Source organism: Corvus hawaiiensis, chromosome 2 (genome assembly GCF_020740725.1).
Source record: "Corvus hawaiiensis isolate bCorHaw1 chromosome 2, bCorHaw1.pri.cur, whole genome shotgun sequence".
Classification (NCBI taxonomy): Eukaryota; Metazoa; Chordata; class Aves; order Passeriformes; family Corvidae; genus Corvus; species Corvus hawaiiensis.
In genome coordinates, this window is record NC_063214.1 from 18,875,706 (window position 1) to 18,946,668 (window position 70,963).

Genomic DNA, 70,963 nt, shown 5'->3' on the forward strand with positions numbered 1-70,963 from the left:
AACCAGGAGCCCTGGGCCCACAGATCTCCCCACAGAATTTTGGAAATCACTGATGGTTTCTCACCAGGAAACATCCTGTCTCCAGGTAACAGTGCTGAAAGAATTAAAAACCTCCTTTGTTTTCTTGAAGCAGGCAGGGTCCTGACATTTGCAGCAGAAGACAAAGGATAGGGAGAGATTTGAGTGAAATCTAAACCAGTTTTAGCTCAATTAAAGCAACTGATGCCTTTAGGAAAAGACCCCTTTCACCAGAGCCCTGTTGTCATAGTGATTTGGGAAAATGGAGTCTAACAGATCCCTCATAGCCCAGCATCTTGCTAGGCCTGACAAAGGGGAGGGATTATTTTTCAGCTAACATATCTGATTTGCTTCTGCCAAGGTTGGTTTTACTTTTGTTCTGTAATTCTTGGCTGCAGTGACTTTGGGATTTGAAATGCCCCGCACACATGTGAGTAAAGCCTTTGTACGTGGCCAGTCCTTTCACAGTGCTCACTGCTCAGTGCAATCTGTTCATGATATTATTCTGTATCCTGGTTACAATGAGACCTTTGGTTTTCCCAGCCCTCCCATGAGATGATTGCTTATCTGAGTGTCTTTTCAGTTCCTTGAGGTTTTTTCCCCTAAAATTTCAGATTTTTTTTTCTCCATATAGTAAATTTCATCTCTTTGCACATGACAAGGCAGAGGCTCAGACTGTGCACCTGCTTGGACACAGAAATGCAAAACGAGAGTAGTATTTCCTTTCTCTGCACCTATATAAATGTGTGCAAGGATGCACATGGACACTCATCTGCCCCATCCATCCACCATCCATTCATGTCTTGGCAGAGGCATGAGGTTGCTCATGTACCCTGTGCTCAGCAGTGAAACACCCTTGTGTTGTCTCCCCACCTCCTTGGCTGAGACTGAGACCCATCCATATCACATCACTTGTGAACAAAACTGACCTGCCTGTGCTTGCCCCTTCTGCTTGTCCCTTCCTGTTGTGCACAGGGTGATTTGTAGGGGAAGGGCAAAAATAAAACTGGCTTACAGGCATGAATGCCTCATTGTCTCTGCCAACATCCAAATATTGCAAAATTTGAAAGAGACAGGATCTTGAAGGCAGGATCGGGTCCTGAATGGAGTTTACTTCCCAGATTTGGGTGGTAGAAGCATAAAATTGTTACCATCTAACAATGTTGTGAGTCATGATGGTGTAAAGTCCGTGACACCTCCCTCTCCTCCCTGTATGGGATGGTGCTGTGTGCAGCCACCACTGCCACTGTATGTTGCACAATCCCTTCTACTGTAACACTGGGTAGATATTGACAGGTGACTGCACTTTGCATTCACCACTTGCTTCCTTCTCCTTGCAAGATGTGCATGCAGAGCCCAAGATGAAGGTTGAGTTCGCTCCTCTGTCTCTGCCACTGCAGAGAAGGCTTCAGACAGCATCAGTGGTTCAATGGGTCTTCAGCTTCCTGGGTCTAGGTAAGAGACACCTCTTCTTCCTTTTTCTGAGAAGTCAGAGAAGCTTTCCATAGAATTGCAGTATTGGGTTGGAAGGGACCTTAAATATCATCCAGTTCCAATCCCCTGCCATGGGCAAGGACACCTTCCACTAGACTGGGTTGCTCCAAGCCCCATCCAACCTGGCCTTGAACAGGTCCCCAAGGGATGGGGCAGCCACAGCTTCCTTAAGCAATCTGTGCCACTGTTTTTGGCTTCTTCTCACCACCTGATCAGAGCACGGTGGCACTAAGGAAGTGTATGGCTGCCTGCCTGTGCATGGGAATATTTACAGGTCTTATGCAGCATCTAAACCTGGGTGGGGTTTTCAGTTTCTCTTGCCCTTTAGGTTTAGAGTTTTCCTGGTTTAAGCTGTTGCTCTGCTTGGTGTTAGGGATGGGAAACAGAATTACCATGCTTGAGGAATGGTACCATAAGAAGAGCATTGAGGACTCTGCTTTGCAGCCCTGGGAACAGACACTTCACTTTTTACAGATGCCCCTGAACATTCGAAAAGGTTGTTTTTCAAAGAAAACCCAAACAGTTGAGGAAAAGACACACCAGCAAACTGAGATGCAGACAAACTCATTGCTTGGTGGATGGCATCAGGTGCTGATGGAAATGACACACATGCAGTTTTGGATAGGATGCACAGGGAAATAAAGAGATGGGAGACCCAGAAGTGCGTCATCAGAGAGTACAAACTGCCTGGAGACATTTAGAGCCCATCAGGCTGGAAGGTGGCATCCCAGTGTTTCCTAGCGTTAGGGAAATAAAGAGATAGGAGTATCAGAGGCAGGTAATCATTGTAAAATGTCAGGGGCCATCTGCAGCCCATCAGGAGCCAAGCTAAAAGGTAACATCACAGAGTTTCCCATTGTTATGCCAGTTGTGAATCTCAGATGGGATGTGCATAAAGCTCCTCATTTGTTGTGGCAATACAGTTGTTGACTAGCCCCAGAACATAGCAGGTCTTTGTGTGTATCCATTTCCTGGTACACAAACATCTCCAGAACTATACCTGCACAGAAAGCACAGGCTGTGCTTCTGAGTCCCACTTGGTTTCTGAGATGGGCCCTTCCAAATTCTGCCACAGACTTAAGTCTGAATGGCCACCTTTGCACCGGTATCTGATGGACCGGAGGACTGCGCCATACTGGTCCAGATAGTGTAGCTCTTTAAATGTTTCTTGGTGTAGGATTGGTCCATGCTAAGTATCACTCTTCTGAACTACACATTAGCCCAGTTTGGGCAATTCCAGAGGCCAGGGGCCATTGCTGGTCACCGGGATGGGTGAAGCTACCTTTTTTTTGGAAGAGAAGTGCCAAACAGCCACCCTTGCTGCCATTGTGTACTTGTGTTATAAACCCTGGGGGTCTCCCTGAGCAGAAGAGATGCCACCTGTGATCAACATTCCAGTGAAGAAGAGATGCCACCTGTGATCAACCTTCTGCCACCAGAGAACACCTGTCAGGAGGAGACATGAATGTGTCCTGGCAAGAAAGATGGAGATCTGGCAAGAGCTGTGCAGCCTTGGACCCAGCTGGCCAAGATGGGACATTTTGGGGTGCTCCATGATTCCCTCTCTGTCCCTGCCACCTGCATTTCCTTCCACAGTACATGAATCAGTTGGGATGCAGTAGAGATGTGGTCGCAGTGCTAACAAGGGATCCAACAGCACATCCCCATTCCCAGCATGGATGCAGTTGGGGCTTATGGAGTTTTAACAGTATTTTCCAATAAAACAATTTGTACTTGAGGTTTTTTTCCTTCTTGGTATTGGGAGCAAACTGGCACTTGACTTTCCACAGATGAAAATTACTTCTGGAGCCAGCAGAATGACAGCAAATGGCCAGGAGGAAGGAATCCTCTACAGTTGTAGGAGTTACTTGCAACACAGGTTCTATCTCCTGCAGGGAAACGCAGCTTGCTCTGCATGGGGATGAGACCTAAACCCACTCCTCCTCCCATGGCTGACCTTCCAGACCTTATCTTCTTTCCCCGGAAGAATTTGATTTGTTGTTTGGGTGTTTTGGTGTGTTTTTGTGGGTTTGTTTGTTTCTGGTTTTGGTTTTAGTTTGGGGTCTTTTTGGTGATACAATCTGAAACCAAAAGCAGTTAAGAAATGCTCTTAAGAAGGGCATTAGAAAGGTGATAACAAAACCTTATGAAGCAATTCCAGCTGGTTTGGTTCATTTTACAAAGTTTCTTTGAGCCTGGAGCTTTCCACCCAAAATCTCCCAGTTAACAACTGCATAAGGTAGATGCTAAGAGATACCATTATTTTCATCGTGAGCTGCCAAGCACCCCTTGTTGCACTGTTATAACCCTCAGGCACAGAGCTCAGACCTTCCGTGGGCAGGATTTAGCTGCTGGTTGCTCCATTGTTTGGGAGACAGGCTTGTGCTTCTGCTGCCAGAAGAGGGCTTCTGAAAACACCCATTTGACCGCTGCACAGGTCTTCGACCAGAGATCCCAGCAGCACTGATTGCAGGCAGCTGTTGCTATGGTTGTGCAAATGCATCGCCTGAAAAGCCAAGCTCTGGGCAAGGGACTCATTCATTCCTGGCAGGATGGTGGGTGAGGGCAGCAGCTTGGCCTCAGTGCTGGCAAGGAGCTCTGCTCCAGCATCCCTTGCAACAGGCAGGCATTGTCTGCCCTGCCAGTTTTCCTGAGGATGTTCCTGACAAGAGCATGGAGACAAAAGGTTTCATTTTATTTCAGAGGCTGACAGCTGCTGTAGGAAGAGTTCAAGGTGTAAGAATGGGTTGCAGGGCATGGAGTGAGGACCCCATTGCCTCTCCAGTACATGATCCGAGTACCGACCAGTGCCCCCTCGTAATAGAAGGGAACCAGGCTACTGCAGAGAAGTGAAATCAGCAGGCTGGTGCCCAAGCCTGCTGCACTGCTTCCTGCTGCCTCTCTCATTCCTACTCTCCACTGGGCATGGACGTCCATCCAGACACACCATGCAGAACCATGAGTGCAGGGCTGAACCATGGCAAACAAACCTAGTGCAGGGGCAGTAGACCTGGGCACGCTGCCTCTGCAGACCCAGCATAACAAACCCAGCCTTCAAACCCTTTGAGTCATTAGGATTGGCTTAAAGGGCAATGTGGTACCGGTGTGATCAGGCTTCCTTGGCAGCTAAGTGTAGTCCACAGTCTGCCCAGATCAGCTGTGCCCAAGGGTGCCGTATCAGTGTAGGTGGTCACTATCAGGGACTCCAGGCTGGCACTGGGGACCTCAGGAACATGCATCTGGAAGCATTCAAGGCCAGGTTGGATGGGACTCTGAACAACCTGGTTTAGTGGAAGGTATCCCTGCCCATGGTGGGGCAGTTAGAACTGGATGGTCTTTAAGATCCCTCTAACCCAACACATTCTGTGATTCTGTGATGATTTTGCAAACCTTCCTGACAAGCGCAGTATGAATCTGACTCACTTTGGGGCTGTTGCAATAAAAAAAATCTCTTTCTGTGGGCTGCAGTTTTCCCTGTTTCAGGCTGAATGAACAAATTCTGGGTTAGCAGCACTTTGATGGGACATGGTCGCTGCTTAGACTTGGCCAGAAGAGTCCTCCATGTGCTTTGAAACCTGTGGCTTGTTTGGAACCCATGGCTCACTTGGACCCCATGGCATATTTGTGCTTTCTGTGATATGGCCATTTTTTTGTCCAGAGAGGGATTTGCAGCTCACAGCAAAACTACTCAGCATAAGAAACCCACCACTTCATTTTTGCTCTGAGCTTCTTTGAAGGAATCTATCCCAGGAAACCACTTGGCCTGTGAAAGAATACAAGTAAGCCATCAATTGATGTCTCTTTTCTTTGCTGAGTCCCATACAGCCATAGAGATGTGAGATGCTGAGTCCTGGACCATGAAAAGTTGCTGCAACCTTGCTCAACAGGTGCAGCGCAGAGTCCAAGACCATCCTATGAATGCTTCATCCAAAGCCAAATCTCACCATGGACAACCACAAAGAAACCTTCTTGCATCTGGACTGGTCAGAAAGTGCAAGATTTAGGGTCTGCACATGGCATTCCTTCTTGTCAAGGACGCTTTGGTTTTAGTTTTGGTTTGAAGCAGTCTCCACTTTCCATGACAGTGCAGACAGTGCAGCAGCTAATCTCAGCCCAGCCCAGAATTATCTGGCTATTTTCAGATAACAGAACTGATGCATCTGCAAAGACTTGCATGATGCCCTTAGCCCTGCTCTTACAGCCCTTGTCTGCCTTGAAAGGGCTCTGTGTAAGGGCTTAAGCCATTTTATAGCAATTTAGTATGTGCAATTGGACTATAGCACAAGAGTCCAGACCTGCAGAGGGAGGAGATGAGGATCACGCCTGTTTGCAACCTCACACCCAAACCTGCCCATTTCTTCTGAGCAGTGGGACTGGTGGTGGTGGACTCAACCTGGGGACCTGACATGGCTTTTGGGAAGCACTAATAGAGCTCTGTGGCAAATACTCTGCCACTGGTGGCCCAGAAAGTCTCAGTGTCCAGACAGTGCTACAGAGTGTCTCCTTCTCACCAAACTACAGACCATAAATAATCAGGTGCCTGCCTAAGGTTGGAATTGGTTTAGATGAAGATTTAACTGTACATTTTCTGGAACTTTCCTGTCTCTTTGGTCCCATCCACAGTAACTTTCAGACTGACAGTCCATTCTGGGACAGGAATGGGCTCCTTTCCCACAGAGCACCAAAAGGTTTTAAAAGGACACAAACCCCCCAAAACTTAAAATTGAATGAAGGTCACTGAGTGCAAATTCTGCTCTGAAAAAAAAAAAAAAAAGGTGAATTAAAAATGAATTGAGGAAGAACTTAATAAGTATATAATTGAGAGATAAAGCATGGATTTGGACCAGAACTACTCCTTCACTTTGCAGAATGTACTTTGAGCTTTGCACAGTATAATAAAAAGAGAATTAGGCACTGCACAGTTTTGCAGCAGGCCTGACAACCTAACTCCCAGCTGTAGTAAAATTGTGTTTATTTATCATGTGGACCCTGGAGCTGCAGTTCATGTTCTATGCAATTCCTGAGAGTTACAAAGTCTATGTCTGAGGCATTTGAAAAAGAAGCATGAGCTGCAGGTTGAGGGAGGGGATTCTCCTCCTCTGTTCCACTTTTGTGAGACTCCATTTGGAGCGAGTCCAGAGGAGGCCACAGAGATGCCCCAAGTGCTGGAGCCCCTCTTTTCTGAAGACAGGCTGGGAGTGCTGGGGGTGTTCAGCCTGAAGAAGAGAAGGCTCTGGGGAGACCTTAGAGCCTCTTCTAGTGCTAAAGAGGCTCTAAGGGAGCTGGAGAGGGACTTTTGACAAGGCTCTGGAATGACAGGACAAGGGGGAATGGCTTCCCACTGCCAGAGGGCAGGGTTAGAAGGGATATTGGGAAGATATTCTTGGCTCTGATGGTCGTGAGGCCCTGGCAACCACAGGTTGCCCAGAGAAGCTGTGAGTGCTGCATCCGTGGAAGTGTCTAAGGCCAGATTTGAGGGGACTTCTATGATTCCATTAAAAGTGTGGCACCAGGTGGGAGCAGTAGTTCTTTCTGACCTGCAGGATGCATTACAGGCTAGAACTGTTGCTTTGCAGAGAGCTGCAGGGTTTTTTCCACTGGAAAATTTGTAGTGCCTACCCAGGTGCCTGCTGCAGTGTCTCTACTTATAGGAAGACAAACAATCCCATTTCAGCTTTAAGGGGATTTAGGATCCTGTTAGATTATTGCACTTTTCCCCCCCATAGGGATTATTGGTTCTATCGTGACAGTGTTTTAAAAAGGGGCAAGGATTTGCTTTTCCATGCTTTGTAATCAGGGTGACTCATCACCAAAAAAGAAAAGCTACAAACATGATCCACTTATTTATCCATAAGTGAAAGCAAACAGGAGGTACACAAAGGTCTTAGATGAGAGCATTCTATTCCACTTCTCTGACAGGCCTTAGCTGAGATGAGGTGGAGAGAGCAGGTACGAGGTGATTCCCAAAGATGGAAAAGATGTCTCAGAGCATGAGGGTGTGGATGCATCTATATCACAGCTGAAGCTGAAGCTGAAGCTGAGCAGGGCATCTCCATCCTCATATCTTTCAGCCCTGGGTGGTGGATCTGTGATGAAGACCCAAAGTAGAACAAAATGTATAAAACATTATGTAACCCATGAGCTGGGGAGGGCAAAGGACTTGGATGAATCTTTGGGTATTTTTCAGCTCAGTCTTTCCCTTCACAAGCAATACTAAGGCTTCCAGAGGAACAGATGGAGAGGACACAGCTCTTCCCAGGCGCACATCTGCTTTACCAGGTGGCAGCTTGGTGGCTGATCATCACTTTCCAGTCTCTGCAGACAGTATTGGGCTTGAGTGGGATTTCATGTACCAAATGATGTTTGTTTGCACAAAGACTTTTCTTCTCTTGTTCCCATGCCAAAACATAGGGTATAAGGGAGGTGGGAGGTAGAGGTAAAAGCTGAGCACTAACTGGAGAAAGTCCCAAGTTATGGAAGTCTTAGAGAATGAAATAGAACATTCTTATAAAATTCATGATGACATCGAGTTGAAAGAACTGAAAATCCTCTAGACTCCAAGATTAGAGTTGAGACTGAACCTGAGAAGTGGAGGAAAGGGTCCAAAATCAATAATAAAAAACTCAGTAAAGAGTAAAATCTTATCTATGTGTATAAATCATGGACACAACTAAAATAGGGAATCATTAGCTCAAGAAAAAGCTATTGGGGACTGTACAGGCTGGATATAGGACCCTTTTTGCTGCCATTGCAAAGTATCAGGTGTCATCAGGGGGTATTAACAGCAGTTTTGGAGTAAAACAAGGCCATTATCATTGCAGAGATTAGTCTGACTCCAGAGAAAAGCAAGACAGCAAAGGATAGAGAGCTGATCCATGAGAATGTGAATCCACTGTGAATGCAGTGAGATCCATCAGTCTTTTGGGAAGAGGGGGACATGGTGGCCTTTGGAAAAATTGGTGGTTGCTACAAGGCAGGTGCTTGGTGTCTTTTCAGGTTCCTGGGGAGGATAAAAAAGAAACCACCTCTGCATCAGAGGTTCCTTCACACTGACATATTCAGCAGCAAGCTCAGTGGAGGCTTGGGCTACATCCCAGGACCAAAATGCCTCTCCAAGTGAACTATTCCTCTCCCAAAGTCCACCTAATCCAACTGCCAAGTCACTGCTGGCTTTTCTTTCAGCACAGTGCTGTACAGCTGCCTTCATCGCCCTCTTCTTCACTCGTTTTTGGCTGGTCAGTACCCTCTATGCTGCATGGTGGTTAATAGACAGGGAGAAACCCAGCAAGGGTGGGCGGCGGATCCACATCCTCCGGAACTGCATCATCTGGAGGTACATGAGGGACTATTTCCCCATCACGGTAAGTGCCACCGATCCATCGGCTCTTCAGTGTTTCAGGGACCAGCTTTGTCCTTGGAGTCTGGATACAGTCTGGGGTCAGCAGTCATGGCATGGGGTGCTAGAAGTTTAGTGTTGAAGGATAATCTTCCCAGCTCCCAGATTACTGGAAGACACAGTAAAAAATGGGGATCACCATGTTCACAAACCACATCCTTCAATCATCTGTCTTTTCCACACCTATTTAACCTTGCTGCATTACAGCTGTTAGGTAAATCTCACCTTTGTTTTCCGTGTCTATATTGCAACATTCCTGCCCTTCAGGTTGTTCAGAATTTACCTATTTGGCACAGGGCCAAGTTTTAACCAAAATCAAGAGATCCTGGGTGTCCTGCAATGTCAGTATCCCCTTCTGCTGAGGAAGGGGATGGATGGGTAAATCTGTGTGTGCACTGGGCAGTCTCACAGAGCTGCTGTTCTCTTGAGAGGGGCTTCTGTGACATTCCCTGATTTACTTAATGCATGTGGCTGGCCTTTGCACTTACTCTTTTATCTGGTGTCCCCTTGGCATGGTGTGGATGCATGGAGTAGCAGCAAGTCCTGCCTCAGAGCCATCACCATTTGGTACAAATCTGAGGAATGCAGTAGAAGAGCTCATGGGTTGTGCAAGGAAGAGAGCTTCAAGGGTAGATCAGGAAATGGGAATTTCTAAGGTAATTCCTTTAGAAACCCATTGCCTGTTGAGAGAACTCAGATGGGATGCACCCAGCTGGTCAGAAATCACCTGGAGTCAGAAGCTGGGTGCCGCAGTCCAGGATAATGAAGTCGAGAGCCCAAAAATCCAAAGAACCCACCAGCCCAAAAGAAAAAATAAGAACCCAGCCTGAGAGTCCATCCTGAATGGAGTAGGGCCTGGGATAAGGATTAAGGGGAGCCAGAGCAAAGTGAGGACCAGAGATGACATGCCCATCAGCTTTCCTGCTCAACCAGAAATGACCCTCTTCTCTGCTCTCATAAGATCCCACCTGGAATACTGTGCACAGGTCTGGTGCTCCCAACATAAGAAGGTTAAATGGCACTTCTGGGGCAAGTCCAGAGGAGGCCACGAAGTCAAAAAGGGGACTGGAGCACCTGTCCTATGGAGACAGCTGAGAAAATTGGGGCTGTTCATCCTGGAGAAGGTTGTGTGGACACCTCACAGCACCTTCAAGTATCTGAAAAGGCCTTACAGAGAAGATGGAGAGAGACTGTTAATCAGAAACTATAGTGATGGAACAAGGGGGAATGGGTTCAAACTGTAAGGGAGTAGATTTAGATGGGATATTGGAAGAAATTCTTGGCTGTGAGGTTGGTGAGGCCATGGCACAGGTTGCCCAGAGAAGCTGTGACTGTGCCGTGCCTGGAAGTGTCCAAGGCCAGGTTAGACGGGCCTTGGAGCAACCTGGTCTAGTGGAAGGTGTCCATTCCCATGGCAGGGAGTGGAATGTTTTTAAGGCCCCTTTGATAGTGAAATCGGCCAGAAAATAAGCTTTCTAATACAATTTGAAGTGTTAGAAAGCAGGCATTCTTTATCTGTGCAGAACATATTACAGGGGTATCTCCTTTTATCTAATGTGTGTGATAAGGCTTTACAATAAGGTATTTATCCATTATAATCATACATGTTCATTAAAGCGTGTCTCCTAGCTAACACATAAATCATCACTTTTCCTAGAACTTATTTGCATGCCTCCTACTGGAAATCATTTTATGATCTTGGAGGATCCTCTAAAGGGATCTCTGGTGGTCCTATTCAGTGAATACTTCGATTTGAAAGGTGACCTTTCCTTGAAATTTTTCTTTAGGCATATGCTGTTGCTTCTTGTTACCTAACTTGCAAAAAAACCCACTGTAGTCCTCTTTATCTGTTCCTCCACTGGTAAGACGCATTTATCATCCAGCGTGCATACCTTTACATCCTTTTATGGGGTTTTTTGCTAATTAGGCTTTAAACTCTATTCAGCAACTTCAGGAAAACTGAAAATTTCTATTCTCTATGTTATTTATCACATTCCAACCCAAACCATACATTAATGCAATGATTTTTGTGACTGTAATAATTATATGCAAATATATATTCTGTAAATTATCTGCGGCCATAATCCACCACTTACGAAGTGTTGGACCAACATCTCTGCTGAAATTCAGCTGCCAGCTCAGCCCAGCAATGATCCTTCTCCTGTCCCTTTCTAATGGACATGGAACCCCGCTCCTGAATGCTTCACTGCATTCCGTGTCTCTCCTTTCTTTTAAGAGGACCACTAAGACCAGTAGAGGGAGCATGGTATGGGGTTTGGCTGCAGCTACCTGGGGGAGGGCCGGGAGGGTTCTGTGGAGCCTTTCTCCCCATTTCTCTGGGAGAAAATAGAGGAAGTTCCACAAAAGGACAGCAGAAAAATTTAAAAAATATATAATATAGAGAGCATTATAACCAGGCAATCACATAATACTATTTCTCCAAGATATTTTTTCAGTCATAGAAACATGGAATCATAAAATGTTTTGGGTTGGAAGAGACCTCAATGAACATGCAGTTCCAACCCCCCTACCATGGTCAGGGACACCTTCCACTAGACCAGGTTGCTCCAAGCCCTGCCCAACTTGGTCTTGAAAACTTCCAGGGATGGGGCAGCCACAGCTTCTCTGGACAACCTGTGCCATCAGCATCCTCACAGCCAAGGATTTCTGCCAAATATCCCATCTAACCCTGCTCTCTGGCAGTTTGAAGCCATCCCCATTTGTTCTGTCCCTCCAGGCCCTTGTCCAAAATCCCTCTCCAGCTCTCTTTAAACCCCTTTAGGCACTGGCAGGGGCTCTAAGGTCTCACCTTTTCTTCTTCAGGCTGAACAACGCCACTTGCCCAAAGTCCCAGCACAAGGGGCACAAGGAAGTGAGATGTGGGGACACAGACTGGGTTGGCATCCAGGACTCTGGGCTGTATTTGTGTGTAGATTGAGTTTGTTAAGCCCTGGAGAATTAGGCATTCTGGGAAGATTAAGTGTGCCTCCTAATCCTACCAGATCCCAGCAGCAAACATAGCATGGTCAAGTGTTTGGAGGCAGCATGTGCTGCCTGCTGTCTTATTTTAGGAAACAGCTTTAAACACTGCTTTTAAGGGATCCCTGTGCATGTTTGCTATCTTGGAAGCAAAGAGAGGTTGGGATGAGCATCTGTTCTCTGGGCAGTGTGAATTTGCAGTATGCTGCAGTACATGGAGCATGCCAGTGATGAGCTAGGCCACTGCAGTGTGTGCAAGGTGCGCCTTCTGCTGATACCACCCTTGCACAAGTACCACTTTGCTGTTGGATTTATCCCCCTTGGAACTGATTCCATTTCAATTAATGATTTGAGAATCAGAGCCAGGCAGGACCCAAATGAGCTTGAGTGTTTTCAAAAGGGGGATGAGAAAAACTGCAGTGAGAATCCAAGTCAGGGTCCAGTTCATTGCCCAGAGAAGTTATTTCTGCTTAATTTCTCTGCATTTAAAACCTACCTTAAAAAAAAAAAAAAGTATGTGTGTATATATATACTTTTTTTTTTTTTTTTTTTAATATGCCCTCATTGTAGTCCTTCAATTGGCCTGGAATTGTTTCAAAATTGTGTAGATGTGGCACTTGGGGACATGGTTTAATGGTGGTCTTGTCAGTGCTGGGGTAATGGTTGGACTTGATGGTCTCAGAGGGCTTTTATGACCTAAATGAATCTATGATTCTTCAATTCCAATACATGGCTGAGCTCAGCTGCATTATAAAGTTGTGAAAAATACACAAAAAGGTGTAAAATTAATCTGGTTGGGCTAGAGTATGTCTGAACAGATGACCAGTGATGTCTGCTGTGTTGATGTTGCCTACAGAGTGATTTTGGATGCTGTGGACTGCTCTATCTATGCTATGTTGAAAAACTAGTCAGTAATCTGTCTGCTGCTGCCCAAACCCTATCTCCGTGTTCACAATCCCTTCCTCATCATTTATCAGTGCATCTTTACGATGAAGGATACACCCAGCCTAACAGTAAAAACAAATTGCATCCTCTGGGCAAGTGAATGGACATTGTGGCTTTTTCTCCCCAGTCCCATCCTGTCCTGTCACCATCCTCCCTCATACAGCCATGGTGCTTTGGTAACCCCAGATGAGGAAGGTGAAACTGGAAAAGTGTAAGCATAATCTTGACAAGATCTATCTCTACCACAGTCCTCAAACAGAGGTCACCATATTTCTTGCTGACTGAAAATTGGGGCTGGATGCTTGGCTTAGGCAAGACATCTCACCTTTGGATCACAAAACCTGGGTTATGAGTCCATTCTAGCAGTAGGAAGTGAAAATTAACGTCTTGGGGGAAATTTTGTTGTGGTTTTTTAGGTTTCTCAGTTAATTTCTTCCCGTTGTTTTCAGGGAGACGCTAGAAGGGGGAGGGGGTGACTTTTTTGGGTGAATAGCCAGCGATCGAGACACAAAAAGAAGTCCCCTGGCATTCCAGTGGAGTTGTTGTGGGGTTGGGGAGTTTTTGGCTGGGGGAGTGGGCTTTTCTGTTCAGGGTTTTTCGGGAGTTGTGGCGTGATGCCACGGTAAGTTGTGGACTCGGACCCGAGACTTGATGGGGGTGGGTCCTGCCTTCCTTCCATTCGGGGATTGAGGAGAGCGTGGTGCTGCGGGAGTTTGTGTATTCGGCTCCAGGACTTTGCTACGCTACAATTCGGCACCACGATCGAATCTGCCTGCTTTCCCTGCTTCTGCCAGCTGCTCCTTGTTAGTGCTGAGATCGAACCCTGAGTTTGCAAAAGGAGCAAGTTCCTTCCTCCCCTCCCGGCGCCGGCTGAGGGGATCACGGCATCTCTCTGCCTCGCTAGAGCCGGCTGCGCCCCCTGCGGGCCGTGATCATAACTACACCATAGGGAAAAACTGTAGTTGGTGGGCTGGAAGCTTCTGCTATTGTACTGTGGTTTGTTCTGTCCTGATACATATATATATATATATATATATATATATATATTCTAGTAAAGAACTGTTAGTCCTTTTTCTACTTTTTTTTGCCTGAAAGCCCTGTAATTTTGAAATTAAAATCGCTTGGAGGGAGGGGTATTTTCTTCCTGTTCCAGGAAGGTTCCTGCCTTCCTTGGCAGACATTTGCCTTTTAACCCAAGACAGGGACATATTTTGTTTTCAGCTGCTGTCATCATTCAGAGCAACCCCAGTAGGGTTAATCATGCCGGCTTTATTCAGGGCAGCCTGGAAAGAACCTGCGGTACAGGAAAGGCCCCTGTGGTCTTCGCCACACTGTTTTCTCCCTGTGAAGAGCCACCAGGACATTTCTTACAAGCCTTGGGGTTATCTAAGTGCCAGCTGGACCTTGTTGTCTGCAGCAACCTCTGTCATTGTGCTTGTGGCCTTGGTGGTGTTACTGGTTTTATTGTTAGCATAACTAAAATGAATTATTGGAGAATTAGTTGAACCCTTGAAGCTGTAGTTTGGGAAGGCTCCATCCCGTGGCTCATTCATTCTCATCATTGCACAAACCGTGATGGAGGTTATTTGAATGTTTTGTGATTCTGGGGAATTACAAGGCACTGTAGAGGGGACTGTTCCAGTTCATGTGAACCAATCACTGCCAGGAATGTTTCCTTTCTCTCCACAGAAGAGTGGTATTATTTGTAACTGGGGACTTGTGTCATGGCCCATGACATTAAATACAATTTCTGATTTCCAGAGGTCTTGGCTGTTCCCTTTGCTTCCTTCTGTTGGCTGGAAGAGGGATTGTCAGGGAAAAAGAAAGTCATGGCCAAATGGCCCAAAGCCACCTTGCTATCCTTTTCTGAGAAACTTCTCTGTCCCATGTGTTGGCACTCTTCTGTTCTGGCGGGTCCTTAAGTAAGAGGGGGGGCATGGCTGTGATCTATTGGAGGACTGTCCCCCACCATCTGCACTGCTAATCCACTGGATAAAGGAAGTCCTACAAGAACAAGGGAGGACTTTGGACCTTCCATCCTTACCAAGCCTTTGGAGTGAGGGTGGTGAAGTCCCATCCAAACTCAATTTAAATCCACCTAGCTGGTCAGATTCTCCAATATTTGCTGCAAACGCAGCTCTGACATGGCATTGTGACACCAGGAGAAAACCCCAGGGCTCAAAGATCTCACTGTTTCCAACTGCCCCTCTCAGACCTTCACCATTGCTGGGACCTGAAACCCACCCTCAGCAGCTGCTGGCAGTACTCAGATACTTGCCCTTCTTTTGGTCTCCCATTCAGACACCCTTGGATGGGTGACCTGCTTCTTTTCAGCTTGGCACAATTTGTCCTTCTTCAGATCTGGCTGGGTTTCTTGGATATCTTTGTTGGGCTTCTTCCCACAGAGAAACTGACTGCCTGTTTCATCCTGCAAGAGATGCTTTTGGGAGGTGCCCATGGAAAACTAGAGACCTGAGGATTTGTTTAGTACAAAGTTGAAAGGAGGTTTATCCTACTTAAGAGCAGATTACTGACAGTAACATCCACAGAAGCAGAGTTTGGGACCAGAGAAGGATAAAAAACAGTAGCAATTCAATTTGGGAGACTTTAAATGAAGAAGGCAGGAGCTTGCTGATCAGCTCTCCTAACCTCTCCTCCTCCATCACATCCTCTTCTGCTCTCTGAATGACTGTGGGGGTAATGCCATGCTCCTCCCTCTCTCCCACCTCATGTTCATTGATCCTTAAGGATGCAATGACATGGCACATCAGTGTCCTCCCTGACTACATGCCCCCTGACATGGTATGCACCATGCAGTGCTCCTACTCATTTCAACTTGACTTGATTAATTCCTCACTTAACAACTTTTTAACCCCTTCAGCCCTGCAGACAATGCATCTCCAGGGGTTTCTGGAGCACCCACCCTCCAAACCTTTAGACTCTGGGAGAATTTTATTTGAATCATAGAATCACAGAATGATTTTGGTTGGAAGGGACCTTAAAGGTCATCTAGTTTTAACCCCCTGCCATGGGCAGGCATGCCATTCACTAGACCAGGTTGCTCCAAGCTCCATCCAACTTGGCCTTGAATATTTACAGGGATGGAGCATTCACAACTTTTTTGGGCAACCTGTGCCAGAGCCTCACTACCCCTTCCTCAAGCATTAGTGCACCAGCCTTAAACAGGGAATTGCCTGTCCTCTGTCTTCCCAAGGTTTGGGACAGGACAATCCAGTCAGTAGGGAACAACTAGGAGAACCCAGCCACATCTCAAGGGATGAATTAAATCATCCTGGTTAAACCAGTGCTGAACTCCTGGGCTGATAAAGTCACTCAGAAGCCCTAGCTCCAATTATCTTAATTCCACTCCAAAATTAATTAAAACTAAACCAAAACAAAGATGAAATGAAGAGCACTTTAATACCTCATCAATATCATCAAATTAATAATCTATTTGGGATGTTAATGCCATTTAACTAATCCAGTTTAAAATAAATTTGGATTAATTTGCTTGAGATCCTCACTAGTACATGGGCTCTTATCAGAGCTCCTGTAAGTCTGCATATGCATTTCCCTAACACAGCTGACAGTGCATGGAGCAGGTCCCACCATGTCTCTTGGGGAGCTGAGGGAACTGGGGCAGAGTTTCACCCATGTCCTGGACCCACATTTGAGTAGACAGAATAAAGGGAGTTTTCTATTACAGAGTACTCACTGCAAGCCCTGAAAAATTGTAGCTATCAAGCTATACTTCTCCATGATGAAGCATAAAATAGACCTCATCCTTCAAAATTTAAGTTCATTAAGTTCTTCACTGAAAGGGTTGTCCAGTCGTGGCACAGGCTGTCCAACACAATGGTGGACTCCCCATTCCTGGAAACACTTAAAAGCCATGTGGATATGGCAGCTGGGGACATGGATTAGTGGTGGCCTTGGCAGTGCTGGCAGAGCATTTGGACTCCATGATCTTAGAGAGCTTTTCCAACCTAAACAATTATGATTTGTTAGGAAGGCCAAGATCATCCCACATCTGGGATCCAGAAGGCTTCATAGCACTTTTGAGAATGCATCATTACTGCTCATCAGCAGGCATCCTGACCATGCCAAGGGGAATCTCAAGGAAGTCAACAAACCCATGGCTCAGCTTGGAGAGCACAACCCTGAGCTGCTAACAGCTCATTTCTTTCAGACCACAGGTCATACACATTAACTTGGCATCTCAGACACCTCTGAGATGAGATACTGCTCTTAGCTCACCAGAAAAACCTTGGGTTTTTTCATGCTCATGCACACACCAGCTTGGTTGGACCCTTAAGTACTTAGACAACTATTATATGTTCAATTCATTCATAAAGACCAGAATAGCAAGTGCCATCCAGAGGGTGTGGAAAAGACAGCTCATTCAAGGCAGGATGGAGGATAGTCCCACTCCTTGGCACCTCAAACCCAGCTCCATTAGGCAGTTCGGCTGGACAGCAGGAGAGGGAGGCTGTTCACAGTCACATTATTAACTTTCCTGGCAGTTTGGGAATGGAGACTGACCTCTGCCAGGTGGAGAGGGAAGAAGTGAGACAGTGGGAACAATCCAGAAGGGAGGATGGAGTTTCTGTGTGGAAGAGTTTCCAGAGGGAAAAGGGTAGTGTAGAGTCTAGACCTACAGTGTAAGAGACTTTGCCCAAGTCTCTCCTCTGCTACAGATTTCTTTCTTAGTCTTGTATAAGCTCTCTGGTTTCTCTGTGAGTTTTGGCCAAATCATCCAGATGTGAGCAGATATTGTGACAACCTGAGGACATTCTTTCCCCAGGGCTACTGCAGGGGACAGCTCTTGCAGAAACATTAACCAGATGCATCAAGTCTTGAGGGATTCAACTGCTACCCTCCAGCTGCCCATGGCTTAGGCAGTGAGTCAAAAATCACAGACTCAAATACCAGGGTGACATTGGAAGAGAACTCTGGAGGTCAACATGCCCAACCCCCTGCTCAAGCAGGGCCACCCAGAGCCAGTTGCCCAGGACCATGTCTTATCACAGAATCACAAAATGGTTTGGGTTGGAAGGGGCCTTAAAACTCATCTCATTGGAACAAGGACACCTTCCACTAGACCAGGCTGCTCTAAGTCCCATCCAATGAACACTTCCAGGGATGGGGAAGCCACAGCTTCTCTGGGCAACCTGTGCCAGGGCCTCACCACCCTCATCATAAAAATACTTCTTCCTCATAGCTAGTCTTAATCTTCCCTCTCTTAGTTTAAAACCATTCTCCCTTGTCTTGTCACTCCAAGCACTGTCCTGTGTTCTTTGCTTTCCTGTCCTCCCTCCTCTTTCACTGCGAAGAGCACCAAGACAGCAGCTGATTGTTTCCTAGGGAGGGTTTTTACAGATGTGTGGTGTCTTAGCACAGGCGAACTCTCCCATCAAGGAAGTTTGCACAGTTCAGTGGCTGCTGTCTTGTGTCCCCCTCCGCGCTTCTTGTCTCCTTGCACATACACAGCCAGAAATGTAGCAGTTTCCAACATGCCTGAGCATCTTGCTTCCCTGCTTATAAATCAGTTGGAGATGAAAGGTTGTTTGGAAGGTGAAGATGAATGCAGGAAACATTGATGCAAGCTGAGATTATTCAAAATAGCAAATGGTAGCAGGGGCCTTGGGCATTTAGTGATTCAGCCATCTGCTTTTCTTCCTGCCTAGAGACCTCTGCATTTAGGCAGTGATGGGACTTTTGTTTGTCCATTCCCCTCATTAGGAGCAGGTGCTTGAATGGGCACATGTACAGTCAACAGTGCCTTTGGACAGGTGGAAAATGAGCCATGATGTAAGAAAGTAAAATACACTCTCATGATTAGCCTGCAGTTCTAGCTGCTTCTAGGAAAATACATGCACCATTAACTGCACCCTGAGTGCAGATTGAATCAGGGTGCTTGGAGGGGTGACACTGAAATGCATAGGGCTTTGGTTGTTCTTGAGCACAAGTGCCTTTGAGTTGTCTGGAAATGCATGGTGCCTCTGTGATAACAGAATCACAGAATTGTTTAGGTTGGAAAAGCCCTCTAAGACCATCGAGTCCAACTGTTGCCCAGCACTATCACAAACACCCACTTAACCATGTCCCCAAGTGCCACACCTACATATTTTTTGAACAATTTCAGGGATTGTGGTCCCACCACTTCCCTGGTCATCTTGTTTCAATGTCTGACCACCCTTTCAGGGAGGAAATGATGTGATGACTAACCTTGGAAAGGTTCATCCTCTGCTGCTGCTGTGAGCATCCTCAGCACCCACAGAAACAGTGCAGAGATGTTAGCATTCACTTTTGCCTGCTTCTGCCTGGGCTGTGCACATGCTGGCTGATATTGGCATGGCAAGGTCTTCTTGGTTCCAGAGCTGGAGGGTGGGTTTGTCACACCAGCTCCTCTCCCCTGGGCAGTCCATAACAAGTGTAATTAAGTTCAAATCCCAGTTGTTCCTTATCTCCCATTAACCATCCCCTCTTGTTCTGTGGTACCCATTCTCCCATGTAGTCTATCCCAGGCTTCAATGTCACTTTCAGATAGGCTGAGGATTTTAACAAGCTGCTTAGCCAGCCCTCAAGGGCTGGCCATGAGCTGCACTGTGTCTGCAATCCATGCTGCCCATCCCTAAAATGCTGGACATGGGCATTTCCCGTTCCCTCCTCCTGCTAAAGTTGCTGCAGCCTTGGGCAGACATCCACTACTCTTTGATGGAGCTGGGCACCCAACACAGACACAAACAGCTGGCCTCCTGCAGGCTTTCCCCAGTGGGAAGAAAACCATCAGCTTCTCTGTTAGATGTCTGGGAATTAGATTTCAACTTACCATGTGTGAAAAACATCCTGGAATCACCTGGCACATGCTTCAGGACAGGATAAACCTTGGATCCACACCAAGCTGTTGGGTGGGACATGTGCTTGTGCTGTGTAGTAGGTCTACCAGTGATTATGCACTTCCTCTGCTGTTCTGGTTGTGGGATCAAGAGGGATTGTGTGGAAAAAAATCATCCTTTTTTCACTTTTCCCCCCAAATTAGAAAATGTATTGGAGGACATCTTAAACAAAGTTGGTTCCCAACATCACCTAGACCAGTTCAAGGCAACATAAGGAACTGTGCCATTAGAAAAGTCATTTTAGGCCAATTGGTAGGAGGAGATGGAAATATGGGCAATGAAATACATCTCAGTGAAAAATGAGGGAGTTGTTCCAGTTGACCTTTTCCAACAGAAAGGCACGGTGGGTGTGAGGCACACCCCTCCAGGAATGCCTTATCTGCTCTCCATAGCCAGTGTTCCACCCTGCTGAGTTGACAGCACTAACTCTGGCCCCTTTTCGGCTTCATCCCTGGGTCTAGTTGATGAAGACAGCAGAGCTGGACCCTCGGCAGAACTACCTGGTGGGATTTCATCCCCATGGAGTCCTGGCAGCTGGAGCCTTTCTCAATTTCTGCACAGAGGCATCTGGCTTTTCCATGCTCTTCCCAGGCATCACCCCACATCTGATGATGCTTTCCCTGTGGTTTCGCATCCCGTTCTTCAGGGACTATGTAATGAGTGGAGGTAAGGAACATGGGCCTCTGGCATGCAGTGGTATATGTGGGTGCTTTTTAGAGGAACACATAGTGAAGATACATGGGAAAGAGGAGTCAAGGGTCTGTTTTTCCCCATCTGGGGCCAATTGGATCCCATTCATGGACACAGCTATTAGAGATGGTAACCCAAAACCTTTGAAGTTAAAAATTGCCCTCCTCACTGTTATCTCTGTTGTTCAACTTCATAAATGGTCTCTGTGCTCAGGGCATCACTCTGCCAGCTGCTGTGCAACAGCAAAATGCAGAGCAAATTGTGAACAGAAACACTGAGAGCGGCAGGGCAGGGTGTTCCTGTATCTCTTTCCATAAAAATTATATTCAGGTTTGAAATTATGAGGAAAAAAACCCCCTCTTTTTCTGAAGCATCTGCTGCTTCCAGGGAAGTAGCATCCAGGGACAGAGGATGAAAATAGCAGCTCATGCTACTGCAATGGAGTGTGGCAGGGGAGGAAGATGTAGTGAAAAGGAATAGGAAAAGGGACAGGTAAAAATTAAATGGAGAGAGGCGAAAGGGAGTTTTGAGAGATTTTTGGACACTGGCAGAATGACCTCCATCTCTCAGTAGTGGGCTTGGCAATGGTCACTTCTCCAGATGAATGTGGGCAGAATTCAATAGGCTAAACATAGGCATCCTGTTCCATCTGATGTACCTTAGGGCATCCGTTACCCTGTTTTCCACATAAACTCTGGCTCCTGCTGCTGAAAAAATATTTACATAGAGAGTGAGAAATCCAAACAGTGAGATATATGAGATACTTATGACCCAGGTGAAGGCAGGTTTAATCACTGTAATGTGGGAGCTGGGTGCATAACTCAATTTCAGGTCAATTTAATCCATTTCACAATGAGGTTTTAATGTGCAATTTATTTCAGCCCCTGAAACAAGGATTGATATTTTTTTAAATAGTCAAAACAATGTTGCTTTGTCATTTCTGAATTAAAGATTTCTAACTTATTCAAGTAAACAACACCAAGGGACCAAATCCTTCATTAAATTCCACTTTAAATTAGCACCATCCACTGAAACGTGTGTTTTGACCTAAAGCAAATGTTTCTCTGACTTCAGAATTATTCAGAATTGGACACGGTCTCACTTGACAACAAACTGAAACAGATTTTTCCTAGGGCTCAAGTGCAGCTAGTTCTCAGTTTATTTTTTTTCCTTATTTTTTCCCTCATTTCTCACTTCTGAGCCAGACAGCAAATGGATAATTTTGTACTCACCCAGCAGAGCTGTGGACAAATCCAGCACCTTTTAAGGGAGTTGGGCTGGGGTTATCAACTCTGAAAATAAACTATTCAGCACCTCTCCAGAGATGGATTATGGGGGAAAAAGGTTCAGAACAAACCACAGTCAGGTGTGTTTTACAGATGGGTTTTACTTTTAATTCCTCTCTGCTCTCCAGGCCTCATCCCCTCTGACAAGGAGAGTGCATCCTACGTGCTGCAGAAGCCAGGGGGTGGGAACTTGCTGGCCATCATTGTCGGTGGGGCACAGGAGGCACTGGATGCCCGGCCAGGATCCTTCACCTTGCTGCTGAAGAACAGGAAGGGATTTGTGCGCCTGGCCATCCAGCACGGGTGATGCAGGGGGTGGGGTCCAGGGGTGCTGAGGGAGGGGTGCTTGGCTCTGTGACTGATTAATGGGTGTTTCTGCTTTGGAGAGGAATGAAGGGGTTTTGGGATGGACTTTGCTGATCATGTCACCCTACTGGTTTTGACTCCCTGCAGCACCCCCCTGGTCCCTGCCTTTTCCTTTGGGGAGAATGATGTCTTTGACCAGGTGAAAAATCCCAAGGGCTCCTGGCTGCGGAGGATTCAGCACCGGCTCCAGAAGATCATGGGCATCTCCCTTCCCCTCTTCCACGCACGAGGCATCTTCCAGTACAGCTTTGGGCTGATACCGTACCGACGGCCCATCTGCACCGTGGGTGAGTCAATCCACAGAATTCTGACATGATGCCAGACACACTCAGGCTGGCCAAACTGGGGAAACAGGGTCAGTCCCAGAGTTGTGACATCCTCCTGCCAGGCTGAAGCATCATGCCAGAGAGCACGAGCAGTAGTGGGCTAGAAATGTGGTGCAAAGCAGCATCCCCAACTGTTCTCGTGTCACACTGGTTTGGCAATCTGGTTTGATCTCCTGACAGATCTCCAGTCATCTGGGTTGTGCTGGGAAGAGCCCCAGAGCAAATGTGGCCACCTCATCACTTCTGTGAGATACAGACAACCCCAACACCACAACATGGTGACAAAAACCACTCCAATAGGGTTGCGTTAAACATCTTCCAAGGCAGTTTTACAAACACAAGTAGGACTAGCAGGTCAAGGGAGAGGATTCTGCCCCTCTGCCCTACTCAGGTGAGACCCCCTCCTGCAGTGCTGCCTCCTGCTCTGGGGTAAGAGCATCAGAAGGATGGGGAGCTGCTGGAGTGAGTTCAGAGGAAGCCACCAAGATGCTCTAAGGGCTGGAGTGCCCCTGCTCTGGAGACAGGCTGGGAGAGCTGGGAATGTTCATCCTGGAAAAGAGAAGGCTCTGGGGAGACCTCAGAGCCCCTGCCAGCGCCTAAAGGGGCTCCAAGAAAGCTGAACAGGGGTTTTGGACAAGGGCCTGGAGTAACAGGATGGCAGGGTTAGATGAATGGGAAGAAATTTTTGGCTGTGAGGGCCTGGCACAGGTTGCCCAGAGAAGCTGTGGCTGCTCCGCTTCTCTGGAAGTGTTCAAGGGCAGGTGGGACAGGGCTTAGAGCAACCTGGTCTAGTGGAAGGTGTCCCTGCTCATGGCAGGGGGGTAGAATGAGGTGATCTTTAAGGTCACTACCAAGCCAAACTATCCTGTGGTTCTGTGAACACTGAAGCAGTTTGCAGGTTTGCTCAGTGTCCTGTGCAAACACATCTGCAAATCCAAACCTATTTGCATGTGAAATGAACTATTTTGACCAGAGACCATGTCTGTGGGAGACCAAATTTCAAGAAAATCCTTGGTTTTGAGTAAGTTTTTCGATGTCTCCATGCTTGGCCCACTAGCGTGGCTGATGCTCTGTGAATTAATGTAATTAAAAATGCTGTTTGGAATGGTTAGAGCTTACACCACTGATTAAGTTTGACAATCAGCAATTACTTCTAATTGTATTACAACCTGTTTGGATTGTCTCAATGGTGTTATGAGCTGTGTAGCATCACATGGACTCTTCATTAATTGGATGAAGAATAGCATTATAAGATGTTGAAACCCTCTGTCAGTTGACAAAAACAATTTGAGTAAGAGACCGGAGCAAGAGAGGTACCTCATGGACTTCTCTGACCCCTGCCAGGTACCTGGTCCTGCCCCTGGTAGCTCTGGGAGATGGAAAGGCTCTTCTAGTGATAGGAATCAAAATAATTAGATTTTCTGTCGAATAAAACATGATTTTAAGAAGATAAATAAGTGCTTGGTTCCTAATAAAAATCAGATGTTTAATAGAATCTTTAATCTGAGCAAAGTGGAAGCACCTCCACTGCAAGTGTATTTAAATAGTGTGGGACTCCCTTGTTCCTCACCTTCCCCATTTGCAATGCAGATTCCCAGGGCCATGTGGAAACAGCTTGGAAAGCCCAACCTAAATATTATCCTGTCTTTATATTGTGTTTATCTGCAGCACATCTGAGATGTGAGAAGCAGATCTTGGGACTGCATTGGGATATACCACTTATTTCAAAAGACTACACAGAGGGTCTTTGACATTAACCAACTTTGTAGATGAGTAAACTGAGGCAAGGACCAGTGTGATCCTGGAGACCAAGAGCTTGGTCAGGATCTGAGCCACCATCCCTCCTTGGCTCTGCTATCTCCCAAGCTCCAGGAAATAACTGGCCATATTAACCTGTCCATCCTGGAGAGGCTGACCTCAGCTCTGTGCTAGGGTGAGCAGTGTTCAGACTGAATCCTCCTAACACCTGTGCTTCTTTTCCAGTTGGGAAGCCAATTCCAGTGCAGAAGAAGCACAGACCCTCTGAGGAAGAAGTTGATCAAGTCCATCAAAAATACCTAAATGAGTTGTCCAATCTCTTTGAGAAGCACAAAGCTAAATATAATGTCCCAGAGGATGGTCACCTGGAATTTATATAGAGTGCCTCAAGCAAGGTGAAACCATGGAGATCAAGCTCCAAGTTTCCCCTTTCGCTGGAATTACTTCACAAGCTCAACATACTCATAGTTAGCATATAGTCTGTATAGCACAGGGAAAAGAGCTTGATTTTCCAAGTATTTGCATGGGTGTAGAGCCAGGTTTTTAATTTTTTCTCCACGTAGGACACATAAAAGATATAAAAGAGAAGAAAAAAAAATCCCATTTGTGGTCAGCACAATTGAAACTCCCCAGCACAAAACTCGCACTTCCAGTCTGGCATGGATGCCAGTTTATACAGATATTTCCAGGCAGATCTGAAGTATTGAAATTATTTCCTTTGCATTATTTTCATTTTGAAATGGAAGAATGAGCCATAATTAGTGCTGAAGGCATATGGTTTTTAAAATATAATTCATCTAGATAAACAAATGAACATTGTTTGTTTGGTGCTTTTTACGTTTTTAATTGCTCTGTGCTCTTTTTTCTGAAGCACAGTTTATCAGAAAGGTCATATTCCTAGTATGATGCCAAGCACCCTCAGCAGAATGATGCCATAGCCCACTGGGGAAATAGAGATTAAATAAATTCCATTAGAAATATGTATTGGAACTATAAAATAGTTCTAATTATTGTAAAGAAACCAGAAGCCACTCTGGCAGTTATACTCACACCACCTGAGCTGGGACTGAGGGCCCTTGGCAGCTTCACACTCCACACTCACACAGTCAGACTGGGCTTCCTTACTGGCTCAACCCCTGGTTTCCATAGCACAGTCTCAGACATCCGTATCCTTCAAATAATTTAATTGCACAAGAACAAAATAACACCTTGGGGTGGGAGCCTCCAGAAGTGAGGAGGAATCTCCAAAACCAGAAACCCTCGGCTTATGTGCCCTTACTATCTGAGTGTGTGGGAAAGTCTGGGCTCTTCTTGCTGAGTCCCGGCATCCTGCAGTGTCTCAGAGCATCCATTTGCTTGGCTGTGCCACAGGTCCCTGTGCCCTTTTGTTGGGCAAAGGGTTGCCAGTAGCTTCTTGTCTCCACCTCTTGCCTCCAGAGCTCCATCTGCAGCTGTCACTGCAGCTGCCCCTGCGCTGCCTGCTCTGAATATGTTCTTAAACAATTAGTTTAAAAATATAAATAGAATTAAATTTATAAAGTCTAGGGACTCATCCAAAGGGTTCACCATACCTGGGCTCGAGGAGTCCTGCTTCCAATTTGATTAGTTTAATCCCAGACATCCCTGCACAGGAACACGACCAGTCACCAGCTATGGTAGCAGGGTCACTGTGCATTTTGTTCTACAAATGAGACCATTTTCTTAGGAAAGAGGACCAAGACATGGGGGAAGGCAGAAGTGATGTAAACTGGAAATATCCATTGAGGTTTGGGGGAGACACATTTGGCAGGTGATCAAGGCTTTAAATAGCTGCTTCTTTTTGATATCCAGAACTTCATTAAACTCTGCACTTAATGGGATTTTGCAGTGTGGGAGTTTCAGGTGGCAGGAAGCCATCTGCTCAGTTCACCCTTACAGAGCCCTGATACTTTCATCCCTCCCTTCATTTCTTTCTCTTCCTCACATCCCATTCCCCACTTGTGAGGAGCCACCAAAAATCCTAGAGACCACATGCACTTCATTTTTGTTCCTGAAACTGCAAGAATTGCATTTAACAAGAAAAACTTGTTTAGAACTTGAAAACTCTGTCTCAACTGACAATACCAGGCCATCATTGGCGTTTGTTTCCTTTTCCTGCTTCCTGCCCTGACCAAGTTATTCCACCGTATTCTTAATCTGAATGACCCACTGCAAATCCTTCCCATTCCCAGAAAACAAGCAGCAGCAAGGAAGAATTTAATGGAGCCCTGGTTAACATTCTAAACATTCCTGTAATCCCACACTTAATCCAGTCCAATAAACCAGGTCATATATGCTATGATTTCTTGCTTGCTTTCTATTTTTCTTTTTAGTTAAGGACAGAGGTGCCCAAGCAGGAGGAAGATTTTCTGCACCAGAAACAAAAAAAATGTATCTCCCACCCTTTTCTCTTGGAGTTCATCACCATCCAAACTTTACCCTAGCTCCAGGTGTTTTTCTCTATCCTTTCTTCTGCCTTTCCTTTTACTGGCCATCCACACACAGATCTCAGGAATGTTGCCATGGCCTTCTGGAAACATCCCAGTGGGGATCAGTGCCAGAGGGAAGCGATGGGTATGTCCCCAGGGTCACATCACAGTGTGCTGTGGGGATGGGGGAGGTCTCCAGAGGTGAGGACGAGGAGCTGATATTTTGATGCAAGGGGAAAAAGAGAGAAGGTGCTGCTGTTGGAATGGAAATTAGCAGTGAAGGGAGGGAGAAGATTTCCAGAGATGTCAGATGAGTGGTTGAATCTGGTGATGTGTTGGGGGTGTAGGAAATGGAGAGGGGCAAGATGCAAAGTCATGGACAAGGATGGCAGATATTTGTAATGACAAGAGGGGTTTGGTCAGTAGAAAAGACTTCTACCGCACTGAGAAGCCATGTTAGAAAGTGTGCTCCCAATTGGCAATGGAGGCCTCGGTCTTATCCGCTCAGGGCTGTCACAGTGATACCTCCAGTGCCAGAGACACACCTGCTTGAGAGGTGGGCTGGCCTATCACCTTTCTGGCTTGTGATACCAGCCAGAAAGAGAGAAAAGGCAGAAAATGGGTGGTCAGGAAAAAATCCCAGGGAGGCATGGGAAGGAAGATGCTGGAGCTGTCTGAAAGTTGTTGCGGTGATCAAGGAGATCCAAAGGTGAAGAAAGACCACGGTGCTGGAGAGGAGTGGCCAGAGGAGAGTGTTGGCTGTACATAATTGGCTTTCTTTAAGGTCAGTTTTATCTCACAGACTGGAAAACAGACTTGATTCCTCAGGAACCTATATAACCCAGGAGGGAAAGGTCAGTGCCTGGGCTTGTATTAAATATAACATTAAGAACTTTAATTCATAGGCATCCTTACAGCCAGGACTATTTACGGGGCTCAGCACAATGAGAGGTCCCATCTCAAGAAGCCAGAGCTGTCTCTGAGAGAAACACTGTAACTCAAAAAGCTTTTGTGCCATTTCAGCCTCACACAGAGCTGTCTGGAGGATTAAAACTCCTCTGATGCTACACAAGGCAGGAGAAGCCTAAAGAAAAGTGTTCAAATCAACCAAACCAAACAGTGTTTAGGTTTGAACTCTTTAGCTTGGAACTGGCTCAACTGCAGGCACCTCCAAGGCACCCTCAATTTAGGGACCTCCGAGCTGTCACCTCAATATAAGGACCACTTAAAGCTAAAACAACACTCTATGTTTCCTTCCAGCATGTCCACTCCCTACTTACACAGCTGGCTTTGATCTGAGAAACAAGCTCAAGGAGAAGAGATATATCCAATTGCCTTTCTTGCAGAAATTTCAAATGTCACCGTTTTTGGGACTTACATGGAAATTCTAAAGAAAATACAGTAAGAAATAAAAGTGTGGTGATTCGGTATTCCCCTTCTGCCTGTCACTTCCTCCCACCTCTTCCCTCCTGATCTCTCCTGTATTTCTGTTGTCAGAGGCTCTAATCTGGATTTGCCTTACTTAGCAGGTTCAGATCATGAGGCTCAGAAGAAAACCTCTGATGACTGATGTAGCGGGTTCAGCTCATAAACCAGGCAGAAACACCAATTGAGTGTAGTGGTTTGGTTCGAAATATCCATTACTTGCTTATTTTCCTTCTGTGAGATAAGAATTAGGAGAAAGCAAAGCAGGCACAAAACTTAAAAGAATATAAAGAAGTTTATTAAACAGAACTAAAAGGAAAAAAAAATAAGAATCAGACTAAACCTTCAGAACACTTTCCTCTCCCCACCTTTCTCCCTTCCCCCACTGACAACGTAAAAAGACAACCCTTGAGATTATCAGTCAGTTTACCATTCCTATAATAATCTTTTTTCATTTCACTTAGGGAGAGGATTCTCTCTTGCTCATGCTATGGAGACATCTCCACAAGAAACAGTTCTCTTGTGGCTTCAATGTCACAGCAAGACAGCCACCCGGGATGGTTCTCTGCTCGCATGTGAAAATCCTTTCCCTCAACTTACAGCTTTCCCCACAACTGCTTTTGAGGGTTCAATCTTTAGCTAATGAGGTACCATGTTAAGGATGAGCCGTTCAGAAGCAAAAGATTCTCTTCACCTATCTCTGGGATCATCTTCATCTCTAGGATCAGAGGTCTTCCTCCCTGGGAGCAAGGATCTTCATCACTTTCATCTCTCTCTGTTCAAGCGTCTCATCAAATCACAGCTACTTCAACATTTGCTTGTTTCAGCACAGATACTTTTGCCCATGATTGCAGTTTGAATGCTCCACCCTCCATGTTTCATGAAATTACAACAGGTTCTCTGATGTATCATAGTCCATCACCATAGCTTTACAACAGAATTTCAGCTTCTATGTTTGAAGCATCTCCTCTTTCTCCTCTCTCAGGGGTTTAGCTCTTCCTTCTTCACTGACTTTGGTGTCTCTATGGTGTTTTCTACACGTACCCTCACCTTTCCTCTTTCTCTGACTCGGGAGAGGATTGATGTCTGTAGGTTTCATCTGTTCTGGAGAATCTTACAGCACTAAGAGAGTTAATCTCACCTGGGCCTTGCAGCTGGAATTCTCCTCTCTAGGTTGTTGGTCACCTAATCTCTGCCAGGCAGTAGCCTCAGATGAATTTCGGCCGCATTAGGTGAGGGCCGGCCTGGCCGAACTGCACCGCGGGGCCACCTGCATGGAGCAGGGCTGCGAATGGAACAGGGCTGTGGATGGAACAGGGCCGCACGGCTCCAGGATGGCTGTCTCCCAGCCGGCCTGGGCCGCACTGAGGGGGCTGCACCAGGTGTCCAGCGAGCCGAAGCGTCTGAGATCTTAGCCAAGCCGTGTTGTGGCTGACCCGGCCGACCCAGCCGAGCACCCAGCCGAGCAGGGCCCAGCCTGGCCCCGCTGGGCCGTGCCGCGGCCTCCCCCCCCAATGAATTGTACCTTGTACCCAATGAATTCCTTTCTGCACCTCCCATCATGTGAGCTCACCTCTTGACACAGCCTTTCTCGGAGGAACCATCTGACACAGGATTTTGGCAAACCACCTTGTTCAGGTTATAAAAACCCATCAGTGAAGAAATAAATCTGCAATGACCAACAAGGCAGGAGGGTATATATTGGATTTAAGAAATTATTGAGTATGATTCATCCATTTTTCAAGCTTGTGCTTGATTTTACTTCTACCCATCTCCTGACCCCAGCCCCCTTGGAGATGCTAAGCCATTAACTTTAGGCTGGCAACCTACTGAGCCACCATATCTCTGGGGTACAGGGGGCTTGTGTGCTTCAAGCAACACATGACCTTCAAAACAGAGAATACACTTATCAGGAGGGAAAACACCTGTAATATCAGGTAGTTGTGAGCCAGCATCTTGGGTGTCAGGATACAAAATAATTCCTGTGAGCTAAAGGGATTCATGTTTTATTAGATTATAAGAAAAAGTACAAGCCCAAACACGATTTCAATGAGCAACTCAAGGTGCACAGAAAAGCACTACAGCAAGGATTTGAAACCACTTGGGTTTATGAAATGCTTGCAGAAAACCATGAATGCACAGAATATCACGCATTCACAGAAAACTGTGCATGCACAGAAGAAAAATAATGCAAAGAACAAAAATTCATGCCTAATTCTTGGTGAAGAAGGTTTTCTGATTCCCTAGAATTCAAGGGGAACAAGTGCTAGCAAGCAATGCTTTTATCTTCACCACTGCCAGCAAGGGCAGAACTTGGTTGCTCATCACAAACAAAATCTTCATGGACAAGGATGCATGTGGATGCTGAGGAACTCAGCTCCACATCACAGAGTACTTTGAACTGAGAGACCAGTGCTGCATTGTCAAGAGCACATAAACAGGGCTGTGATGTCAGGATTTTCATAATTGTTCACAAAGTGCTTAGCTTCTACCTTCTGAGAGGGAGATCCTCTAAGCTGCCATGTGGCAGGATCTCCTAGGAACGCTAAGATAATTTTCCTCATCAGCAACCCCAAAATCTCGAGATGCTCACTTGCTAAAATCACAGTGTGTCCCTGAGAGGAGGGAATGAGCTGGGTGCCAGATTTTTCCATGCTGTGTTTTTGACATTACCTACAAATCCCACAGTGTGCCTTGCTTCCAGGAACTGTCAAGCACTTTAAAAGTAAATAGGATACATAATCCCTGGAGAGATAGAGCAGGAGCTCCTTTAACCTCTCTGTTGATGCTGGGCTACTGTCAACCCAAGATCACGAATGTCACAAGGCCAGAGAGCAAGAATAAGCATGACCTGTGGCCCAAATTCCCAGGTCATCTAGATCCATGTGATTTGTGGCTGGAGAGAGGAAGACTGTGGCAAAGGTGAGACCTAGTTCCTCCTGAATCATATAATAGCTCACCACCCTCATTGTAAAAAACTTCTTCCTTATATCTAATCTAAATTGACCGTCTTTTCTATGAATACTTATATTTAAACATAGAGAGGGAGAAAGAAGAATATCAATCTAGGAAGAAATAGGTCAATCAAGTTGAAATTACAATTATTTTAAAGCAAGCAAGCAGAATGGTTAAATTCTTATTTAAAAATTAGAAATGTAGAGGTGATGACCAGATTTGACAGTTATTTAGTACAAAAATTGTTCCCTTCCTTGGAAAGTGCAAATGACACAGAAAAAGGATAGTGATCCATTATCCCCATGGCTGAGGAGTCCCTACAGCCTCATGTCCTCTTTCAGTGGCCATCTCTCTTAGTCTCTATTTCCACTCTCCTTCCTTCTTAGCCTGCTACTCTATTTGGCATCAGTTCCCTTGTAGAAACCCTTGCAATCGTGTTGTATCAGACCTCATTGTGTCTGGGATGTCCACATCCTTCGGCCAAAGACTGAGATGGAATGGATTTCACATCTTGCTGAGAGCATGTGTGCAGCAGCACAGAGGTCACTGCAGCCCTGGCACAACACAGTGATGATAGGATGTGCTGCTGGTTCTCCCTTGCCAAACTTTAGGGCTGGCTGTGGCTGGAGCAGCAGGAAAGGTTAATCTTTGTTGAAAGCTTTATTTGGGTAAGGAGGCCTTCTACCACTTCACTTTCCTTTGTATTAACCAGTGCAGAGCATTAGGAGTATTAGAAGCATTAGAAGCAATGAAACCCAGTAATAAACAAAGCAATTGGACACTGATGTCTGTAAGAAGGAAGAAATATTCATCACTTCCTAGCAGGTCACGCTAAAACTAGCCTCATGAAAGATCTTCAGAAGCCTATTAGCTAAGGCACATCCTGCGGGAAATCCTCTTAGAGCAGTGGAAGTGACAATGTAGCTGATATTACTGTTCCCAGCACCGCAGTCATAGAGAAACAAGGCTGGGAAGGGGTATTAAGAGGTCAGTGCGGCCATGCCCTTTATCTCAAGGAAGGATCAAGTCCATGCATGTAATGTGTCACCACACAGACACGGTGTTAATATGCTCTTGAAGACTTTCTATGATAAAGATGACACAACCTTCTCAGAGGATTTATACCTAACCCAAATTTTAACTCAAATTCTCAAGGATGAACTTTGGCTCTTGGCTTTTTTTTCCCCATCCAGTATGGGAATGAAGATAAGATTATTCCCTTCTCTGTCTGTCTTCATGTCATCACATGTGATGTCTTCTCAATCCACAGTTTTTCAGGCTAAACCACGTTTATTTGATCAGTTGGATCCAGTAAAATCTCCATAATAATCTCTATCAGAATGGGTGCTTGATTGTACACAGACATGTATATTTTGATGATCATCTCACCTTCTGGAGTTGGACAACACAGGGTTGTTGGAGGACACATGAGGACTTCCATGAGTCTGAAAATAGTCCAGCACAAAAAAGTTGATAGAAAATGGCCTGTGAAAGGAGGATTTCCCTTCTTCCCATTTATACCCCAAAGCTGTTGATCTGTTCTTGGGTGTCCTCAAAACACTGGTCCATATTTGGCCAAGAAATTTCTCATATGGCAGATCACTGAAAAGATCTGCAACATAGTCTAGTTGAAGATGTCCCTACCCATGGAAGAAGGGGGAGTTGGAATAGATGGTATTTCAAGGTCCCTTCCAACCCAAACCATTCTATGATTCTATGATAAACATTGTTTAGAAGACTCCAGAAAAATGGGAAGAGATGAAGAGCCATTGAAAGGCTCTGTAGAGAGTAAAGACAACCTCTGGTGACTAGATTAGTGTTTTGTCCTTCAGCCTGTAGATGGCACCAAGAAGTACCACTCTTATTCTGCACTTCCTGGCCTGTTCCTGCAGCCGTGGGGGTGCACAAGGAGCATCTGCAGAAAGAGTCTTGTTGCAGTCAGCGAGACTCCCTGGTGAATAAAGGGTTGCAAGACTGAGTCTCTTTGGTGCCTACAGCCCACGTGCACATGTGGAACAACTCTACTGGAACCTGCAGGAGTTGTGAAACAAGGCTGGCACCTTCTTCGTGCAGACTCTGTTAATTCTTAGTTTATTAAGTTTTATATTTTATTGTGATGCAAGCCCATACATTTAACAGCATGGCTGACTGAGACAGCTCTAGTCCACCACATGTGATCACATCATATGTAATCTCTACATCACATGTAATCTCCATATCAAATCCTGCAGTAGCAGGGCTGTGAAAAATATTATAGAAATTACATGCTTTCCACATTTCAAGCTATTATAACACAGTGGGGAGGTTTAGGTTATTGCTCAGATTGGCTGACCCAGGAGCAATTAAGATTCAGCCTCCCACAGGCTGTCCACAAACCCTTTCTGCTGTGTAACATGCAAAGTGCAGTGGGGATATTGTGTTAGCTGCCTTCCTGAGGGAAGGAGAGGAATTTCTATTTCAAGATCCTTCTTCATCCACAATGGGGAGGCATTTTGAACCATGCATGGCTTCTAGAGATGTGCTTTGAAATTCAAGAGCCAATATAGAATATCCAACCATGCATGAGTCAAAGTGCCAGAGAAAAAGGTATTTTGGCACCAGAGTGCTGCCAAGCAGGGTCTTTTGGGGTTTTTTTTTTAGTAGCAAGTGGTACTGGAGGGTGTCCAGAGAAGGACAATGGAGCTGGGGAACGGACTGGAGCACAAGTTCAATGAGGAGTGTATGAAAGAGCTGGGGGGGCTCAGCCTGGAGAAAAGGAGGCTCGGGAGGACCTTCTCACTGTCTACAGCTACCTGAAAGGAGGGTGCAGACAGGCGGGGGTTGGGCTCTTCTCTCATGGGACAAGTGACAGGACAAAAGAAAACAGTCTCAAGTTGTGGGGGTTTAGGTTGGATATCAGGGAAAATGTCTTCACCAAAAGGGTGGTCAGACATTTGAACAGGTGGTGGAATCACCATTCCTGAAACTGAAAGGCATGTAAATTGGGGACATGGCTGAGTGTTGCCCGTGGCAGTGCTGGGGGAGTGGTTGGATTCAATAATCTTAGAGGGCTTTTCCAACCTAAATGATTCCATGACTCTACAACTTTAGGACTCTAAGTGCCTAAGAAGAAACCAGATTGCAAAAAGAGCATGAGGAGAAAATCAGGTAGGTCCTGACACTTTGCTCTAGGAGTTCTATGCTTTTCTCTCTGCATCTGCATTTCCAATTTTTTAATTGAGCATTTAACTTTTTTCTGTGATAAAATGATCCTCAATTTTAATTGGTGTGGTGGCTGGTGAGCACACTTGCTCTAAAACAGCAAATTAAAGCATTGCAAACAAGCCCTAAAACTTTTCTCCATCCATTTCTGCAGCATAGAGAAGCAAAAACTTCAGCTTTTTATAGACAGAGGTACTTCAGGGCAAGAGCATTTGCGCCATTTGTGTCTCCCAGACTACCGACAGTGATGCTGTCCTGCATTCAGAGGAGAGAGCTCTGGGACAGGGTGAAAGGAGGCAAAATGATCTTTGCAAGGCATAATTATCAAGCAGGGGTTTGATTGCAGCTGTTCTCAAAGGTGAAGGCTTCTAAATGAGCATCTGCAGCAGATCTGGGGCCTCTTTTGGATATCCTGCTAAATTTCAGATCATTATTACTGATATGTTGCAAGAGCTTCTCATGCATGGTCCAAGGAGTATCACAGTAAGTTTTAAATTGATATCACAATCCTGTCTTGTAGCTGGAAGTTGCAGTCAGACTTAGCCAAGGGGGAAAATCCGTGAAAATACAGGGGAAAAAAGGTTAGATCTCTGGTAGAAATGGTGAAACCAGACCTCCAACATGCCTGGGGAAGAAGAGCATTCTTGGAAAGGAGACTTGTTCAGTCTGAGACCTTCCTGAGTCCCCTTGTTTGGCTTCCAGCCCCTCATCAGTAGAAAGCATTTGGTTCAAGACCTCAAAGGGCAGCTTGGACAGACTAACATGGGCCTCTGCACTACCCATAAAGCACAGTTAGGTGGGTGACAGTGTGTCCGCAGGCCTGCTGGCAGACCCACACCTCACACAATGGGGAAAATGGTGCAGCAGATGGCCATGTACTTCTTCTCTTGCACCTTTCCCCAGCATAAATCTCACAGAAGTTCTGGTCCTACAGACCAAGGATGGGCCAGGGCAGCTCCGACTCGAGGAAGTCCCAGCCTCAACATTTCAGGGCTGGGATCAAAGAATCATGGGATCATAGAATAGTTTGGATTGGAGGGGACCTTAAAGCTCATCTCATTCCACCCCCTCTGCCATGGGCAGGGACACCTTCCACTAGACCAGGTTGCTTCCAAGCCCCATCCAATCTGCCCTTGAACACTTCCAGGGATGGGACAGCCACAGCTTCTCTGGGCAGCCTGTGCCAGGCCTCACCACCCTTACCATCAAGAATTTCTGCCCAATATCCCATCTAACCCTATCCTCTGGCAGTGGGAAGCCATTCTCCCTTGTCCTGTCACTCCAGGCCCTTGTCCAAAGTCCCCCTCTGGCTCTCTTGTAGGCCTCTTTTAGTATTGGAAGGCTGCTGGAAGATCTCTTCAATCCCTGTGCTCTCAGGCACATCCCATTCCTCTTCTTCTTCTTTGAGATCGACATGCTGGGGGTCATCAATATGCAGTCTTCACCTCCTCTCTTCCCACTGAGACAAATCCCTAGATGTAGACATGAACTTAATAACAAAGCAATGTCTGTTGCCTCCAAACTACACCTCCCAGTTTGCAGTCCTAAGGAACCCTTCCCTACATCTTAGGCCACAAGCATCCTCCCACAGGAGGGATCCATCCTCCCTTTCTAAAAACCTACAGCTTTTCTCCAGTGAAGGGAAGAGACAAGCAGCCAACAACACAGAGCAGAGATGCACCAGCTTAAGAGAGACAGTCTCCAAGGAAACAACCCACAAGTGCTTCTCATGGAGCAGATGTACCCAGAACATGTCATGCTACACCTTGAGAAACCAAGTGCCTGTGCAGCAGTGGGGAGCTTGCCTCTCTGCCCTGTAGCAAGGTGGTCTCTTCTCACCAGGCTACTTTGCAAGGTTGGGGTGCATCTTTCCTTGTTCTCTGCTTGAGGCCATCCTGTGCTCTGTGCAGAGCTGAAACCTGCGGGGAGGATTGCAGGAATCTGCAGGAATCTGCCCTGCATCCTGTGCTCTGTGCAGAGCTCAAACCTGCGGGGAGGATTGCAGGAATCTGGGGCAAAGGGATGATTTCCCAGACTCTGCTTTTCTCTGCAATGGATGCTGCTGCTGGAGAGGCTCCAAAGGGCTCTAGGAGGTTTGATGCAATTGGTAAAACCCTTGGAAACTGGAAAGCATCAGAAATGGGCTAATTCCATGGGGTAACTCTTGGATATGTCCTTGCAAACTGCAGGTGATCTGTCGGGTAAATTTCTACTTTTTTTAATCCATTTTTTCCTTATGATCTTGGGACTAATGGATCCTGCACAGGATTTGGGGCCATACCTGTCATGCCCAGGGTGGTGGAGAACACTTGAGAGGTCTGACTGGCTGAAAGGTAAGGAGAGGAAAGACAACCTTGGCTAAAAGCTTTAAAGCTTATCGACCCTTGCTGTGCCCAGGGGATGGAGGGTGTATGATGCTTTTGCTAGGAATTTGCCTGGCATGAGAGCTGGGATGGAGGCAGGGAGGTGCAGAGGAGCACTTGCCTTGGCTTCATCAGAAATGCATGGTCTGTGTGTGGCTGGTCACCTTTCCAAGATTTGTGTGTCAGTTTCCCCACTTGTGTTTGGAGACTGGTGCTGTCCCACGGCTGTCTGGTTGCAAACACATCAAAAAACACAGAGGTTTGAGGAGTTCACAGGGAAGCCTTTAGGAAAATGCAGTCTTCATCATGGGCAAGAGCTGAAAATGCTCATTTTTTAAGAAGTATAGCAAGATGCTTCCAAAAAAATCATGAAAGTCTCCCACCTTTCAATAATAACTTTTTTTTCCTACTATATTTAACCAGTTTCCCATGTCTCATTCTCCCACACCCTTCTTAGGAAAGAAAGCAAACGTATTTAATAAAAACACTAAAATCACATTTCTTGGAATGTGTGTGCCAACTCTTGTTTTACAAAACACCCCACAATTGGATTAAAAGTGGAGCTGATGAACTGTCTATTAGTAGTTCTCCTCCTGTTCTCTCTCCTGTGCTGAAGTAGTAGTCATTCAGCACAGGGACCAAAGTTCTTTGGACATATAGTTAATTTTTAGGTGCTCTAATTTTAGACTGTAGCTAGGCAGCTCTACCATGACTTGCTGCCAAAAGCCAAAATCTTTGCTCTGTGACTTGCATAAATCTTCCTATCTGTCTGGTGGGGAAAAGTGAGGGTGGGACTTTAAAAAAAAAAGAAAAATTATTTTTATTTAATGCCCTCCAGCACAAAGCTCACTGTGAAGTCTCTCTTGCAGTTTTGGCCTGAACTTTGCTTCCACTTGTGGAAAGAAGGAGGTGTAAGTGCAGCTTAGAAGGGGAAGAAATGGCTACATTTCAAAATCTCTGTAATGCTAAATGACTTTTAACTACATGAACAAAAAAGGCAAGTGCTATGAAAACAGCTGATGCCAGCTTTGGGCACTGAAGTGGTTGTACCATTAACTAGTGAGTTGCAGAGAAAATACTCTTTGCTTCAATACTACAAAAATAGTGGCTGTGTACACTGAGCATGGAGGTTTGCAGTGTTGGTGTTCCCACCCCAGACAACACCTAATAGGTGGTGAGGCATCAGAAAGGATACAGAACCAGTATCCAACAGGTGGACACAAGAAATGTGGCATTTCCTCCTGTGCTGGGCACTGCTGAAGCACCTCCAGTCCTGGGGGCAGTTCTGGGCCCCCCACTCCAACAAAGACATTGAAGGGCTGGAGTATGCCCAGAGAAGGGAACAGAGCTGGGAAAGGGTCAGGAGCACCAAGAGTGTCTGAGGGAGCTGGGGGGGGCTCAGCCTGGAGAAAAGGAGGCTCTGTGGGGACCTTCTTGCTCTCCACAACTCCAGGAGGGTGGAGTCGGGGGGGTCAGGCTCTGCTCCCAGGGAACAAGGGACAGGATGACAGGAAGCAGGTTCAATTTTCCCCAGGTGCGGTTTAGGTTGGATATAAGAGAAGATTTCTTTCCTGAGAGAGTTGTCAGGCATTATAATAGGCTGCCCATGGAAGTGGTGGAATCACTATCTCTGGAAGTGTTCAAAAGGCATGTGGATGTGGCACATGGGAACATGGTTTAGTGGTGGCCTTGGCAGTGCTGGTTTAACAGTTAGACATGATGATCTTAGTGGGCTTTTGCATCCAAAATGATTCTGTGATTCCATGCCCATTGGAGTTTTACCCTCTGCTCATCCCTTCCTTTCATCAGTGGTCTGCTAATCAGTCAAATTTGCTTTTAACACAATCTGGATGACTTCAGGCTTTGCCCAACCAGTTAAATAAATGCTTATTCTTCCTTAGTTTCTTTTCTGGGGATGTCCCAGGATGCAAAAGTCCCAGGGATGTGTTAGCAGGGGTTTTGAACAACCTGGTCTAGTGGAAGGTCTCCCTGTCCATGGGAGAGGATTGGAACTGGATGATCTTTAAGGCCACTTCCAACCCAAAGTATTCTGTGATTCTGTGATTTTATGTGTCAGTGTACTCCTAAGGTGCCCATAGCTGCAGAAATCCCTCTAGAGAACAGGGATTTCTGTCATGCAAACATCTGCTTCCCAGGCAAATTCTTTGAAGGAAAAACCGGATAAATACCTGTGAGATAACAGCTGGGTGTGACACCAACACCAGCGGGGGAGGGTGTAAAGCACAACTTGGCTGAAAATCAAGCCATGGGCTGGGGGCTTGGACAATTCTTTGGCCACATGAGGTGGATCCTCCATATGCAAAGGTCAGCCAGTTCAATGATCATGGGGGTGCTCATATATCTGCAGGTATCTCAGCATAGGCTCTGCTGAGGTCTCCTAGGGAGGGAGGCATTGCTCCCTGCTCATTCAGCTCTTTCTGGCTCCAGACATGGTAGTGGACGTCTTTGCACCCTGGCAAAACATAAGCCAATGTCACTGGACCATGCCGATGACCCAGCCCAGAATGACTTTATGCATCTGTAACATGTTGTCCTGTTATGCTTCAATTAGAAAGTGTATGATGACTTTAAACTAAAAAAGAGCAGGTTTAAAATAGAGATTAAGAAGAAATTCCTATGAGGGTGGGGAGGCCCCAGCACAGGTTGCCCAGAGAAGCTGTGGCTGCCCTGTCCCTGGAGCTGTTTAAAGCTAGGTTGGATGGGGCTTGGAACAACCTAGGATGCTGCCCCTCTTCATAGCAGACAGGTTGGGACTAGAAGATCTTTAATGTCCCTTCTAACTCAAACCATTCTGTGTTTTTATGATCCTGTAATTCTATGATCAGTGGTTGTCATTTGTGCAACGAAGAATGGGCCATGCACAATTTGTTACTGGGTTCAGAGATACCCTGGCTGACATTTATTTTGCATGTCTAAAGTGTGGCTGCTTCCTGCCCATATGGCAGGCACTTCTCTGGTGATGGAGCATTGGAAAGTACTAGTCTAGGCTCCTAAAATCAAAACACCTAGCTCAGAAGCATGGACAGAGAAGAGAGTCCAGGCACTGATGCGAATCTGGGGTGACAGAACATTTCCACCCACCCACAAGAACAAACAGGACTTGAAGGATCCTACCAAAAGCCACAGCCAGAAAGCAGGAGAGACCAAGGGGAGCTTTGAAGCTCATGAATTCAAGACTTAGGAAAGGGGTGAAGGACTAAGCGTGAAATTCCTACAACCACCTAAATCTGCATTGTTTCTTCAGAAGGATAGAGCAACTTAGTTCCCCAGTAAGCTTGTGCCTCAGTTTCCCTCTCCATACCCTCAGCTTACACAGCTTTTGGGTTTATTTGAAATTCTGTAGAGAAGCAGGTGATGTGTGGGGATGTGGGAAGACACCTCTCCTCCCTTAGCTCAAGATTTAGCTCATCACTCAGGTGATGTATGAGCCAACAGCACACTTTCCTAAATATTACCTAGAATGTGAAGTGTTCCCATCGAGGCAGGAAAAACAACCAGAAGACAGATGAACCCTCCACTGACTTTCTGCTACCTCAGTACAAAATGCTAAAAATACCCTCAGGGAGGTGAAGGATGGACCTTCAAAAAGGCAGGGGCAGATGTCCAGGAGCATCATTTTGTCAGCATTGCTGTTTGTGAGAGCCTCCCAAGTGGCACGTGGAGGCTCAGGTTGCATTTTGGGCTGATGTGAGCTCTTCCTAGCCTCCTGCGTCTTAATTACCTGGCAAAGGAAAAGGACACAATGTTTTGGAGGGAAAGTAGGGAACGCCATCAGTGACACACAGTGCAAACAAAGTAAGCACAGATGCCACACGGCAGGAAGAAAAATACTTACTGCAAGAGTAAGAAGGGGTCTTGTCACAGTTTTTCCTGCTTGGCAACTTGACAAAACAAATATTGCTGGTTGGCTGACTCAGGTTCAAACTCCTTGTTAAATCCCAGCTCTTACTGTCTGGCTTGTTGCTTACTGATGATAAGACATCGCTTCCTGGGAGGGGATGATTATGGTTCAGAGGAGGATATAAGGATGAAAGCAGGCATGATCTGGAGGTCCTTATGGTCTGGGCGGAGCTCTTTGGTGGGGCTTAATTTGGCAGAACAAACTTGGTGTTCTTGCAAAGTCCTCCTGCTTAATGCAAGGCTTTCCTTTTCCATGAGGACGCTCCTCATGCGCAACAAATAGTCTACAAAGAGAGCAGAAAGAGATTTCCAATCTGAATTCATCCCACTGCAGACATCAGAAGAGGTGGTGGAGCATGTCCAGAGAATGGCAGCAAAGCTGGGGAAGAGTCTGGAGCCCAAGTCATACGAGCAACAGCTGAGGGAGCTCGGGAGACTCAGACTGGAGAAAAGGAGGCTCAGGAGGGACCTTCTCACTCTTTACAACTGCCTGACAAGAGGGTGGAGCCAGGTGGGAGTCAGGCTCTGCTCCCAGGAATCAAGGGACAGGATGAGAGGAAACAGCCCCAAGTTGCCCCAGGGGTGGTTTAAACCGGATATTAGAGAAAATTTCTTCATGGAAGGGTTGTCAAGGCCTGCACAGTCTGCCCAAGGCAGTATCGGGAGTCCCCATCCCTGGAGAGATTTAACAGGCATGTAGATGTGACATTTGAGGACATGAGTTAGTAGTGGGCTTGATAGTGCTGGGGGACTGGTTGGACTCGATCTTAGAGCATTTTTCCAACACAAAAGATTCTGTGATTCTACAAAATAAACACTGAATTGGACCTGATTGTGGTACCTGAGCTATGGTCTCTACCACAGGGACAGATCTATCATCTTCTTAGTAGGCTCAGGAGTAGAAATTGAGGAGAAAAGGCTCTTCTCAGATGCTGTGGTTGCAGCCTGTGCAGAGACTGCTGGATTAATGAACAACCTTGCTAGCTGTAAATCCTCAGTTTTTAAGACACGTATCAACCCTTGAAACAAAAATCTTCTAAAAATACTACTGCCCTAAAAGAGAAAACTTAAAAATCCATAAGCATATGTTTAACTCAGGCAGATAAATGACTCTATGGTTTTAAATCAGAGAAAGAGAATTACAAAGACACATAAGCCCTACACTGGTGTGTAATGTGTTCTGACAAACCAAATACACAAGTTTCTTATATACATCCAAACCTCTGGCCTCTGAGTGAAGACATTGAACACTGATTCTTTGAAAATAGACCACTAAGTAGCCATACAGAAACAAAGCTACAGAGCTGTACACCAAGTTTTGACTCAAAGTATTGCAAGTTTGCCCCATACCTTGCCAATGATTCCTGCAGTCTCTGAATAGAAGTGAGAAGGGAAAAATAAATGTGTTCTCAAAAGATTTATTCAATAGGCATTATCCTACAATGTATTAAAAAAAATGTGACTGCATAAGGATTTACTGGTACTTCTCTGTGAGATTCTGTTGCCACTAAAACCCAGAAATAAAGGAGTCTAAAACTATACTGAATACTTCTTGGCTGCAGAGAGCTGGAGGACTGGCTCCTGTCTGTGTTTCTCTGTCCACAACCCATGTTTTTCAGACTCATGTGAAGTAATAGTCAGGTATTTGAAAATATGTTATTGTTCAAGAATAATCATGACAGACACACAGGTTAATAACAGACAAACTTGTGCATCTCCTGCATCAACCAAAACATCAAGAAAACAAGCCCTGGGCATTTCCAAAATCATCTATCAAACCAACACCCAGTGCGTGGCTTCTTGTTGGGAAAAACATCCTTGTGGGAACACAGCCAAGATATTTCTAATCTATTATTTGGGACTGTTTGCTGATTTTCAGTGAGCGGGATGGGAGAGGAAGAAAAAAGTTGCAGGACAAGTACTCGTAAAAGAAGTGAGATACTGCACTGCACGGCTCAAGTAGTGGGAGTAAAAGAATCTGAGAATGGTTTGGGTTGGAAGAGTCCTTAAAGCCCACATTCCAACCCCCTGCCATGGGCAGGGACACCTTCCACTAGACCAGGTTGCTTCCAAGCCCCATCCTACCTGCCCTTGAACACTTCTAGGCCTGGGGCAGCCACAGCTGCTCTGGGCAAACTGTGCCTGGGCCTCACCATCCTCACAGACAAGAATTACTTCCCAATATCCCATCCTACCCTGCCTTCTGTCAATTTAAAGGTGTTCCCCTTATTGTGTCACTACATGCCCTTGTGAAGGTAGAGGCTTCCCTGAGGCTCAGTTATATCATCAGGTCAAGGCTTAAGTTTTCCTTCCTCAAAAGAAACTTGGTGACACTGTTGGGGAAGATGTTGGGGAAGATGAAACAGGAAAGCCTTGGAAATATGATTGCCTGACAAAAGATTTTGGGAATATGAAAACTACAGGCAACATCGAAATGAAAGCCACTTTTGAAATACCAGGTCTTAGTTACTGAACAACTAGAAAACAATGGTATGGCCGACTGAAGTAATCCCCTCTTGATGGAACAATACCCTCTGCTTGCAAACAGGTCCAAGGGTCAGAGCAGACCCTACTAGCTCAGCAGAAGGGGTCCAAAGAGTAGTTTTTAGAAGTTAAGATGTAACACTCTATGGTAATATAAGAACTCTTATAGGCTGTATGTAAATGCTATAGGATTTGTATCTTGTATTAGATTGGTTAGTGACAATTAGAATATTCAGTGCAGAAGATGATTTATTGTATTGTAACCAGGACTTCAGACATTCTCAATTCTCACTCTCTCTCTTCTACTCATTCTCATTCTCATTCTCACTCTCTCTCTTCTACTCATTCACATTCTCATTCTCTCTCTTCCACTTCTACTCTTGCTCCTACTCTCTCTCTCTCTCTCTCTCACCCGTTCACTCTCTTGCTCTCTTGGGCCTGCTCAGAGCTGAGTCTACCAGCTCTGAGCAGTGCCCCTGTACCCACGCCCTTTACAATAAACCGACTGTGTCCCAAGACCTGCCTATAGAGATCTCTCGTCTCCATCCGTCACCGTCTACGTCCGGCCGTCCCGACTGGAACCCAGAACCCCCGCAACCTACAGTCTGGCGCCCACCGTGACTGCCGAGCCCACACCCATAACCTACAGGCACAACTTGCAATTTCAAGTCACAAATTAAAGCAGCTGCTGAGGCTGAGGCTGAGGCTATCTATGGTGGTTGTATCTTTACTCCTGACAGCTGTAATACTCCATGAAGCACTAAGGGATTTTATTATTATTAGTTGATTTATTTAAATTTTAATGCATCCTTCTAGGCTGGGATACCATTGCAGTATATGGAGCAAGAAAAGCAGCCCAAAAACCCCATGTCCTGGGCCTGGGTTGATCCCACAGTGTGGGCAGCAGGGGAGGGGGTGATTCTGCCCCTCTGCCCCACTCAGGTTAGACCCCACCTGCAGCGCTGCCTCCAACATCAGAAGGATGTGGAGCTACTGGGACCTTAGAGCCCCTGCCAGTGCCTAAAGGGTCTCCAAGAGAGCTGGAGAGGGACTTTGATCAAGGGCCTGGAGGCACAGGATAAGGGAGAATGGCTTCCCACTGCCACAGGACAGGGTTAGATGGGATATTGGGAGGAAATTCTTGGCTGTGATGGTTGTGAGGCCTGGCACAGGTTGCCCAGAGCAGCTGAGGCTGCCCTGTCCCTGGAAGTGTTCAAGGGCAGGTAGGATGTGGCTCAGAGCAACCTGGTCTAGTGGAAGGTGTCTCTGCCCATGGCAGTGAGTTGGAAATTGATGAGCTTTAGCTTCCTTCCAACCGAGATCATTTTAGGATTCTATAATCAGGATTCAGAGAATTTGCACCAAAATAAATAAAAAGGTGAATATATATATATAGAAAGATGATGGATCTGGACAGATAGTGATCCCAGCAAATAAACTATTTTCCATCTGCTTGTCTCATGCTGTCATGACTTAGCAGTGGTTTTTTTTTTTTTTTTTTTGGCAGGTTTTTCTTTCAGTTACAATAAGAAGAGAAACCTCAGTCCTTCTTTGCTTGCAGATAACTTTATTTAATTCAACAGGGAACACAGGCAGGCAGGAGAATGTTCTCTTTCCTCTCAGCAGTGCGCTAGAGTGATTTATTTCTGTTCTGGGCTCCCTTTTGGAGGTTTTAGCCAAGACCCCATGGTCAAGACCCTTTCTTCAGACAGGCTCTTGCAATTTTACATTATTATGCAGATTTCAACAGGCCACTGCAAGTCTTGGAATGCAGCCTTATGGCCTAATGGGGAGTGAACAAGTCCTGCTGCTATTTTGACTCATAAGGATGGGTGTGGGAATGCCTCAGGGGACCGAGAAGAAAAGTAAACCACTCTTTCACCTCTGAATTGCAGATTTAAGCTCTCCACAGCAGAAAATATGACTTTTTTTTTTTTTTTTTTCAATGAAACATACTGCTAGACATGTCTCTCTGGGTCTAGAGGTGGATATTGCAGAAGCATCTCCAGAAGCAACTGGGAAAAACTGCTGACACAGCTAGGCATGATCCTGCTCCCACCCTAAAAAACTAGTCAGAAGTTGAAGCATTTTTGGGCTGTTTCAGTCATGACTGCTACCTGTCCTCTGCATGTAAGAAGCTCTATATGCTCATTGCTTTCCACAGGCTTTTCCTTGAGGGATGCTGAAGTGCTTCTTAAATACAGATTATTCCATTTTCTCCAAATTACAGAAGATGAAACTGAGATTAGGAAAGAGACAGAAGCCTGGTCCTTTGTCCAGAGCTATAGCAAAGTCCCTCCTTTACCAACTTACCCAGACACAATACAGTTATAAAGAATCGGGTTTAATGTCATGGGAGGTGGGACAGATGAGTCTGTCCCCAGAAATCTCTTGGCAAGTGCAGCTACATTAAAACCTCGGTGCAAACCTAAATAACACCTTGTTTCTTATGGATCACTTGAACAGACCCTTAAGCATGTTGTTAGAAGAAAATTAGGCTTAGTCAGTAGTTTGGACATTACCAGCAGGTTGTCTTAATGAAAATGATACTTAATGAAACCATTAGAGCTTCTGTTAAGTTTTAAAGTTTTCATTAATTCCATTTTCATTAAAGTTCCTTTAAAAATTCATCCAAATGACTAAATTTTTCTCCTTTCTACCTTTTATCTTAATTTAATCATTCTTTCAGGAGCTAAGAACTCCCAAAGCCAACTGGGGAAGATAAAATCAGCCAAGAGAGGGGTGGGAGAGCATTTGAACAAGAAGACGGCCATAATGTCTTAAACAGCCCATCACTAGTAGAGGCATGAGGTGATCCCCTCCCCACCAATGGCAGGGGAGAATGGATTGAGAGCAGCCCTGAAAAGGAGGACTTGGGGGTGCTGGTGGACAAGAAACAGAACATGCCCCAGCCATGTGCTCTGCCAGCCCAGAAGCCCCTGTGTGCTGGACTGATCACACAGTATGGGCAGCAGCGGAGGGATGATTTTGCCCCTCTGCCCCACTCTGGTGAGATCCCACCTATAGAGTTGCCTCCAGCTCAGGGGTCCAGCATCAGAACGACATGGAGCTGCTGGAGTGTGTCCAGAGGAGGCCATGGAGATGCTCTGAGGGCTGGAGCCCCTCTGCTCTAGAGACAGGCTGGGAGAGCTGGGGGTGTTCAGCCTGGACAAGAGAAGACTCTGGGGAGACCTTAGAGCTCGTCAGTGCCTAAAGGAGCTGCAAGAGAGCTGGAGAGGGACTTAGGACAAGGGCCTGGAGGGACAGGACAAGAGGGAATGGCTGGGAAGCCAGAGGACAGGGTTAGATGAGATATTTCAAAGAAATTCTTCCCTGTGAGTGTGGTGAGGCCCTGGCACAGGTTGCCCCGAGCAGCAGTGGCTGCACCATCCCTCGAAGTGTTCAAGGGCAGGTAGGATACGGCTCAGAGAAACCTGGTCTAGTGGAAGGTGCTCCTGCCCTTGGCAGGGTGTTAGAAATGGAGGAGCCTCAACGTTTGTTCCAATTCAAACCGTTCTGTGATTCTACAAAACAGAGAATGAAACAGCCTGTATAGGGGGCGGGCCCCTGCTTGGTCTCCCAGCTCCCAAATACCTATCCCATGCAGAAAGCTGCATCACCTGGGCCAACAGCGTCCCCCCAGCCCCACGTCTGGGCTGAGAAACTCGGCAGTCGAGCCGAGCCGAGCCGAGCCGAGCCGAGCCGAGCCGAGCCGAGCCGAGCCGAGCCGAGCCCCTCCCTCTCCGCCTCCGAGCCCCTCCCTCTCCACCTCCTCCCCGGGCTATATATGGATACGCGGCGGGTATCTCTTCTACTCGCTGGCTGCACCGGGGCTGTGGGCTGGGGTGCGTTTCTCCATCCCATGGCCCTACCCGAGTTCTGACCACGCCTTCCACCATGAAGACCATCATCGCTGCCTATTCCGGGGTGCTCCGAGGTACCGGGGGGGCGGTGAGAAGGGGTGGAGATGAGCCCTAGTGCCCGGAGGGGGATGCTGCGGTGCGGAGGAGCATTGCGGTGTTTCAAGGGCTGGGGTGGGAGCAGCACTGAAACACTCAGCTTTATGATATTCCCCATTTTTTTGGCCGCAGGGATGTTGTTCTAGGGCAATAAGCAGGGGGAAGAGCGATGTGCAATGGCGGGGAGGCAGCTGCAGCTTTTCTTGGGTTGAGGATTACAAGTCTCTGCGCAGCTTTTGTGTTTTAGAGAGCTCGGAGGCTCCGGCTGCGCTCCTGGGGCTGATGGAAACGGCTGTGGTTGGTCTAAGTGAGTTTGCACCTTGGCAAAATGTGGGCGTGGGGCACTTGCGTATAAGCGAGTCCTTTTTTCCCCTTTTTGTGATGGTAGGAAGAGAAGTGTAGTAGTTTTATCGCCACTGCGTGGCTGATAAAAGTTTAGTCTCAGCCTTATTTTTATAGAATTATTTAGCTTGGAATAAGACCTCTTTATCAAGTCCAACTGTTCCATAATACTGTGTTCCCCACACCTACATCAACGGGAGAGGAGAAAAAGGGCAACACATTGCTAATTTTGTTGTCTTATAATGAGGAGCTGAAGATTCAGTGCTCAGCAGGAGCTTTGTGGTAGCCAGTTCCTCCAAGTTTGCTCTTACAGCCCTTCGTGCTGGTCAAGTGACTTGTTGAGAGAAGTGGAATGGGTGTCAGTGCCTGACACCCGTCGTGGGCAGAGCTGCTGCAGACACTGAACACTTCCCTGCATACTGGAACATGCTGGTTAACGGCTTTGGAGAGACAGTATAGGAAATCACAAACCACAGGCTACCTTGCCTGCTTGTAAAGGCATCTCAAAGGATCTTGCAGGAATAAATTCAGCAAGTCTGCTGAATCGAATTTTGTATCCCTTCTGCAAGGATGCTTGTCTAGAGAAAGGTCAGGATTTGCAAAGAGTGGGGGCTTTGTGTGAAAATGCACTTGGACAACGATTTACCCCGTGATTTGTGGAGGGTCCTCGAGTGATTGCTCTGTGTTGTGGAAGGCTTTTTGCCCTCAAAAAGCAAACTGCTAATACCTCCTGGGATGAAGAGACCTGTGAAATGGCTTATTGATTAAGCAATCGTTAGCAGAGCTGAAAGGACATGAACCTCGTGAATTAACCCCTGAAGTCTTGCTTTTGCACTGTCCTGCCCAGTCCTGTATCTAGAGCTGCTGATGCTCATCTCAGCCAGAAGGATTTTAGAGGTTGATCTGAAGGATCAGTTGTGAACCGACTGGGGAGAAGACCTGCATGTATTTCCTGTATTCAGCTCTGTTTCTTAAAATAACTTTGCTTGCTTGCACAACTAACAGAGGACAAGTTATGTTTTCAGCTGAGAGAGGTCATTTGAATTAGCAGCATCTGAACTGTTCAACTGAGAGTTAACTGCAACCTAAGTGCAGAGAATAAATAAATCAGGAACCTGTAAAATATGTAGGGTTGACCTGAGACCTTGGCGATCACCTTGCTGGCACTGGCATGTTAATGATAGATCTAGGACACATGCATAATTCAAAACAGAGTGTGGTTTAGGGACAGTGATTGGCCTCATCTCTGGATAATCCTGATTAGCAATGGAAAGCTGTCTTAACTCTCCTCAGGTCAGTTTTCCTCTGAGGCACCTCATGGGGATCCTGCAGTGATATTTGTGCTTTTTAACTTAATTCTTTGTGTGTTTCTGCCTGGGGAGATGGGGGAGGTTGCCTTGGTGACTGCAACATCCAGCAACCCCTTGCCAGTGCTGTAGCCTGCCTGGGCAGGAAAGCACAGGTGCCTCTCAGAGGAGCTCTGACTCGGGCTGGGTTTTGGGGATAGTGATGTGGGACCCTGCAGATCAAAAGGTTCATTCATGGGACCTCATGTACTGCTTGATCATGTTGGACAACTTCTCTCACTACAGAGGATGTGTAGAACAAACCCACTAGGCTTTTTTTATCCTATCTCCCTGAATATTTTTTTTCCAAGTATCATGCTTGCTGGCTTTGGGGTGAGTATGTGAATGGCTCATACTGTCCTTTAGTCTTATTGCTTTCCTGGCATCTGGTTTCATCCTGGTGATTGTGTATTTTGCCTGAATTAAGTCTTATCCTATTTTAAAGACAAGTTAAAAAAAAAAAGAGTGCAGGCATCTGCCTCCATATCCATCCCTGTGTATATGCAGAGGAATGTCCTTGGATATCAACCAATATTGCAAAAATCAGAACAGGTCTTGGACCAATACCTAGGGTTGGATAATGCTCTGAGATACCTGGTCAGGTAGGAGAGGTTGTGGTCTCCTGATCTTGACCTGCCTCACTTTGGCCATAGGATGCCTAGGAGGTATCCTCTTTGTGTTTGGCAGAGCAGCAAGGAAGTCTGTCTCATCCCTCTCTCCTGAGGAAAGATGCCAATATGGCTGGAACACTGAAAGGCTGTCCTGTGCTGAAGTGTCTTTTCTTATGTTGCTTCATCTGTCAAGTTCGGGATGAGGAAGATGATTTTGCTTAGCTTTACCTTGGAGTTAGCCTTACACTGCGTGTGAGGTTTACCAGACCTCAGTTCTGCTCTGGGGTGGGCAGCCTGGGAGCTCCTGTTTTGGGGGAACAGGATCACTGCTGGCTGCAATCAGGTGTTTTCTCTTGACAAAGTTGCTTGGGAGGTGGAGGTCTAGGCTTGCCCATATGAAACCCCTCTTTCAGAGCTCCCATGTGCTCTGGACACACTGATAAGCTGTAGTGTGATGGGTCATTTTCTCTTATCCAGACCTGTTTAGTCTTGCTAACTTAAATCTGTGCTTGTTGGCTGGTCTGGGGCAGCTGGGTCTTAAGGTTACATCACTTTAACCTACATACAGCTGTGAGTGTAGAGACTAAGGGCCGAGTTTAGTACTGTGAGTAAATGCAGAACTAACATGAGAAATGTCATGACAGATTTGTTTATTGGGTCTGGAGAATCCCAGCTCCTTTCTAAAGGAGCTGATACAAATTTTTATTTGCATGTCCCTGTTAACAATGTTGTTGACCTCCAGTTGTAGACACACTGTACTGCAGATAATATGGGATTATTGAGTAGCTTCTTGGGACAGGAGCAAACTGTTCTAAAGCTGTGTACAGGGCAGGATAACTATACTCTGCTCTGGTTACTCATTAGTTTCTTAACAAATTTTTTTACTCTATAGTGAATATGTTTGTGCTTGGGGCACCCAAGTAAACCCACAACACAGAAGAACTTGTGTTGCTGAAGGGGTTTTACAGGTGTAGCAGCCTGCTATGTGGACTCCTGCTCTTGCATGGGAGGCTGAGTCCTCCTGAATATTCTAGTATTGGTCTGTTTATCTTATCTAGCTTTGTTATGCCTTCAATCTCAGCTCCTCTGCCAAATATGTAGCTCAAAATGTCCATTTGCAGCTTATGCTTTGATGGATCTAATACGGTTTTCCTCTAAATAAGATGTGTGAAGCAGTTTAATTCTTGGCCAAGAATTAACATGCTAATTGTTTGGAAAAGGTAGCAGATGAAGCTTGGCTTTAACAAGGTTTCAGTGTATTTTTAACTACATGTAACACTTCCTCTCAGTTAATTTCTTTGGCTGACTTTTAATTAAGTCCTGTCAGTTGGGTTTTTCTGGTGCCCAGGTGTGAAGTCCTGTTTACTTCCACTCTTGGGATCTTTGATTCTGCTTCCCTGCCTATATACATGTTGTTTGTGTAATTTATCTGAAATAAACTGTGCTGGAAGGGCATCAGATGCTGAGCCTGTATTGCAGGAGTCAAATGCTTGGTCAAATTATTTGCTGACTCCAGGATCTCTTTGGTAGCAACTCCTGCATTTGATATTTAATGGAATTAAATGATAAAAGTGTAGTGAGCCCATCACCAGTTGCAGGATAGTTGGCTAATGTTCCTGAGCTTCCTTGGAAGGCTGCAGATGGCTGCCATCTCTGAGCAGCAGGGACGTCTCCTGGAGAAGTTGCTACTCTGTCCATCACGACAAGGAACATCCTTGAGAGCCATGCATGGCTTAGTGCAGGGAGTATCCCATCAGTTTTCCAGGGAGTGGGCTGCATTGTGATCTGGGGTGCTTAGGATCTCATCTGAGATGAGGAAACCTGTTGGTAAAGTATGTCCTGTGTAGACATGGTTTGCCAAGGCTGACCCCAACAGTCATGGAATGGCATGGGTTAGAAGGGATCTTAAATGATCCCCCTGATCCAGTCAGGCTTTCCAGTTCTAGAACAGGTATCCTGGAAAATGCTCCAGGGACTGTGCTGCATGGCCAGCACAGGACAAGCTACTATCTTCAGCAGTAGAACATGGAGGTTTTGGGTTTCTTCAGGGTCCAGAATATTTCCTTAGGAAAAGACTGATAGTAATGGATACTGCCTACGCCAGCATTTTGTATCCTTGTGCCTTAGAGTTAATTGTAGTTATGTCTACTGGACCCTTTTAAACTAGGTTATTAGGATAATCTGTTTCCTGAAAGTTAGAGAAAATGCCTTGGGCTTTTAGTATGTGAAGGGCGCTTGGTGTGGATCCACAGGTGAGCCCTTAAGAGGAAGTATTTTCTCTAATGGACTGAACCCAAGTGCCAGTGTTGGGTTATTCTTCTGTGACTGAGTGCCAACCCCCCTTTTCCTCCCCCATTTCTGTTGACTTGTCAAAGCTCTTCTGCTGTGTCACTAGTAACTGGCCTGGTTTTCCAGAGCATGGAGGGTCTTTCCAAAAATGCTTCCTGGCCACTGAAGGTGAAAGGTTGCAAGGCTTGCATGGGAGGTTGAATACACAGTGTCAGGTCTGACATGATGAATAGCAAGCTCAGGACTGTCTGGAAAGGTTTGTCTTGGCACTAAATCTGTAAATGGCTGGTTGATGAAATGGGTTCATCTAGAGTCTGCAGGTTTGGTGCAAAGGTAGACCTGATGAACTTGCCAGGTGACTGACCATTCCCACAGCCCTTTCCTTTGCTATGGAGCGTCTTTAATTTCTTAACTGGGAATTAAATGTTAATATTCAGCCCATGGTAACTACTGAGTTTTCTGGTGTGGAGAATCTTGTTCTCTTTGAAGGATATCTTTGCTTTCAGCAAATAACTGACCCAGGACACCACTTGTCCAAAGGCAGTGCTTAGAGCTGTCTGTCAAACCACTGCCTTCCCTCTGTCTGCAGAAGTTGGATGTGAGCTTCATGTGGTTTGAAAAACAAGTTGACAGGTTGACTCGTGCTACCCAGTACTGGTCTATTTACAGGGCTGGCAATGCCTACAATTTGTTCAAACATCTAGAAAATGCTAAAGTACAAATTCTCATTTGGAGGGATAAACAGTTCTTCTCTTTGGGAAGAGGATAGGGATTTAGCTGATCCAAGGCTGGAGTGTTGGGTTTATGAAGCCAAAGAGGTTTGGTAGTGTAAATGCAGGTGCTAGAAGAAAAAAATTACATGGGACTGGGCTTTTATTGTTGTTGCAGCGGGGATTTCTGCAACATGTATAGATAGCAAGGCCCGTGGAAAGAAATAGGGACCGATTCTTGATAGATTTTTTAGCGATTTTTATTCTCCAGCCACATGGCTGGGGGACTGACGAAGAACTGAGCAATCACGGGACAAGCAGGGTCCTCCCCGTGCAGGGGAATACAAAACAACCAATAGGGAACAAGATTGACCAGGGAGTAGGGAAACCCCGTAGGCCATGCCTCTACTCCAGGGTCCCCTCCCCCTGGACCCCATGCCAGGGGGGAGGAACCTCAACATATTGTGAGTCATAAATCATCTCCAAGACTTCTGGCTTGTTTTGAGGACATAGGCATAAGGCCAGAGACACCACTATTGCTAAAAGCTTTCTTTAGACTAGTATCTGGTAATCCTCAGTCTACATCAAGTTTGTCCATGTGCAATTTTGTAAGATTTTTGGGATAGCAAGTTCCTGGAGCTGTGGCCCCTTGGCAAGAATTGAGCAACCTGGTCTAGTGGAAATATTCCTGCCCATGGCAGGGCATTGGATTGAGATGAGCTGTAAATGTCTCTTTGAGTACATACCATTCCAAACCCAAAGATTTCTTTTACCCTTGAACAGGCAACTGGCTTTGTAGAAAAATGGAGTGGAGTTTATCCCTCACCCCCCATTTGGGGATTTACTGCTAGATTTTACAGCATGGGATTTCTGAATCTCAGTGCTTAGATACTCTAGTGTGGCAAATCAATGCATGGTGACAGTTTAACTCAACATATTCTCCTGTCTCACCGCAGAAACAGGAGAACTACTTGCTGGATTCATTCTTAATACTGCAGTATATTATCTTGTAAAGTACTGCCTCCAGCTCTAGCTCCTACTTCAACCTAGATTAGTGCTGTAGGTTCCAGTTTACTGGCAGTTGTAGTGGTATGATCTATCCCAGCCTAAAACTTGGTCTGCTTAGAGTAATTAATGCCCAACCCACTGCTGGGATTGTCCATGTAACATGGACTAAGCAGAACCAAGGGTCTGAACTAGGTGGTCTGGCTCTAGATTTAGACTGCAGCCTTTGGTGTGGCTCCCCCCTGAATACTGCCAGGGATGAGGCATCTGTGTTTCACCACCCTCATAGTAAAAAACTTCTTTCTTATCTAATCTAAACTGACCCTCATTCCTATGAAACAGATCCTTTACATATTTAAGGGATGTGTCAGTGAGAGTGTCTTTGTAGAAACTACCAAAAATCCTAGTGCCTGCTTATACCTAGAGAAGCTATTTTCAATCAGTTTCATTTGACTGAGTGTGAACACTTCCTATGGTATTACCACTAGCAGGGTCATATCTCATCAGCAAGGACCGAACCTCTTCAATGTAATAGCTTCTTTCATAGGCCTTCTAATAAAAGGCTGATCCTTAAACACAAAAGGAAATATGTAAATATATTTGATTTGTATTTTGGCCAGTTATTACGGTGCTTGTAAATAAAGTAACGAAGAAAAGTGAAGGAAGACCCACTTGCAAGTGCTTCTTTCTGGAGGCTGTTGAATATATTGTCAAAAGCTGCAGTGGGTGGTTCCTCATATAGAAAGCAAGTCTTTCACTTCAGTGTTTTACCCACTTTTGGTTTTCTCCCCACTTGAATATCTTAAGCTTCTTCAAGAGTGGCTTTCAGCTCCTTCCTTCTTATTTACTGCTTTAGGATTGCTGATAGTTTTCTTTACTCATAGAACTGTGGATCCTCAGGGCTGTATACTGAGGTGTTGCTCAACCAGCCCTTGGGCTGTGCTGAGTAAGGCTGGAGCACAGAGCTTACCTTGAACAGCACTGGGAGCTGTGCAACAGGCCTTGTGAAGGGTGGATGAGAACAGCTCAGACCACAGCCTGGTATCTGCTTGTGTGTGGCTTGAGGCAGCTGATCTTTATCTTATTGTGAGGTCATGGGGTTCCCTCTTACCAAACACCACTTCGAGGAACTGGCAGTTTGAGGTGAGGGTATGTGTTAGGAACATGTGTTAACATCCTCTGCATTTTTATGGTCAAGTGAACAGAGGCTTGCTCAGGTGGGAACTGGTGGTTACCCATTAATCCCTTTCAGTATTCTGAAAAAAGCTGGATGTTTGCAGATGGCAATCCTTCCTCTTCCAGGATGCTCAAACTCAATGAAAAATACTAGCTTTTAGCAAGCCTTTCTCTAAAAGCAAACTGCACATTTATCTAAAAAATCTTATAAAAAAAAGTTGAACTTGATGATCCTTCCTTTTATGATTCTATTTGAAAGGAAAAGTATTATTACCTTTGCTCAGTATGCAAATGTTACTGTATTTTTTTTTTCTTTCCTTAGGCACAGGATCGGACATTCTTTCTGCTCTGCAGGATTTGTTCTGGCTATTGAAATCCAAAGCAGAGAAACAACTTCAAATCATCTCTGTGCTGCAATGGGTTCTCACTTTCCTTATCATGGGTAACAGCTTTTGGCCTAAAGCAAAGGGGTTTGGCTGTAATTCTGGAAAAATTTTAATGCAAAAATGTTAACTTTTACATAAGTATTAATTACTGGATGTGTACTGCAGCAGGGTAGTTCCTGGGGTGCGTGGTTATTATAAAACAGTTACATTGATATTTTCAACAATAAATGAGTTTTCCTGGCTCTAGAAACTCATAAGAGCTATGGGAAGACTGACTGATGTTTAGCTCATGTCTGTCTACCGTGCAAATGAGGCTGAAACAATTGGAAATGTCTTACCTGGCTCATTCATGGGAATATCCACAGAGAGTTTTCTTAGAAGCAGCTGGTAACTGATGTGATTGTGACAGGAATGCCTTCCTCTTGGCTTGGTCTCCTTCCAGGAGGTACCAGAGATGGGCAAGAAGTGGTTGTGTTAGACCAGTAAAAGAGTAAAGCCTGTTTGTCCCTGGGTACTTGGATTATGTGAAATCTCGGCCTGCTCTGCTCCACTGGATTGTTAATAATTAAACTGGAGAATAACTGCACTCAGCATCTGTCTCACTGTACCTTCCCAATTCAGTTTGTGCTAAAATGGTAATGTCACTTGTAGGTGGGATCCTTGGCACCCTGGTGGGATGGATGGCTGATGTAGAGCTGGTGTAACCTGTGGAAGATGTATGTAGCTGTGGGGAAAAAACCCTTGATGTGAGCCACAAAGACATCTTGGTGTTCATCAAGTCTGGTGAAGCAGCTGCCCTACTTGAAGATATAAGAGATGCCTAGAGGCACCATTAAGGGGAGGTTGAGGTTTTCCAGAGCTCTAGAGGAAGCTGCCTCAGCCCTACATAAGGGGTTTTTAGACAAATCCAATTTGATTGAGGATTAATGACATCAGGCTTTGACATAGATTCAAAAGGCAAGGGGTGTAAATGGTGACCAAAACCTGATGCAACCTTGTTTTCTTCTTTCTTGCACCTCTCCAGGTATTGCTTGCACTTTAATCCTCATGTACATACTGTGCACAGATTGCTGGGCGATTGCTGCTCTATATTTAGCCTGGCTGGTATTTGACTGGAATACACCAAAGAAAGGTAAATATTACAGAACAGATCATTGCTGTTAAAGTGTCCCTGTCTCCATATTTGGACAAAGAAGCACTTCCTTATAATGGATGACTTCCCTTCTTAGTGGGACTTGGCTGAATCACTGACCAAAAGCATTATTCAGTGAAGCATTTAAATGTCAGCCCTTGGCACTGCAGGTTTTATTGATGCTGAGGGCAATACAAAATTAACATTCACTAATATCTTGCCATTGCTGGCTTTTACTAGCATAAGGCACAGGTTCTTTCTGTAGTTCAGAAAGATCTAAAGATTCAAGACCTTGCTGTCCTCTCCAGCTCTTGCAAGGTTCAGATTATGATGTGATTATTAAGATGTAGCTCCTCTATGGAGTCAGTGTTGCTGCAAATTAAGCAGAAGACTTTATTTCAGAAAAAAACCCCAACCCTGTGGAAGCCAGCAGTGGTGACAAGCTTTGGCAACTACTTTTATAGCCAGATTAGCACAGTTCTCCATGGCCTCAAGATGACTGAAATCATCCAGGATTTTGGCCTTTCCCAAAGGTTGAATCTGAATGTTTCTAGTTTGAATGGAGAGTTGTCTACTGTGAATTTGTAGTCAGGCCTTAATTTCCTTGAAGTCCCTTATATTCAGAGCATGCACTGATTTCAGTGAATGATGCAGGTGTCCCACGTGGAGGAATGAAAGTGTTGATTTCTCTAGTGAGACAGCAAATGCTGAAGTCCTCTAGGCTTTTTGATGGACAACCATGTGGAAAGAGCTTTAAAAGCATGATTCATTTTTCTCAACAGGGGGAAGAAGATCCCAGTGGGTGAGAAACTGGGCTATATGGAGGTACTTCAGGGATTATTTTCCAATAAGAGTAAGTAAAAGTTTAAGTGTATACCCTGGGATTTAACTGCTTCAGTGCCTTGTACTGGCACTAGTCTGTCTGTGACACTGAACCATAAGCAGGACATGGCTCAGTTACCACTGCCATACCATTGCTGCTTGTGGCAGCTGTGGTTAGAAAATCTGAAATGTATCACCAGTGGTGGCAAAGTGATTGCCAGAAGCTTCTGTTTCTAGTGGTCTTACCAGATTTCTGGAGGCAATCTGCAATCCTTGTTCATCTCTCCAGCTTCTGGAGACACTGGCACAGGTTGTCCCAACAAGTGGTGGCTGCCTCATCCCTCAAAGTGTTCAAAGCCAGGCTGGATGGGGCTTGGAGCAGCCTGGTTTAGTGGAAAGTGTCTCTGCACACAGGAGGGAATTGGATGATCTTTAAAGTTCCTTCCAATGCAAATCACTCTGTGATTCTCTTCTGTGCTGCAGCAGAGTCCTGTGTAGTGCCTGACCCTAACATTGTTCCCCTCTCATAAATCATAAAATATAGCCCAGTTCTCCAGTAACACTTCCGCTCTGGGATGTATTGGGCCAGAATATCTGGGACCCCTGTGCACCAAAAGCCTTAGCACTTCTCAGGGAGCAGTGAAATTTGTTCTCAAGTCTGTTTGCTTCGGAGAAGGGGGTTTTCCAGCAGTGGAAATAGCTTCAGTTCTCCAGCTTGTAACTTGCTCACCACATACTTGTGTTTTTCCTGCTGGTTCAGACATGTTGCAGAAAGAGGACAGGGCTGCCAGGCTGCTCTGGGACTGCAGAATTAGCTGGATGACTTGGAAGGGAGCAGGGGTCAAATTTGGCGAGGAGGAAACTCGATCCTCTTTGGAAGGGCACACAGCTGAAAGGACTATTATGTAAGGTTGTTGGCAAGTTTTATTCAGCTTGAGTATGAGGAAGGGACTTTGATATGGCTTTTGAGCTACCTATCCCCAAGATAGTCCAGCCTCAGAAAGGAACAGGGAATCCAATTCCAGCAGGATGCCAAAGCGGCTTAGACTGCATTCTTCCTTTGCAAAGTCACTTGAACTCTCAGGGTGCCTGAACGTGCTGCTGGTGAACAAGCCTTTTGTTCTACTCTTAGAAACATAGAACCATTTAGGTTGGAAAAGACCTTTAAGAGCAAGTCTGACCATTAACCCAGCACTGCCAAGTCCACCATGAAACTTGCTGTTGTTAACAGGTAATTCTTGGCAAGCCTAAGTGTACATGGAAAAATTCACTATGCCTGCACAGGCTGGAAGTCAGCCTGGGTCTCATGGCTGACAGAGAACTGAGCAGGCTCTGCCGTTGAAGATGGGTGTCAGATTGTGTTGTGTTTTAGTACCAAGTCCTCAGTGCTGCACTAAACATTGCTGCCTTGGATATTGCTGAAGTGGGCTCTGTTATCCTGGTGACTTGATTCCAAAGTGTCACCTGTAGTGCTGGTTCCGCTGTTTCATCATTCCTTTAATGGCACACTTACCATTGTCTTCATGGAAATATGCTCTGCAGAAGCCCTGCAGGTGAGATCCACTGTGGATATTAAAAGTGTCAAACAGCTGGCTTGTTTAAGTAGGTTTAGAGATGAGATGGGGTAGATAAACTAAACTTTGCAGCAGTTTTTAGGTAAATACTTGCTAGTTCAGATGGCCCATTTGTGAGAACTCCTTATGGGTTTCACCTTTGCCACTAAGGGGGAAGAGCTGTGCAAGGTTTATGGAGCCCACTGGTAGTTCACAGGCAAAGGGCAGAACATGAGGGCTGACAGCTGGGAGATGACTCCTGCATGTGTTTTGGGGGAACAGCCAGCTGGCTGCAGGGTTGGTAAAAGCTGCTACGGGGATCTTAGGGCAGAGAGGTGCTAGAGGTGGTTTTCTGCAGTTATGGGACTGATCTTACAGCATGAACAATGAATAATATCTCTGGGTATTAGGAATGGTACCAAGAACTGGAATGTCTTGGGCTTGAGTTTGCTAAGAGCATGGGAACTCCTGGGTTAAACTAGTTACCTGTTCTTGGTCAAGAGGGAGATGGGTCTACAGAGGATCACTTGTTTAAATGTTCTCTCTGCAAAAATCCCTTTTACTGGATCCTGATCTGTGTAATGGCTCAGCAGGGTTTGGTTTGTGTCCCTGGCTCATGGTTTGTCAGGGCAGTCCTCTGCTGCATGTGCCTCGTCCTGTGCCATGTGTCCACTGAGCACTGCAGGGATGGATCACACCAGTGGCAGTCTCACTGGTGGCATTTGTAATGCTGAACTTGGCTCCTGCAAAGTCTGCACATAGAGCTGTGGTAGCTGCATCCATACCTGCACAGGTACCACATGTGTTGGGCTATCAGCTCAGATTTAATTCATAGAATCACAGTACAGTTGGAAGGGACCTTAAAGCTCATTTCATTCCACCCCTCTGCCATGGTCAGGGACACCTTCCATTAGCCCAGGTTATTTCAAGCCCTGTCCAAGCTGGCCTAGAGCACTTCCAGGGATGGGGCAGCTACAGCTTCTTTTGGCAACCTGTGCCAGGGCCTCATCACCCTCACAGGGAAGAATGTCTTCCTCTTTGGCTTGCTGTATTAGAGTAGCTGCATGAGAATCAAGCTCTGCTTTGATGTTTGTGCTGATTAGGCTGGTCTCACTGGAGTCAGCAGTGCCTCCCAGCCTGAAACACCAGAACTATTGTACCCATACCTGGAGATAGGTGGTCATGTTTTGTAATACCAGGTGGATTTGGAAAGCAGCCTGAATCTGGCTCAGTTATTCAGCATGAGCAGTGGTTGGCCACATTCTCTGGGGCTTCATGCAGGTGCTCTAACAGTAATAAGCTATTTTAGGGCACTAGAAGCTTAAGTTTGTCTGCTGGTTAATGGCTGGCCTTGTAAATAGTGCTTTAAGCTAAGCAGTGCATGAAGCAGCTGGGGAACATTCCAGTGAGCTGAGTCCTGGACCTGAAGCAACAGGTGAAGCCCAAGCCCTTGCAGGTGTATGCATGGTGCTGGACTGGAGCAGACAGATCCCAGCAGTCTCCTGAGCACATATGGCTGATCTGAGGATGTCATGCTGGGAGTGCCATAATTTAAAGGTTTTATTTAGGTAAAGAAGCTGTTACCTGAGCATGTGAGCATCTCCATGTGCAATAGGACTCCCGGTATCCAGGGCTGCAGACCTTTGCCTCACCTTTGTCAGGCTGTGAGCACTTCAGGTGTGTGGAGGGAGACTGGATGACTGCACTGGGGGAGTGGGAATCTGGCCAGAGCAGGAATTGCTGCTAAAAGTGTTTTTTTTTTTTTTTTTTTTTTTTTCTTTTTTTTTCAATTTTTCTTGTATTCTGTGTCTTGGCTAGCTTCCTGGAAAAGCTCCTCCTTAATTGTTGTATGTGAGTTACAGAATGGAAATAGAGGGGTTTGATTGCTGTGTCCTAACCTAGTGTAGTGGAAGGCATTCCAGCCCATGACAGGGGGTTAGAACAAGTTGAGCTTTAATGTCCCTTCCAACCCAAGCCATTCTGTGAATTTATGATGTATATAATACTGGGAGCCTCGTGGGGGGTCTTCAGGTCCTGGCTTGCACTGCTGGGAAGGTAAGATGATTTCTTCCATAATGTTGCTGGGTGTGATGCAGCTAATTGCAGTTCTTGGGTTGTTTTGCAAGCTTACATGCTCATGAGAGCTGCTGCTTGGATCCTGCAGGATGAGCTCTGGTTTTCTGCTCTTTGCATGCTTCCATAGTCAGTGCTGCTCAGCTCCCATCCAAACAACTGATTTTCGTCCTGCTCTTTGGCTCCTGGTACTACTGCTGAGCAGCAGTAGTTCTGCAGTCCCCTTTCTCCTCTACTGAATATGCCACTGTTCCTACAAATAACATTGACAATATGGTTCTTTAGCTGTATCTGGCACTCAAATATTAACACTTGTTTTCTTTACACTATTGCACTGGCTTACTGCTTCTATAGGCTAGCTTAGGTCTGTGCATAGAAATCTGTTATTATTAGACAGATGGATGAACTTTGCTCCCAGAGAAACAGGTTTGGTCTCTTAACAGCAGCTGGGAACAGGTGTTAGTGCAATGGGGGGTGAAGGTTCAGCTTCACTCCCAGTACTGATTGTCCAGCTGGGATGCAGCAAGGATGTGCTGTCTCTGCCTTATCATGGGAGCACTGAGGCTCCAAAGAGCTGTGTGGGACTGGAGAAGACCTTGAATGTAAAAGGAAAAAACAGCTGGAGTTTCAGAACAGAGTTGCAATAGTGTTCAGTGACAACTACAGGAATTCCTTGGGGCAACCTGGTAATACCGTTTGCTTCTCAAGGGGAGATGTTCAAAGAACCAGCAGTGAGTGATCAGCCTCCTGAAGAGAGCTTCTGGCATGGAATTATAGAATGGTTTCGGTTGGAAGGGACCTTTAAATGCACTCTAGTTCCAAAGCCCCATCTTGTGCACTTCACTGTCTTCACTCTTGCTGGAGTCTAAAAATAAGTGACTTACAGTACTTCAAGAATTCCTGCTTCTAGATTAAATTTAGGGAGAGATGAAGGTGTTGGCAGGTCAGACCCTCCTGAGGCTGAGTGTGCATTAGCAGATTCAAGACCTCCACTTGAAAAGAAGTGCCCAGCCCTGTCTGATGTCTGTTAGTCTTAGGTTCCCTGGCTTGACTTGAGTGGAAGAACACATAGAATCACTAAGGCTGGAAAAGACCTTGAAGATTGAGTCCAACTATTCCAGTGCCTTTTGGGAAATTTTTCCCTAATACCTAATCTAAATCTCCCTTGGTGCTACTTGAGGCTGTGTCCTCTTGTCTTGTCACTTCTTACCTGGCAGAAGAGACTGACCCTCATCTGCACCCCCCATGTTTACCTTCTGTGAGCCCCTGTGTTGTGGGACAGGTGTAGAGGGCAGTGGCAGCCTGCATGGGACAAACAGGGGAAAAGCATATATGTATGAATACCAGGCTAAATCTTAGCCTTCTCCCTTGCTGTTGGTGAGTTGGATCCTGCATACCCCTTGCCCACCTCCTGCAGTGGTGTGGGTGATTGATTGTCATGGGTATTGCCAACCCTATGGCTCCATAACAGGAGCTCTTGGAAAACAACCACAGCAATAAGACTGCAGCTTGGCTGGGGCTCCTATGAGGTATCCAAGCAATGGGCTCCACTGGGATCTGGGTGTCCTTGCATGTGGTGTAGGGGCTGGAGCAGGAGAATTCTTCTGTATGTGTGGCTCTGCCAAGATCAACATGCAGATGCCTCGTGCTCCAGAATGACAAGGACAAACCCTGTTTCAGCTGTCTGTCTTATAAAGGAGCTGTGCTTGGTGCAGGAGAGATAAGAGGCTTGGAAATCACCACCTTGCTCTGACAGGAGCTTTAAGGAGGAGTGTCTGCTACTTGTCCAGCCAAGCAACATGTGTCTGTATCTACCAGGCCTGGAGTCATAAACTCAGAATATTGTTTAGGTTGGAAAAGTCCTAAGATCATCAACTCTAACCATTCTGCCAGAAGTGCCAATCTCACCACTAACCCATGTGCCCAGGTGCCACATCCACACAGCTTTTAACTCCCTGCAGGGATGGGGAGTCCGCCGCTGCCCTTTGCAGCCTGTTGTAGAAGTCTCTCTACAACTGAGGAAGAGCTTATAGATGGAGTGGTTGCTTACCATATCACTACTTTTTTTCATGGACAGTGGTGTTTGGTCTGTAGTCTGTGATCCCTGTGTGTTGTAACTGGTCAAGGGGGCAGCCCTTCTACCCTGGGAAATGAAAGCATAGCCATCTGCTAATTGGGAAAGAAGGGAAAAGGGATTAAAGGATGACTTGGTGTGATATAGGCAGTGAGGCTCTGCAGAGCTGTTGTAACCACAAGCCTCTGTGCCCTCTTCCTGGAGCTCTACGTGACTTCAGAGGAAATTGTGCTGAACCTGCTGCTGCATCATGCCTGTATCGCAGCTGCTGTTTTAAATAGCACAGGAGCTGTAGCTTCATCTAGGGGCAAGGCTGAGAACAAGGAGGAGGGAATCAAGTTTCTTGGCATGCTGCTTTTGTGTGTTGCAATGGTACTTCAGCACCCTGTAGCATGATCCAACAGAATGGACTTGTGTAGTGCCAAAACACTTCTTGTCCAAGGCAGTGGGGTGTGTAATGCTAGTGTGACATCTTGGAAATCTGGGGCTTTTTTTTTTTTCCCCCCTATGGGAACTGATGCAGAGTGGCCTTTGCATATGCAGTTTGAGAGATGGGGTGCCAAAGCTTCAACTTGTAGGTCTGAGAGCTGCTGGGGTCTTGCTGTTGGCAAAAAGTGGCACTGTTGCAGCCTGAAAAGAGGAGATTTTTAGATCAGATATTAGGAAGAGATTGACTCTTAGGGTAGTGAGGCCCTGGCACAGGTTACCCACAGAAGCTGTGGCTGCCTCATCCCTGGAAGTGTTCAAGGCCAGGTTGGACAGGGCTTGGAGCAACCTGATCTAGAGGAAGGTGTCTCTACTCATGGCAGAGGTTTGGAACTGGATGATCCTTAAGGTCCCTTCCAACACAAAGTATTCTAACATACAGGAAAAAAAAAAAGAAATTTGATCTCTATTTTTGTAGGATGATGCAGCAGCCCTGCTGTGTTTTGTGCTGTGGGCTCCCTCAGACTGCATGTGTACTGCCTGGGGAAGATGCTCTGACACATGGCAGTATTGGTACCAGGGAATGGGTTGTTCCGTGCTAGCTAAGACAATTGTAGAGAGTCTCCATGCTGTGCAAACAGAGGAGCAAATGGTTAGGAATATTGCACAGCCTGAAAACAATATGATCACAACTCCTAGAGCATGTCCTGCAGGAATTGGAGATGGCTTGAGGTGTCTCATTTACCCTTTGGCATGTAGGCCAGGGCAGAACCTCTTAAAAGGAGGGATTGTTTCCAGTGGTTACCACCCTTCTGCACATTTTCCCACTTGTAAGGTGGCCAACAGGCGCATTAACTGGTTGGCTCTTTTTTTCAGGCATTTAGTGAACTTGCTTCTGCTATGAGACAGTGATGTTTATGTTCTTTCCCCCTCATACTGGGATGTGAGCCACTAATGTGCTGAGACAGGGCCTGGAAGGAGGCATAGCTGTGGCTACAGGACTGAAGAACTTGGTCGGTTTGGGCAAGAGGTGTGTAAGAATTCCTTAGGAAGGAGTAGAGCAGCAAAAGGCCCAGGCTGCAGCAACCCAAGCCCTATTCCTGCTTGGCTGGCAGGCTTCTTGTGTCTGAGATCAGCCTGTTTATCCTGCTCCCTTTGTTTGGGAGGCTGTTCCTAGCAGAGCCTCTGAAATCCAGAAGCACCCATACATGAGCTCTTAGGCTGTTCTCCCTGGTGGGAAGAGAGACAAGAACTGGGGAATATGACTTTTTTTTTTGCTTCTCCAATTTTTACTTGAAAATATCCATCTTCAATTGAGCTCTTTTTTCTTTCCTAGCTGGTTAAAACCCACAATCTGCTGACCACCAGGAATTACATTTTTGGCTACCATCCACATGGCATCATGGGCTTGGGTGCCTTTTGCAACTTCAGCACAGAGGCCACAGGTGTCAGCCAGAAATTCCCTGGGATCCGACCGTACCTTGCTACCCTGGCTGGGAACTTCAGGATGCCCATATTGAGGGACTACTTAATGTCTGGTGGTAAGCACAATCATACTGTGCCATTTCTGCTCATGCCCTTGGCTCTGAGCTGTCTTCACCTCTTTCAAGTGAAAAGCTGTGTTGGAAGCTCAGGTAGCCACTTCCTGTTGGTAGTATCACCCAAACATTGCTTTCATATAGTTGTCAAGAGGAAGCTATGAATAAATGTGAGAAATCCTGTCTAGTGGAAGGTGTCCCTGTCCATGGCAGAGGGTTGGAATAGGTGGTCTTCAAGGTCCCTTCCAACCAAAACCATTCTGTAATTCTGTGAATATGACTAGTTTGGGCTGCAGGGACTGCTGCTCCTCTGTGTTCATGCTTAACTCTAGGATACTCTTGTCCAAAGGCATAGTAAAGATATCTGACATCTGTAGTTGTAGAAGGTAGAGACATGGAACAAAGTTGTCCAAGTTGTTGTTACAAGGTACAGGAAGAAGTTGCACTGACTGAAAATACTGAGTAACCATGGCCAGCTCAGCTCCTGGTCTCACTACCACATGACTTGTCACACATCTGTGTTTTGTGGTGGTGGTGGATTCTGTCTCCACCCAACTGCACTGCTGGGTGCCTGCCAGGGTAAAGATTCTGAAGTATTGCATGGTTCCAGCTGTTCAGAGAGCCCCTTCCCTGAATGTATTCCTATAGATGGATCACACGGATTATGCAGTGATGTAAGTGTGCTGAATTACATTAATAGGTCTGTTTTAATGGAGTCCAGGATTTTAATGCTTGGGGCTTGTAAGTTATGACTGGGCAGAGGAAGCAGATTTTAAAATATCAGTAAAGTGTTCTTGCACAGCCTGAGCTTCCTTTTTGGAGTGAGGATGCCTGTCAATTAGATAGAGATGAGGGAGTAATACAAAGACCATGAATTGAACAATCTAGGAACCTGTTTGCTGTTTCTGTAACTGATTCATCAATAAATGACTTTAAAATAGATGTCTTAGTAAGTACCACGCCTGGGAAGATGACAGGAGTAGCTGTACCTGACTCTGACTTGTTAGAATTGACTATTTCTGAGATTACTGTCTTAACTGAGGGAGAGAGAGACTAACTGGATCTGGTGCAGAAAACGTGTTTGTCCCTATCTAGAAAGGGCAGTATCTCAAGCTGGTTTTTATCTTCCTGCACTGATGTTAGTTGCTGTGTGAAGTCCATAATTTAGGAATTCACAGAACAGCAGCACATGAGAAGTTGGGATCTGCTTTCCAGTCCGTCACATCTGCAAATTTAGTTGTTGCCTAAGTTTCCATGCAGCCTTTCTATATTTAAAAAAAACATCTTCAATCTGTTCAGTATGACTGGCAGACAAATCTTGTGGCCAGCCAGAGCTGCTTTCTCCTTTTTGGAAGGAAGGTGGGAGTAAACACTAGCAATGTCATTGCTGGCTTGGCTATCCCTGAGTGTTGTGCTTCCTCCGTTCCTAGGATCTAATCAAGACTACAGGTGTGATGAAGTTAACCTTCTGAAAGCCATAATTTGTCTTCACTTTTCTATCCTAGAACTTAAGGGTTCTGATAAAAAGGCCTTAACATCACTTGGAAAGTACTGATAATTCCCTCAATCCTTTTCTCTGTGGATGAACCACTTCAGGTGAAATTATAACAAATCCTAACACTGTACCAATACACACAGTTGGTTTACAAGTAGTAAGAATTCTTAATTTTACAGCCTACTAGAGGTTAAGGTATAGCAGGGATCATATAACGCATGAGGAGATTACCAGAAAAACCTGTATACTGTGTGAATGTGCTGAAGAGCAGAATTTATCTATTGCAACTTGTCTCCATGTCTCATTGCACTTTCTGAAGGAACGATTTGGTGCTTTGAGCAGCAGTAATCTCCTCCTTCTAACAAGCGTGAAAGAGCTGAACATAAATCTGTTGCCAGGCCTGTGTAGCCAGCATGAGCCTTGGTGTGGAGAATGGGAGAAGGTTGAAAGTTGGAGCAGTGAGTATAACCTGAGCCTTTCAGAGGAGAAACGGTCACACTTGATCTGTTCCAAGTGTGGTCTGCTCTGTTCATATCTGGAGCTGGGATAGGTGCCCAGATAGATATCAAGGCTAGCAGACTTGTCCTGTCTAAGCCCCCAGGGCCTGTTCATCATTTAGTTCTTGGCTCAAGTAATGGGCAAAAAAAATGGCCATGAGATGTGCAAAATCAGCTTCTAAGATTAAATAGTGTAATAGGGCAATGACCTAAAGTACTCAGATCAGATGTGTTGTGTGATGGGAATGTAAATGCTGGCATCCCACTTCTCCTTGGCTTATTCTGGCCAAAAATGAGAGGCAGGAGCAAGCTCAGACACCAATTGTAGGATAAAAGCAAGAGTTTAAAGAGCAGACAATCAAATTTCTTCACATTTTTAGAGCAATACAGAGGGAATTAAAGATGCTGTCTTGGGGTTTTCATTTCCCTGGAGTGGGGACTGATGCTTTAGGGCAGAGATTGCTTACTAAAGCTGAAGGGAAGTCCTGCTCTTTCCAGTGTGGTATAGTGGGAAGGACCTTTCCAGACACTTTCCTCAGAGTGTGGACTTATGTAAACACACTGTCCCATACATCCTTTCCTTCCCAGGACAGCAAAGGATTGCAAGAGCTTCATGTCATTTCAGATCTGTCTTAAAGGTTTATCCATTTATTCTTTTTGTATCACTAAAGTATGCTCCTGCATCTATTCTACTACCTAATCTTGCTGAGGAATTGGTCAAAATCAGACACTTTTATCCATCAAAATAACATAACTGCTTTCTTTCTCACTAAAGGTAAACCAAATCCTACTGTAAAGTTTACATGGAGGGAGGATGTCTAACACCAATGCCTTTGATATCACTAGGTACAGAAAATCCTTGCTGAAGTCTTTTGATAAAGGGAAATTATTGAGAGCTGATGTTTGTGGAGTTTATGACGAAGTCTAGTGCTGCCAGGTCTATGAACTGCTAGTTTAGTTAAGGAACAGGTTGCCTGCTAATACTACCCTCTCTGACCACAGGGAGATTTGACATCTCAACTTGCAGTTGAGCCATAAACTTTGTGCTGTAAGTATGAGGAGATCCTGAAGTCACCAGCCAATCATGTAATGTGACCCTTGTGTCTGTCTCCTTGATCCAGGTATATGTCCTGTGAACCGTGATAGCATAGACTACATCTTGTCGAAGAATGGCAGTGGCAATGCCATCATCATCGTGGTTGGAGGGGCAGCAGAGTCCCTGAACTGCACCCCAGGGAAGAACTCTGTGACACTAAAGAACCGGAAAGGATTTGTGAAACTGGCCCTACGGCATGGGTAAGGGGCAGCCTCAATGCTGGAGCAGTACCGCTACCATGCAGAAGGTGCTTTTATGTGAACAACTTGGGCTAGGTGAAGATGTCCCTGCTCAATGCAGGGGGATAGGACTAGATGGCCTTTAAAGGTCCCCTCCAGTCCAAACCATGCTGTGGTTGGTTCTGTTCCCTTGGAGGGATTCTCCTTTCTGCAGTTTTGCTGTGTTGTGTGGATGTTTGCCCAGAGTGCCAGGCATGAGTGTCCTTTAGCTTCTGCCCCTGAGCAAGGTACAGGGGTAGGGGGATCCCTGGGACAGCAGGAGGCTTCCAGGGCAAGGAGAGGCAGGTGTCAGTAACCTGCATGGGGTGATGACCTGTGCAGTCCCCCTGATCCCCATGTGTCTGAAAGGAGATGTCCATCAAAAATAGGAGTTGAGTATATATGGAAGCATGTCTAGTGCCTGACTGCACAGTGTTCCACAGGCATATTGTCAGTACAATTCTCTTGTATGCCTTCAGAGTATATCTATTATGTCATGGCAAGTCTGGCTGGCTTACATCAGTACCTTGTGCTGCAAAAAAACCTTTGGGCAATGTATCAGCAGCTGTGCAACCTGGCAGAACACACAGCAGCAAGTGTGGGGCTCTCCAACTGTGGTCATATGAACACACATATGACAGTCCAGGGGGTGGGGTCCTGACATCTTTCTGTCTTTCTAGAGCGGACTTGGTTCCCGTCTACTCCTTTGGGGAGAATGAAGTGTACAAGCAGGTGATCTTTGAAGAGGGTTCCTGGGGAAGATGGGTTCAGAAGAAGTTCCAGAAGCACATTGGCTTTGCTCCATGCATCTTTCATGGCCGTGGCCTCTTCTCCTCTACCACCTGGGGGTTGTTACCTTACTCCAAGCCCATCACTACTGTTGGTAAGGTTTTGGTATAAACATGCAGTGTGCCTCTCTAGGTAGCAGAATACTTGAGTCTGTGCTGTACACCTGCTGTAGTTGGAGTCTTGGCTTTCCCTTCTATATAAAACCTTCCAGCAAAACTGAGAATGAGCTAGAAGAGTTTCCAGAGGTTACAAGCCTTCAATCATGTTCTGCTTCTAGGCAGTCTTGCAAGAGACCTCTTTCTGGGGGGAAGAGGCTGTATCTCTACTTTCTTTGGCCTTGGGTAGCTAAAGTCAGAAGCAACCTGGCCCCCCATGCTCCTGGAACTGGCCAGTGGGTTGCTGTCTGACAGCTGAATCTTAAAGCCAACTCTAAAACTTGGATTTGAGTCTTCCAACCCAAAGCAGCGAGGCTTTGAGGGAGGGGGGACAAAATGGTCAGCTTTGCCTTTGTGGTGTGTATAGGGGAATACATAAGAACTGACTCTTGGCTTCTGTTAATTGAGGAGGGATTTATCACTCTGCTGTAAACAGAAGGGGGATTTCCCAGCCACCTTGTACAGTAGAGGCATTTGTGTAGCTAAAGCAAATCTGGTATTGCTGCAGATGTGATGTGCGTCCTTGTGGTGGGACAGTTATGCTTCAGAGCCTTGTAAAAACTGGGAGGAATCAGGCAAACCTCTGCTATAATGGCAAACTGTGCTGTGCCAGAATGGATGTGCTGAACTACGATAGCTGTGTCCATAGAGGACAAATATCCAGGTTGTGGAAGCATTTAATCTAATGTGGATTTGTCCCTTTTTTTATCAGTTGGAGAGCCCATCACCATCCCTAAAATCAATAATCCATCCCAGAAGGATGTGGACTTCTACCATAGCATTTATGTGGACTCCCTGATCAAACTCTTTGACAAATACAAGAGCAAATTTGGCCTGCCAGAGACTGAGGTCTTGGAAGTCAACTGAAGGCACTGGCTCAGCAGCACCTCCTTCTTTCAGAACCAACAAATCTTTTCCAGGAGTCCACGTTGTCATTGTGTACTTGAAAGCATGTGTGGGTGTATGTATCCTTTAAAGCAAGTGTTTAAAGTATTGCTAGACCACTTTTAAAAATAATAAAGGCTTTGCTTTAGAGAAATCCCATTACAAACATCTTTTTATACAAAAAAAGCACAACTCCCCATTGTTGGATTGCGAGGATTTGGATGGGGTAAATGATTGCCTTTGTAATCTGCTATATAATGCTGTTGGATGACCAGCAATGGATTAGAAACATTCCTACAGATACTGTACCTACTAGCACAAGCTATTTTGGGAGAGTAGGATCCATCTGGTTTTCAACCTAAAAAGCAGCAGGTTGATTTGAGCAGCGTTGCAGTTTTACAGGCATGTTGCACAAGAGCCCTGTTGACACATTCTTATGTAGCACAAGGGTATTTCTGCTTTGGAGAAGCCCATTCTGAAAGTACAGTTGGGCTGCCAACCCCCCTCGTGTGACATCTATGACAGATGATGCAGGAAACCAAGTGGGAAGAATTGGGTGAACCTTGATCCATAGTGTAGTGGATGATTTTGTGGTTGTAATTTCACCAGTGTATTTGAAATGTCAGTTTAGAAGCAGGTATGTCCCATGTGCAGAGGCTTGTAGCTGGAAATATGAGACTCCTTCATAGCCACACTGCTCCAAGGATAAGCTCTAGGAGCAGTGGGATGGTGCATTTGTGTAGCCCTGGTGTTGCAGACCTTCAGGGTAGCCCACAGAGGGAAAATGCAGTGGGACTATTGATGCAAGTGCTTTGGATCCCAGAAGTATTTGGGGAAATCTAGAAGTAACTTCTGGCCAAAGACGGCTTCTAATTACTCCATCCAGTGAATGTAAAGGAGTAGCCTTTGCACACATAGGGTCTAAAGTGACCTACTCTTAAAAGTATTTACAAAATTTTTATGTGGATGTTAACACTGCTTATAGTGAGATTTCTTCAGAGTACAGTTTATGTATAAACCTGAAACATTGCACTACTTGCATGTCTGACCTGCCTTTTAAACCATTCAGTTGAGTGTGTCTTGAGCTCTAAAATGTGCCTTTCTTCCATGCAAGAGGATGGTACTTCACATTCCTGGAATCTTGCCTCTAAAGACAAATGTTCATCTGTCATATTTGATAGATTATTGTATTACAGAGTATCAATTTTTGTACAAATTTCTAGAAATAAACTTGGGCAAAAATAGTGGGCTGCTTTGGTCCCTTCAGTGTTGCAGGGTGTGTGGCTGGTATTATAGCAATAGTTTGTGTGATTGCAGTTATGCCTTTTTTCCTGTGGGGGAAAAAAAAATGGTTTGTCTCTCCAAAAGCAGACTCACACCAAAATTGCGATCTCTGGAAGTGTGTAGTGGTGGACCTGGAAGAGTTAGATTAA

General features: G+C 45.8%; 2 protein-coding genes across 2 annotated transcripts; both read left to right on the forward strand.

The window, feature by feature from the left end:
- Positions 1-1,303: 1,303 nt before the first annotated feature.
- MOGAT2 (monoacylglycerol O-acyltransferase 2) lies at positions 1,304-24,967 on the forward strand. The gene is made up of 6 exons (XM_048293634.1): positions 1,304-1,473; positions 8,695-8,873; positions 20,193-20,397; positions 21,836-22,010; positions 22,161-22,360; positions 24,383-24,967. Exons 1-6 carry the CDS (start codon positions 1,380-1,382, stop codon positions 24,535-24,537), a joined length of 1,008 nt encoding a protein of 335 aa, XP_048149591.1. The 5' UTR covers positions 1,304-1,379; the 3' UTR covers positions 24,538-24,967.
- A 21,754-nt stretch (positions 24,968-46,721) lies between these two features.
- DGAT2 (diacylglycerol O-acyltransferase 2) lies at positions 46,722-70,774 on the forward strand. The gene is made up of 8 exons (XM_048293633.1): positions 46,722-46,890; positions 54,714-54,833; positions 55,802-55,909; positions 56,692-56,762; positions 64,194-64,398; positions 67,509-67,683; positions 68,382-68,584; positions 69,358-70,774. The coding sequence occupies exons 1-8, from the start codon at positions 46,851-46,853 to the stop codon at positions 69,510-69,512; spliced, it is 1,077 nt and encodes a 358-aa protein (XP_048149590.1). The 5' UTR covers positions 46,722-46,850; the 3' UTR covers positions 69,513-70,774.
- The last annotated feature ends 189 nt before the right edge of the window (positions 70,775-70,963 follow it).

Bases quoted from the DNA above. Each gene is read 5' to 3' on its own strand.
- MOGAT2 (XM_048293634.1), top strand. From the start codon at position 1,380: ATGAAGGTTGAGTTCGCTCCTCTGTCTCTGCCACTGCAGAGAAGGCTT. The intron at 22,011-22,160 runs GTGATGCAGGGG...GACTCCCTGCAG, and splicing joins CGCCTGGCCATCCAGCACGG to CACCCCCCTGGTCCCTGCCT. The intron at 22,361-24,382 runs GTGAGTCAATCC...CTTCTTTTCCAG, and splicing joins ACGGCCCATCTGCACCGTGG to TTGGGAAGCCAATTCCAGTG.
- DGAT2 (XM_048293633.1), top strand. From the start codon at position 46,851: ATGAAGACCATCATCGCTGCCTATTCCGGGGTGCTCCGAG. The intron at 56,763-64,193 runs GTAAGTAAAAGT...TTTCTTTCCTAG, and splicing joins GGGATTATTTTCCAATAAGA to CTGGTTAAAACCCACAATCT. The intron at 64,399-67,508 runs GTAAGCACAATC...TCCTTGATCCAG, and splicing joins GGACTACTTAATGTCTGGTG to GTATATGTCCTGTGAACCGT.